At 43.9% G+C, this 71,760-nt stretch overlaps 1 protein-coding gene across 1 annotated transcript; it reads left to right on the forward strand.

Annotated features, from left to right (window-relative positions):
• The first annotated feature begins 14,251 nt into the window (after positions 1–14,251).
• On the forward strand, positions 14,252–48,706 carry PDGFRA (platelet derived growth factor receptor alpha). Its single transcript, XM_084204917.1, has 23 exons — positions 14,252–14,838; positions 22,021–22,081; positions 23,364–23,678; positions 26,411–26,674; positions 27,286–27,416; positions 28,714–28,885; positions 28,988–29,177; positions 29,678–29,793; positions 30,269–30,395; positions 30,909–31,102; positions 31,554–31,648; positions 31,758–31,890; positions 35,925–36,029; positions 36,695–36,805; positions 37,544–37,697; positions 38,697–38,863; positions 40,005–40,120; positions 40,674–40,796; positions 41,375–41,486; positions 43,089–43,188; positions 43,310–43,415; positions 44,125–44,360; positions 45,402–48,706. The coding sequence occupies exons 2-23, from the start codon at positions 22,033–22,035 to the stop codon at positions 45,547–45,549; spliced, it is 3,264 nt and encodes a 1,087-aa protein (XP_084061043.1). The 5' UTR covers positions 14,252–14,838; positions 22,021–22,032; the 3' UTR covers positions 45,550–48,706.
• The last annotated feature ends 23,054 nt before the right edge of the window (positions 48,707–71,760 follow it).

Consider the following 71,760-nt stretch of genomic DNA (forward strand, 5'->3'; position numbering starts at 1 on the left):
TAATTTATGTTTTCTTCACTAGGCTCTCAAGAAACTGATTTCATATTTTGACTTTGAGTCTTTCCAACCCTGCCAGTTTCTGTATTGTTGTGTGGTACTCATCTCTCCTGAGCCTCTAATGATGCTTCTTTCCAAGGAGCTCCTTGACGCTGGATGTGCAGGGGCTAAGACTCTGCTGGGGTAAAAAGTGCAACTGAAAAAATTAAGGACATTGGGAATTATTAAACATAAAATATTAAATGTCTCCTTCTGCATTTGCCTCTGTGTTACTATTGACCATGGGCCTGTGGTCTGGGTCAGTACAGCTGTTCTTGCGGACAGTCTTGTCCACAAATCCTGGATTTTTCCTTTTCTGATTTTCTTTAAACTTTAGCAATGTGAGAAGCTTTGTGTTTAACTGAAATGTCCCCCTGTGAACCCCAGGGTGTCTGGAGGGTGCAGCACCAGCACCACCTCCTGCACAGAGCCCTGATGCCCACAGTGCAGCAGCACCCACTGCTCCACAGCATCTCCCTCTCCCCTGGAGCCAGGCCAGAGCAGCTGCAGGGCTGCAGACTGCCACTGGGACCACTGGGACACAGGAGCTAGGGACAGTCACACTTGGCCTCTCAGCCATGTGACTGCAGACTCTGGGATTATCTATATTTATATGTATCCCTTTATAGATATTCATGGCTATAAAAAGCATCTTTTATGGCAGGATACTAATCTTGACTGATCACATTCTGCAAAAACTCCCAAACAAACCACTGCTGGAAACAAACCCAAGTATAAAGGGAAAGTGTAGATAAATTAGGAAAGTCGATGGATAAAATATACTTCCATGTATAAATCCATGGAAGGCTGCAATAATAAATTGCTTCATACATTTCAATAATAAATTGCATTCATATGGTTCCCTATGTTTTATTTTTTCAGTTCTTCCCTCTAGACAGTAGTGAAGCTGGTTTTGGCAGTCTCTGTATTAGTTAGAATACCAAATAATAGATTTTTTTCTAATCTCTCTCTGGAAGAGGTGACTTATGAAGTTATCTACATTGATCCAGAAATGGTGCAATATCCTTCTCTCCTGAAACTTACAGACCTGTGCTAAGAGATGAAAACACAGGAGAAAAATTGCACAACTTTGCTAGTTTATGGGAATACGTCAGGTCATGGAAATAAAACAGCATTCTGGAAATCAAAATATCAGGCAACACTACCAACTTGAAAATATGCCCATGTCTGCATATTAGGTATGGCAAGTAATATACAATATACTTAGCAAACTTGGCATACCTTTTTCTTTTATGAGGGAGTGATTCAACTTTTTTTTTTTTTAGATAAAAGGTTCCTTATAAAAATATAAAACTCAAAGATTATAAAAACAAACTAGTATGAACAAATAACGTGACAAAAATATTTCAAAGGAATTTCAAAAGAGATGCTTGAGATAGCATTTCAAAACTGTGCTAGTGGGACTTGATTTTTTCAAAGGGTTTCTCCAGCAAGAATCATAACAACCCAATAGTGATCAAAGTTTGTAAGGAAGCAAATTTAATGCCATGATTTAACTTTTTGATCTATGTCACCACACCCTTCAGAAAAAATGAGTGACCTTTGCACCTCAAAATCCTTTTAATATAAATATAGGAAATGAAAAATCTTTCTAAAATGCTATTTTCTGTTCAAAACAGTTGTCAAATAAAGTAAATAATAGCCTAAATGTTATATGCAGTCATATTTCCTGATTTTTTCTTGTATTAATATTACCTGCATTGCTGAAAGCGCTGCATATCTCATACCAAAAACTTATCAATATTTTCATAAAATCATGCATGTTTTCAAAATTTCCTGTCTTTCTGTGTACTATAGGAACATTTAGGATTGCAACCACCCTGCCTGCCCAAGGTATGGCGAGCCACATCAACTTCAACCAGATGATACTGGAGGCAGAAGAGCCTGGAAAGGAACTGTATGCATTTGTTTTTTGATCCTGTTCCTGTTTTTTTTGCTATTTTCTGTTCTCAAAATTGTTTGGAGCAGCCTTGCATCCCCAGGTTGACCAAATCCATGAATCTCCTTCCCTCTCAGGTTGCTGACTCAGCCCAGAACTGCAGCAGTGATCTCCTCTGTCTGTGCTGCAGGCGCAGCTCAAAGCCTTGGCTTTGCCACAGAGGAGCAAGCACTGACCTGTCTTTCTCCTGACCCAGTTTTTCTCTGTCCCTGGTGCAATAAGTGGGAATGTGCTACAGTCTGAAGACAGACAGATGGAGGAAGAGTCTCAGGATGTGACTGTTGCAAGAGCTTGAAAGTGAGCCAGCAAAACTTCATCATTGCACAAAGGAGTAAACAAGCTCAGCTGGAGTATGGAGCTGAGATAACCCCAATGTTCAGTGTCAGCTCTCAGGCTGGGGAGAGTCACCATGCCACAGGGATGTTTCCCATTCTTGTCTCTCTTTCTCTCTTCTTTTTTTTTTCCTATATTATTTGAGAGGAAAAAAAAAAAAGGAAAAATTAAACTCAAAGAAATGTGGAAGATGGGAACCTGGTAGTGTTTTAAATAGTTTTTTTTCCCCCCTGGGCTATGATTTGGATCTTCCTAATTTTGTCTAAAATGAAGAGATTTCTCAGAGAAAAAGAAAAAACTTCCACAAGAGTCTATTAAAAATTTCCAGCAAAAAGCAGTGATCTGTTTTGGCTTGTTGAAGCTTTTTAATTTATGTTAACAACTGCCAGAAGCCCATTTGGAGCAGTGATTTTGCACTGTTTGCCAGAGAGGGATTTGAGATTGGAGATACCCTACCTGATGGTAGAATGTCTATCCTGTCCTGACAAACTACATTCAACATTCTGAGTTTCTTCCATTGTGATGGTGAAAAAGAACCCCTGACATGAGGAGATGTACATATTGGTACAGCTTATTGAAGTTTTCTTAACCACCTTATAGTGAATTTCAGGAACCCTGATCTTAACTCAGGCTTCAGGTAGTATGGCCACGCAGAAAGACTTTTTATATATGATATGCAGACGTATGGGTTATGGAGTTCCTGATTAGTTCTTAGGTAGTTATTATAACAATTTTTTTTTTTTGTGTTAGGGAAAGAGCAGTGCTTGCAAAAATATTCTGTTGTAGCTAATAAATTACATTTCAAGATGAAAAGCTACTATACTACCTCTCAGTACTTAAATCCTTCAACAACTTCAGAAAGTATTTAGTAAAATATTTAGCATGCTACAGCACATTTTTTACATTTTTTAAAAACTACTTTATACCAGGGTGGGCACTACTTCATGAGAGGAGAGGGAAGCAGGAGGGTGGTGGTTTACCTGTCTATAGCAGGCGTGGGCATCCCAACAAATTTAAGACTTTTATTGACTGTGTTGTCCTCAGGATCAGGACCACTAAATTTTAGTAGCTGTCTGGTGGCTACAGAAGCCTCTTTGTCTGCATCCTTCCTCTACATGATAGCAACAAATCCAGTGACTCCACCAGATGCAGTGCATAGCCTCTTTGAAGAGTGTCAGACGTTGCCAGCACAGTGAGCTTCAAACCCAGAGAGCACCAGCCCAGCTGATCTGCAGGGAGTGAAGGGCTGGCTTGGTAACATCTGCCAGGTCAGAAGCCAGAGCCAGAGAATTTCTGCACATTTTGGGAGTATGTGTGCAAAGCAGGTAGGATGCCTGCTGCCTATGAGCAGAAAGTAGAATAATGAAAGACACTATGAAGAGGAAGGAAAGAAGCAAAATCTGAAAGCAGCCCTTACAGGGCTATGGAATGATTTTTAAAAAACCCTCTGAATGTGCTTTGTGAAATCTGCTCCCCTGCAAGATCGTGAGCTGTCGTGATAGTCTGGCTGCAGATAGGAAAGGATCTCCTGTACCATCACTCTGTGCACTGCCACCACGGGGCCTTGGGGCCCTTCTGTCCCACCAGCTCTGCGCACACTGGAATCCTGTGGTGTTTCTTCCAGAGGCGCCTCTAAATCTCCAGGGGCAGGAGTCAGTTTTGGATGGCATGCAAGAGCGCTCGCAATGCCTGTGCAGAGCCTGCTCCTCTGCTGTGAGAGGCTGAGGAATCCAAGTGAACGGTCAGCTTCTGGAGATTTAGGAAACAGTCTGGTATTCAGGCTAGAGTAAAAACAAATGTTGCCTGCAAGAGCAGATGAGGATGCTGTGTCTCACTTCCTGGAATTTAGGGCTGGCAAATGCAGAATCCTTTTAATTCATATCATAGCAAGGTCTTCTGCACATTCCTTCTGAATGGGAGATGCTGGAAGTGGAAAGTTGGCTCTGGTTTTTATTGTTTCCAAAACAAAGTCCTTTTGGTGATATTCCTGACAGAAACATTCAAAATTTTTCCTAGAACCCCACCTCCAATATACTGATTTTTCTGAGAGACGTCTAACAGATCCCTGTAGGTACAGCCTGTTACATAAAATGTTGCCCTTGCAGATTTTCTGATTTACCATTTGAGTTTTCAAAAAGTGAAAAACATCATAGATTATCGCTATGAGTTCAAAGAAAAAAGGCATCCTCTTGGTCCCGTTCTTTTCTCACTGTAACTTTGTGGATTCCAACCATTATCCCTCTTTTACATGAGTGAAGTTACTGTAATCAGTATGAAGTGATTGGTCTTTCTCCCTGTACAACTAGCACTAACATGAGCTGATCCCTTTAATTTGCTTGGTCGAACCAAGTCTTCTGGACCATAACTCCAAAGGGTATTTCATGTGTTGGTACACATGGGCCCAAAGTTTTCTAAACTAATATGAACAGAAATAGTGGGTGGTCTGACCTTTCACCTTTGTAGACTTGTAGCTGCTTTAGTGAATGCTAAGTGGATAATTAACATAAATGCCAGCATGAGGGCACAGGACTCTGCCTATGCTTTCTCCACAGGCTTAGCTGCTCTGTCTACCCTGGATTTTCCCTGCTGGAGACACACTCATGCCACTAATGTGGACCTAATCACCTGATCATCAGCTAAACCACTCTCCATCTGAATATAGGATTTGAGGAGTGGCACCAATGCATTTCAGTATGCCTGGACACCACCACCTTAAAGACCAGGAGGTACCCTGCCTGTACCCTCTGCACGTGGCTGTACCCTCTTGCACTGTGGTCCTGTTCTGATTCCAGGTCTCAGCATAATCCCTGACCTCAGGAGACCACAGGCTGCATCCAGGTCTTTTCCAACAGAAAGCCTGCCTTCCAGTGTGTTACTCTCCTGTCCCTCTGGCCACATCTATGGGCTCAGGTGTGGTGGGACTTGGGTCTCCTCAGCAAATGGTAGAGATGCAGGTCCACAGGAGTTAGTCGTTACGTTGCCATACCAATGAGACACACTCAAAGTGACATCAGGGTGACTTACTATTTCTCAGCCCTGACTCCTTACCAAAGCCACAGTGCTGCCATATTTTGGATTCATTACCTGCTCTCATAATGAAAGGGTTACTTTTTAATCCAAACAGGTTCAAAACCATCACCCCTGGCACTTTTTAACTTCTGTAGAGATCTGAAAGGTTTTCTCCCTGAAAGGACACCTCACCACAGACTACTTTGGGTTTGACTTTTGTGGTGTCTCCTTTCTGTTGTGGTTTCTGGAGATGCAGCAGGAGTTGCAGAGCTGGCGAAGCCATGGAGCTGGGTGGAGGGGGCCCATGGTGCCTGTGCTTACAGACTATGCTAATTTTATTTTTGCTTCTGGGTGGGAAGCCAGCAGTTGGTTTCAATCCCGATTTGAATGTGTCTTTCTCAGGGTCTGGCTCTCTTCTTGTGTAACACTGTGACGCTGAGATATTCTGGGACACTTTTACTAATCATGGCAGAGATGCATTCCTGGAGACTGGAGCGAGGGTGTTTTTCAGTGCAGGGCCACATGTTTGAGTGATTCCAGCTGGGAAACCCACTCTCTCTGGTGGTCTGATGGAGCAGAGGTTTACTGACCTTCATCAAACCGTGCCACACGCTGCAGTATGACTGCCTCCCCCCTGTAACACACATTCCCCTTCACACTGCACACCCCTGTGACCTGGGGCTTCACCCTTGCTTCTCCTGGGTTTGGGCAGGCAGAGCAGTTTAGAAACAATGATGGCAGAGAGAAGGGAGGAAACAAAGCTACCCAAGAATGACAGCAGGTTTTACTCAGGCTCCAGTGGATGCTTTGAGGGATCCAACATGGTTTTTTGAAAGATGATTTGTTGCATCCTTAATTCCGAATAATCCTCACCGCTGAAATGGGAAGCAAACATCCTCCACTGTGATCCTGCTTCTCTCCTGCTCTTCAAAGTAATTGAGGAGTGATACTTACACAAGGTGACTGCCTACCCTAGCTCCTCTTGTCCCTTTGTCTTCATTCAGATGCTAATGATGGTTTAAACCAATGTTTGTGATTCACAGGCCCAAAGCAAAGCTGGGCAGAAGGTCTGCAGGCAGTAGGGGAGCCAGCTATTTTTAACTCTCCTCCTTCCCTAAGTCAATATTAGGATAAGCAGCAATGAAAAAGGCCAACACACGGAGAAAGAATTTGAAGCCAGGAGAGCTGCAGAAGCCATCAGAACAAGCAGCCTCACAGGGCAAAGGGCAGCAGAGAGACACTGGCAGGTGCTAAGTGGGCTGGGGGACCATTTGTCTCCCACAAAAAAAAGCACTAGACTCCTCAGATATTCACAATGGCTTCTGTCCACTCCAGCTGTGTAACTACCTATATATTTTAACCTCCCCTAAACAGAGCTGTGTGCCTCCAGCATCCCTGTTAATGCAGAGGCTTTGGTTATACTTCTGAGTGCTGTTTTGATCAGCCCCCAGCTGTACAGCTGCTAATGTTTCTGGAGTAAAGCATTTCCTCAACCCTTCGTCTTGTCAAGTTGACTAAATCCTACAATGTTTTGGAAAGGGATAATCTGAACAGGCTTCAAAGATTCTTTCAGACTACCAGAGACTCTGCTTGAAGCTTGCTTAGCAAGGGATTCCCAAACTAGTTTCATGGAGGTGTGGATTTCAATAATACCTTTTTCCTACACTAGTATATAATGCATTGGGAGGAAAAGAACTAAGAAAAGAAAAGTATAAGTTTAGTGATGGAAATGATGGAAAGGAATTGCAAGAATTTATTCAAATTTATGTTGGCTTTACAAACGTTTTCTCCTATTGCAAAGAGAGGGAGAGAATATTCTGTACTCTCTTGACAATAAGAAGAACATGATTGTATTTCCTTTGACTATGAAATAAAAACCAGAGATTAAGTGACCTGTGCCTATTCCTTCTTCTTGGTGTCCATGACTGATGGACAAAGAGAGCTGATCTGAACTGGGCATTTCTTTGTACCCTTACTGCTATTCCTTCAGCACTTAGCCTGTTAACAAGGGACAAAGGAAGCAAAACATGGATGGAAATAGGGGCCAGGTTGGTGAGGGGTTACCCCACAATTCCCTTTCTCTGAAAGAAATCTCAAATATGCAAAATCAGAATGGGCTCCAGTACTGGCTCTTCCAGTACATATTCTTTCAAAGCTGCAGTCTGGGTTTTCCTCCCGTCTTTGCTTCCTGCAGCCTCCCAAGGCACTCATGCAGGGCAGAGAAAGGATGGTGGATAAGCTCACTGCTACAGGAGGTTGTGTGATGTGATGTGTTAGGGTGCTTCCTAATTCTATAAACCTGCTCAACAGAGAGATTAAAAGATTGCTCTGTGAAAGAGTCAGCTTCACCGTGGTGTCTTTGTTCCCTGATTCAGCAAGGAGTCAAAAAAAGAAGGCTGACAAGGCTTGACACTCATGTACTTTTGAAATAACAAAATAGATTTGACTCCTACATGCCAACCCCACTTAAAAAGGGCAAAATACATTTTCCAAATACATGTTCTTCATACCCCACAAGGAATCAAAGATAAATTACTCTTTCCCCTTCACCCCTTCTTTTCCTACACACCATGAAGAGAGATCTGATTAATCCATGATGAAAATCTGGGGCCGGCAAGAGAATGACAAATGCCCTTGTGATTTCATTGGGGCTGAAAGGCAGACCTAACAAAAATTGGTCAGCACCTTCTCACCAATTGCAATCAAATTATGGTGACATGTTTTCTACAATGGGCATGGGCCTAACAAATACAGTGACAGTGGACATAGAAACTGTTAAATGTCATCTCATTTTCCTACAGAAAATTGTGTAGCAATTTATAGCATTTCAGCATTCCTCTAGGAACTCCTGGCAGAGGTTGCTTTCCGGAGATACTAAGGAACTAGACAATTCCTCCTTCTCAATGGGTTGAGTTTAGCAGTCAGATAACAAGGTTTGCACCATAAAAAAACCGTGTTGATTAAGGTCTAAATTCAGAATTATTTCAGTGCTTGTGTTGTGGCTAGAGCAGTGAAATTCATTACTTCAATGGCACGCAGAAGTTTGCAACTGCCACAGCAGCATTTGTATCCTTTTAAAGGAATTTGTTTTTTGTTTGGACAATGTCCTGAAAAATTAAAAGTTTCTGTACATAACATTTTAAGCACAGTTGCTTGTCAAGGGTTAACTTGGTCAGTGGAACCTAAGTGAAAGTTTTAAAATACTGCTGTCATAGAGAACAAATGCCTTCAAAGTGTCTATAGCATATGTTATTTAAAAGAGTACTGAAATAAAGTCCTGGTTTTAATTATTTTTCTTTGCAGAACTTCTCTAACTTTATTGCCAAAGAAAAGACTTCCAGAGCCAATTTTTAATCTTAATTATACCAGATTCAATCTGGAATATTTCCCTTGAAGTTAGAGTTACACCAGGTTTACACAAAGCAGAATCTGGCCCAGTTTCCACATTAGACTCTTTCTCAAAAGATAATGCAGATTAAAAAGCAAAATATCTGACTAAAAAAAAAGCCAGCAGTCTAAGGATCATAATGTAACTAAATGCTGCTGTATCTTCTGTTCTTGAGCCACATCAGAGCTTTCCTGTCAAAGCCTGAACTGTAGCTTCACATGCATAGCTCCGGGAACCTTTACCTGCCTTTTCATCTCATCTCACTCTCTCATTTCTCTCTCCACAACCGTTTTGCTCAAGAGAAGTGCATATAACTGAGTTCTCTGAAGGATTGTCAACAACAAACAGGCAAGTGATCATGTAACTGAGGCAGAAAGTGCTCTCTGCAGAATTACATGAGGTACACACTAAAACAAGGTGATCTTGGAGGAAAAGGCCAAATAGTCTTTTGGAGAAGTAACAAAAAAAGAGAGGAGCTGTTTCCCTTGATATTTCAATGTTTCAGTCTCTCCTGTGTCTGAACTAAGGAAAGGAAAATGAGGCCATGGGCATTGGGCACAAATGGGCAGTGGCCACTTGGAATGGCTTGAGGTGTGATTGGTGCCTGCTTGATTTCTTCCATCACTGATTAGGGCCATAGAACCTTGAGTACAGGAGACAGGCAGTGCTGCAAGAAGAATGAACGCGTGATTCGTGCCTCCTGCTGATATACCTCCAGCATAATCTTGGTAAATATGAGTAAAATGAGTGAGCTAACTCAATGACTAAGAGGAATGGCTGCATTCATTTCCAGGTCTGGAAGGTTTTGCTGACTGTGACAACTCCTTGCAGCTCTTGCAACTCTTAGTGGTGACTCCACACAAACTCCAATTCTGCAAGCTCTTAGGAAGCATTAATGCCTTTCCATCTTCTGAATCCTTGGGATAGGGCAGATCCAAGAAACACCCCATGCCACAGAAATTGAGGGACAATGTTTTGTTTGCAGGGGTATTTTGGAGCATGAACAATCAGGCGAGGAGAGGGATCCTTTTAGAAATCTAATTACAATTAATAAACCTTGGCTGTAGCTCCAGTATTTCCACAGCAAATCACCCCAAAAGAGTGTGTTAATCACTAAGAGTCAGAAGAAAACCTGTTGGGGGATGAAGTGGAAAAATGAACTTCCCATGAAGTGGAACTACCCATGCTCCATCCCTTGCCCGGAGCATGGGTAGTTCCAGGTACTCAGTGAACAGAGACGTTTCTCTCCTGAGTCTGACACTTTATGATGCTCAGTCTGTCTTGGCTCTTCTGTGCCCATGGTAGGAATGTATGGTGGACATGATCAGCCCAGGAGTACGTGGGGACTGACACAGATGTTGGCACATGCCCACCGTGTCACAGTGAGCATGGCCGCGACATCCAGGGTGGCCTCCACACCATCCAGCTCCCCCGTGCAGAACTCAGGGCTGGGCTCCCAAGCACAGCAGCCCGAGGGGAGCAAAGCTGGTACTAATAGTAAATAGCTGCAGAACGAAAGCAGCTTGGTCTGGCTGTGGTTTTGTCCTGCTGTAATCCATTAATTGCTGCAGCTCCAAAGAACAAAGGCAGGGATAATGGTCTCTGGAGTTACGAACCGAAGTCAAACCTGGGCTGTATCACCAGACGATCCTTTGATTTCAGAGGGAAAACTTATCATTTGTGGCACGGGAGGAATTTATCTCTCTGCTTTACTCGCAACACGCCACATCCCCCGAGCTGCTGAGCCGGCTGCGGGCTGGACCTACGGGGCTGGACCTACAGGGCTGGAGCCATTGGGTTCCCGGACGGCTCCTCTTCGCCAGATTCTCCAGCGCCGGTCGATGGCTGCGGAGCCCAGAGGCAGCAGCGGTGCCCCGCCGGGCTCGGCCGGCTGCTCCCGCGGGCTCCGGTGCCCTCTAGTGTCGCGGGGGCGGTGGCACTGCCCGGGCGCCCTCGGCCGGCGGTGAAGGCACCCCGGAGGTGCCCGCGCCCCGGCGGCGCTGCCCCCCCGCCCGTCGGCGCGGCGGAGGGGCCGGGGCTCCCCGCCCGGGGCCCGGGGACCGGAGCGGAGCGCGGAGCCAGGCGGCGGCGAAGGGCCAGGCGGGGAACAAACCCTTTCCCCCTTGCTTTGCCTCGCCCCTAAATTTCGTTCAGCCTGCTTCTGGATCAGAGAGGGCTGTTTATTCTGTCGCAGTCAAAAAAGTCAGGGCGGGAGCAAAAGGAAAAACAGAGTCTGTTTTTCAAAGAATAAGGCTTCCACGGCTGTTTTGGCATCTTTTAATGTCGGGAGCCAAACGAAACAATGAAAGCAGAACAGCTCGACGTCGTGGTAGCAGCGGCCTCGGTGGGAAAACGACGGGCATGGGGAAGGAAAACGACGGGTGCGGGGAGCTACCTCAAACAGCCATGTGGCGAATAAAAATAAAGGCTAGGGAGGGCAGGCTGGGCAAAGTTAATTTCTTTCGTCTGGCTGCCTGTCCTCCCAGTGACACGGGATCCCTGCTATTCAGAGCCAAATTCTGTTGAACAAACAATATGAGGGAATCTGTACTCGTGGAACGATGGAAAGAAATAAAAATCTAAAAATCTGGTAGGACTGTAAACGTACACAAGACCCTCCCTCTGCAAGAGCACCTTTCCCGGAGGGGCTCGGGCCCTTGGAGTTCGCGTGCTTAGCTCCCCTTCCAGGTGAGGCAGCCCTCACCGCTGTATTCACCTCCCTAGGCGATGGATGTGAACGCAGACGTGAGGCCGCTCTGCTTTCTCCCTCTCTCAGGGCTTTGAGGGGTCTCTACTCCGGGCTGTAGCTGCTCTTCACGCAGGGGTTCCTGCTCTAGAAGGTAAAAAGGGTGCTCCGTGCATCGCAGAACGTGGGTAACGATAATTAAACCCAGACCAGCCTTCCCATCCAGGCAAAAGGCTGCGGCCCCTCAGCGGGGGCTCCGCGGAGCCCGGGCCGGGGCGCCCCCTCTCCCCTGCCCAGTCCCGCCGGTGGCCACCCAAGCCACCTATTAGGTTGTTCAGTAGGCTTATCCAGTTAACCGCTCCCCGGCTCACCCTTGGGAGAGAGCCGCAGGAAAGGATTTATTACTTGAAACAAATTGTGATTTCCCCAGGGACGGGGATGCTGAGCGGGGGAGGGGGTGAAGGGGTCTCGAAAGCTCCCAGCCCCCCTGGAAGCGTCTGAGAGTGGAGAGACCCGCCCCGCAATAACACGGGCCGTCGGCGCTCCCGCTGCCCGGACTCTGACGGCGCCGCGGGCCCGGGGAGGGGGACACACGCCCCCGCCCACCCCGGGGGGCAGGTTGGGAGCATAAACAGGCGAGAGCGGCTCCAGCCCGGGCGCCGCACTTTGTTTGAGACGTGCAGCTTCCATCTGTTACCACATAAACACACGCTAACGGGATGCTTTATGCTCCAGCCCTTCAGAGGAGGGGAAGGCGGGAGGACAGGGGAGAGGTAAAAAATCCCCCCACCCCCAGCCTGTCCTCTCGCTAACCCCATGTCCCCCTCGCCTCCCTGGACGGGAGCCCCCTGCACCACACGGGGCGGGAGGCAGAGCTCAGCAGCCGTCTTGGAGGGTTTATTTTAACTACCACCTCCTCTGCTCGGGACCAATCCATAGGCACAGCGGAGAGGGATCGGCCCAACGGCCAGAGCGGGCAGAGCCCGGCTCCCGCCGGCTCGCTGCTCCGCGGCTCGGCCGGGCCCTTAGTGTGGGGAAGGGAAGGCTACGTCGAGGAAAGCGCCACCGTTCCCACAAGGGTACCCGAGCGACGGAACACCTCCGTCCCTGTCTCCATAGAGCCGTCGGGCCCCCGCCAGAAGGGCCAGACTGGCCTAGCAGGCAGCCTTGCCAACCGCCCAGTTCACAATTTTTATTTTTGACTGTGTCTTGTGAGATCCCACGTGGAAGCCGTTAACGACCTCTCGATAATGATCGTGACAAAGGCATTATTCAAATGAGGCAGGTAATTGCAACCAGAAGGCACCTCCTCCCCTTTCCTTTTGCTCCTTTCTTTTCGAAAGAGTAACTCTGGCATTGCATCCCATCCTGATGGTATTTCGGCAGGAATCATCCCGCACGTCGAACTAGATACGCTCACGCCGGTACATCGCGGGCCGAGCCCTGCAGGATCGCCCCGGCGCTCAGGCAGTTGATGCTCATCTTCGAGGGGTTTAAATTTGCGAGAGCCCGCAGCTCTGATCCAAGTAATGATAAAGCATTTCCCTCCGCAAATTAAGGGGTTTAGGATGCTGGGTGCGCTCGCCCTCTCAGATGGAGAGTTTCAGGGTGCGGTGTGGGGTTTTTTCTCCTGTGTTGTTTGTTTGGTTGGTTTAGCTTTTTTTTTTTTTTCTCCATGTTTTTTGACTCACTGGGAGCCTGTTGTTTATTCACAAGCATTACGGTATCCTGTTAGCATTCCGACTAGGGGCTGCTCATAGATGTGACTCCGATGATTTCCTGGAGGAACATGTGGAAGCAATAGCGGGGTTGTGCACTCACCCGGGCCGAGGACGCACTAGGGGAGGGCGTGCAAAGGGCCGGGAGCGCCGCCGGGAACCTTGAGAGCTCAGACAGGGGTACCTCAGCCCTGAACGCGCATCCTCGGGAGTTGGTTCTCGTTTCTGCCTCTGTTCTCTTCGGGGCATCTTCGTTTCAGAGGCTGAACTCTCCCTCGCTTAGGAAAGCGAAAAACCACTGGGTCCTGGCTCTTGACTTGGAGAACAAACTTTTGTTTAATACTAAATGGGAGAAAGAGGTGCGGGTGGTGGTGGTGCTGGACTGGGGAAGGAAGGAAACTGTCGAAGCCCCAGCAGGCAGCTGTGGGGCCGGTGCCCTCCCCAGAAGGCAGGCGGCGGGCAGACACCCGCTCGGCTCGGCTCGGCTCCGTTCCTGGGGTTGCAGTGCCCCCTCTCCCGCGGCCGCCGCATCGCCGCGCCCCGCCGGCCCCGCTCGCCGCGCTCCGCACGAAGCCAGCAGCAAAAGGCGGCGAGGGGCAGCTCCCCGGCAGCTCCCTCGGCCACCCCTTATCGCCAGTGATAGCGACGGCCAACAAAGCAGAGATACCCAGTGCTGGTTCCCCGTCGGGGATCAAAGCTCCGTCTGGAGCGTGTTCAAACAGGACTGGCTCGGACGTGCGCTGCCCGCGCCTCTGCCGGCACCTCCGGCCCTTGCCGTGTCCCTGGTTTGGTTATTACTGGGGTCTGTTTGAGCAGGGCAAAGCGAAGGCAGAGACGAAGAGAAGAGTGTTCTCGGTCCCGTCGGAGCTGCGGGTTTTGGGGAGGCTGGCTCCTGGCGAAGGTTACCTTTCGTTGTGTCTTTCATTCATAAATGTTAGTGATTCGTCTCTCCCCCTGTCTCTCTGTGCCTCCTGGTCCTGGCTGGCTCACGGCCGTCCGTCCAGCTTTCTAGCCCGAACCCGGGCGCAGCGGTGTACAAAGGACACGAGGAAGCCGCGAATTCGTTTCCAAATCAAACTCCCCATCCATAAACTTACGCTGTAAGCGTGGACATCGAGCCCTGCGCCCGAGCCACCGTCCTGGAGGGTCTGAGGAGGGAAGACTCATTCATGAAATTTGGGAGCACTCTGAGTTTTCATGAAAGTTTTTTGGGTCTTTTTTTTTTTTCCTTGCCTTTTTTTTTTTTTTTTTATTTTCTCCCCCTGCAGTGCAAAACTCCCCTCTTCCCCCTTTCCTCCCCCTCGCCCCTGCCATATGGCCAACCTCCCCCTCCCCTGCGAGGCTGCTGAAATCTGGAGGCAGAGACTGGCCCCCCTGCCTGCGTAAGAGCCTCCCGCCGGCGCGCCCGCCTCCGGCCGCGGGGCTGGGGGCGCCGGGCGAGCCAGCAGCTCTTATTCTGAAGGGAACTGAGGGGGGCTTCATTTCCTGACAGCTATTTACTTAAAGCAAATGATTAGTTTTGGAAGGATGGTCTATAACATTGAATCAATTACGGGACGCGGTTTGTGAGACCATTACAGTCGGATCGGGAGGGAGGGCGAGCGAGAGGGAAAGAGCGCGGCTGAGCAGGGAAAGTCACAAAAGACGTGGGCATATTTTGGATGTTTTACAATCTGCAGGATTGGGGCTGCGGATTGTAAAGGAGAAGGTAAGAGGTGCAGGGCATTTCTCCCACCTTTTGCTTTTTTTGCACCTTTTCTCCCGCCGTTTTTTCCTCGTTTATTTTATCAGGTTTTCTTTATTTATTTGTTGAGGGGTTTCTTCTGGTTTTTTTTTTCCTTTTTTTTTTCTTTTCTTTTATTTTTTTTTTCTTTTCCCCCGATGCTCTGAGCCGAGCGGAGGGCTTCCTCTCTCGGGGCGCAGGCTGCGGCCCCGCGGAGGGGAGTGGGGGTGCAGAGCTGCGCCGCGCCGGCCGTCGGGGTGCGGCGGCGAGCAGCGCGGGCAGCGCTAATGACAAACACATTGGGACGGCGGCGGCCACCGCGCCGCATTCCTGCCGCGGGGGCGGGAGCGACCCGCCGGGGCTCCGCGGGCAGCGGCAGTGCCCGCCCCAGGGGGGAAAGCGGGACGCGCACCGACCAAGTAAGCGGCTCCTTCTCTTCTCGCATCCCTCGCTTCCTTCACCCCGCTGCTCTCCCGTCCCTTCCCCCACCCTTTGTTTTTCACCACCTTCCCTCCTTTAGATCCCCTTTCTCACCTCGCTCCCCCTGACCCGGTAGCCTAAAATGCCCCGAGATCCCGAGCGGAGGCACGCACACAACCCCCGAAAGGCGACCCGACTTCCATCCCTGCGCGCCCCGTCATTTTTTTTTAAGAGTTTCGGTGAAAGGGAAGATGCTGAATTTAGACAGGGCTGGTACCTGGAGCCTTTCCAGCCTGCAGCCCCTCTCTCGACGGGAATGCCATCCCTGCTGCATGCCCTGCCGGACTGCTGGACCTCACTGCTTCCTACCCCGGCAAGGGCAAAGTCTTCGCGGCCACCTTTTGGATTTTGTCAAGCGCAGAATTGCAAACTTGCCAGCCTCTGCCAGGCTGGAGTCCCCTGGAAAAGTCCTAGGAGCAAGTAGGAAATGGCTTTTTGGCTGTCCGCGGCATTGCTCAACATTTTTGGACGCGGATCCCATAGCTCAGGAACCGTTCCAGAGAACAGGACTTGGACAGCTTTTTCTGGAAGCCAGCAGCGACAGATCTAGCAAGGCAGCAGCAGTCCCAGGGCACAGCCGCCAGCCCCCGGGGCTCGTCCGCACCCCGCCGGGGAGGCGGCTGCGCACCCGAGGCGGGAGCGCTGCCCTGGCCCCCGCCAGTGCCAGGGGCACCTTCCCAGCGCCCCTCGACGGTATTTTCGGCGCGTCTCTTGCCAGTGTTCGAGCTCCCTAGCGCTCCTGCGGGGCCCAAGTCTGCACGCCCGGAGAAGGCAGCGCATCGCCTCGGCCCTGATGGGAACCTACGAATGCTTTCCCGGGGCTGCGGGCGCATCGGTCCCTCTTGGTCCCACAGCTCCCGGGGGGCACAGCCTCAGTCCCCCGCCGGGACTCCCGCCCCTCTCCAGACCCCGCGCCCTGGGGCTTCGTGCTTTGCCTGACGGGGAGGGCTGGAGAAGAAACGTCGGGTCGTAGCACCAGCTCCGTAGGGAAACACGTCTGAGCTCTGCTCCTGTCCGTCTCCCCTGTCCCGCTTTTTCTTTTCCCCGGCTACCCCGCATTAAGAAAAAAAAGTAGTCTCTCCAGCTTGGCAAAGGTTTTCCTATTGTTTCCCAGACAAACAGTGAAGTGGCTGGGAGCTGCCATCTCTGCTAGGTTTGCTCGGTGTCCCGGGCAGCCTTTGATCTGCAGCGGCTCCAGCCGTCGGGCTGCACCGAGGGTGGGCTGTCCCTGGGCTCCCCACGGGCCGGCAGGGTCTGTCGGGCGCCTGCAGCCTGATGGGGGCTCGAGGGTGTGAACGGAACTGCCCACCACCATCCACACCCCAGTCCCGACTGGCTGCAGGCGGCCGCTCTGTCCCCGACGGGACGCACTGGGGGAAGCGGGATGGCTTGTTACGCTCTCGGCGTCTCCCAGGGCCGATGTAGAGCCCAGCTGGAGTCCCAGCTCGGCTGACTAAGCTCTGTGTCCTTAGATGGGACAAGACACAGGATCAAAGCAAGGAGACAGGCATCAAAGATTTCTCTGTCATCGTCTCATCAAAATCTGAACTGTGGAGATCCGACTTTTAACTCTGCGTGTAGAAACGCTAGGAAAAGATCTCCCAGCAAGGGACTTCGGTTTTAGCTTCTAGTTAACAATGAGTGTTTTAGAACGGCCCTCAGCTAAACAGCAGTTTAGCCAGCCTCAAAGCTCGGGGGAAAAAAGTTTGCAGAAAAATGAGACCTCACAAAACACTAGGATTTAGGAGTCCACGAGCAAACCAGCTCTCTCAGCCTGCAGGCACTCTTATGTCGCTTTTAAATGAGATCCCTTGTTCTGGTACTCCTCTTCAGGCACTGAGGGGCAGGAGGTGTGCCAGTCCAGCTGCCGTCGGGTACTGGGGCCATCTTTGCTGTTACTAGTTTGTTGATGTATGGGAAATCTTCATGTGGCTCTGAGGGTAATACATAGGTATTAGGTTTCAAGAAAGCAGGAAGTAATAAATATTTTAATAAAATACCTCTATTCTCTACTACAGCATTGGGCTAGCATTGAAGTAAAGTATACATAGACAGAAAGTCTTGCATAGCCCAGACCTCACAGATTATTTCCAGCTATACCCGTTGTTGTAAAAAGGGGGCTGAAATGTGTAACTTTATATAATCCTCGCCTTGCTTGCGTATTTATTTCATCATGACTACAATTGTACTTACTTTTCTACATGAACTCTAAAATTTTTAATAGAAGATGTTTCCTTTTTTACCTTTGAAGACTTAAAGACAAAGGAATGACTTCTGAGAGGCGATTTTTCCTGGTGGTGGTGACAATTGCCGATAATTAAAAAAAAAACAAACAAGAAAGCAAATGATCCTTTCTCTCCCTTATGCCTTGCTCTCCTGCTTGACTCATCCCTTTCAAGCCTATGAAACTTTGTGTGGGTGCCCAAGAGAAAAGTTTGCAATAGCTAGGCTTCCTAGCTCTTGTGGTCAACAGAGATAGATATTTTTTTCCACACAATGCTTCTCAGCACTTGAATTGGGATCTGAGGTGTTCTTTGATTTGATTCTGAGAACTTGAGGAAGATGTATTACTTGGAAGTGCCAGCTGGTTTGTTTGTTTGTTTCTTTCTTTCTTTTCCCCCCCATTTTCTGGAACCATCTGGAAAACCGTCCTTGGATCAAGTGGGAAAATTTAGGTTTTGCAATTCCCCCATCGCCCTTAGCTCCTAGACTGAGGGACTCTGTCCTGGAGGGTTAGGCTGAAGAATTGGGACTGACTAGAAGGCTCGTTGGGAGGCAGCCTCACTGTGTCCTGCAGAGCACAAAGTACTCAGCAGGAGACCAGCACTGGGCTACCCTCAATGCATGGCAGTTCCTTGGGTTTTTCCTGGTGCATAGTTTTTCTATGTACAGGCTATGCTGGGTTCAAATATTTGTAAAGGGCCATGGAGCAAACCTCTTTTTGGGAGAATATTTAGGCCAGTCTTTTTCATTGAAGAGCTTTGAGCCTTTCCTCAGCAAAACCATCAGACCCACATGTTAGCGCTGCAGGGCAGCGCTGCTCTTGTGGAGAGTTGAGTTTGCAGTTTGGGAACTGAGGACCAAGAAATGTTTCAGAAGGTCCTGTCTGAACATTTACATTCAGCTGGTGACATATACCACAAGAAAGAAATGTCTGTTCTTGGGCTGGCCTTAGCTCTTCCTGGAAAAGATCAGCTTTCCCAGAAGGACAGACTGCCACTCTGACAAAATCACGACTGAAATTACCCAGCCCTCTCATAACAAGGATAACCATATCATTACGTGCCAAGATTTACAATCCAAATACTCTCCTATCACTTATGTAAATACAGAGAAAATGGGACCAGGGTTGGTGCGTTGTTGGGGCTGGGATTTTTTGTTGCTTTTTTGTTTGTTTGTTTGGGGTTTTGGTTGGTTTTTTTGTTTTGTTAGTTTTGTTTCGTTTCGTTTTGTTTTTTTAATCACGTGAAATTAAAAATGTAGGAATTTTGAACGTTCAGTTGATCCGGGAGAGCCAGTTCAGGCTGCTCGGTTGGAGACCAGCGCAGCCCCTTGCGGGACGGGCGGTGTGGCTGGTTAGCGCGGACCAACATTGCCATCCTGCGGCCGCCAGCGCGAACTTCAGCGACCGGGCAGGAAACCCGCCCGGCAGACCCCGGTGCTCGGGAGATGGGCTGGTTTGTTGTCTTGGGAGAGGTCTTCGGTTGATTCACAACAGTATGAAAACAGCATTTACGCTTGGCTCTTCTCGGTCCCCCTCCGTTCTTTCTTTTTAGGTCACTTAGAGCACTCATCTAGCAATATTGTCATTTTCTAAGCATGTATTTCTGTTGAGTTTCTGAACTTTGATTTTACCTTGTCGTTTGTGGCACAGCCAATGAAACCTTTCTTTATAGGAAGCCAGTGCTTGGTAGTTAGTGTTTGGAAAATTGACTCCTGACTGATAACAGCTCTTCAGAATTAGCTTTCTGACTTTTTCTTTAGCCACGAAAATGTGCAAGAGAGATACCAGAATTTCAGTCAGAGCCTTTCAAAATCCATGTAAATTCAATGACTGTCCAACGCGGGGCAAACCCCTGCAAGGAGTTTGGCAAATCTGCCAGTGCATTATCTTGCTTTTACTATACACACCCATGCTTCTATTTTAGCTAGCAATGTCCTAAGTTTGCAAGAAAACAAGGTTTGCTCAAACTCACATTGTATGTGTCGTGCTAATACTGGGTTTCAGCTTGCATAAACCTACTGGCTTCAGCAAGGCTACACCAAGTTATGGATTGATAGACCGGTGTTAGGAATTGAACCTGAGGTGTTTATCCTGGGCTGAGATTTGGATAGTTGGGACAAAGACAGCTGGTCTGCTGTAAGGAGGGTAAAGGAGCTAAAAAGGTGTATGTGATTGTAAATGTAGAAAACCAGGATAGGTGTACCTGCTTGGTCTCGTGGGAATGAGTAAACTCTCTTGCCCATACGTGTGAAATGGTGCCTGTGTTAAACCTTGAGCCCAGCATGGGTGTGTGACAGTATGCTGGTGATGGCACCAACATTCTTCCAGATGCTTGATGTAACTGAATTCAAATAAGTTTTGCACACAGTGATGTGAATCCTTAGTACATTATTCTGTCTTTCACAGCGAAGAAGTGTTGCTCTGGGTCTTGATGAGATTAACGGGTCATTGAGGAAAGATCAAAGCTCTGGGTTGCGAAAGAAGAGCCAGATGGAGAAAGCAAATTTAGTTAAGTCCTTGTGTTTTTAAAGTGCAAGGCTACATTGAGACACTCATTGATTTCAGTGTCAACCCAGCCAAGACAGCAAGTTCAAAGTAGAACTTTGGAAACGCCATCACCTGTGTTTCCATCATTGGGCTTCAGTCCCCACTTACACACACAGCTCTGCAACAAGTCTACTTCAGCACAGCTTCTGGTGTGCAAGAGATGAACTAGCTTTGCTTTTTCTCCTCCTTTGCTGCATCACTTGCACTGAATAGTCTGGCAAAGCAACACAGGAGGGGGAGACAGTTGCCTTTTCAGTCAGAAAAGGGAGGGAACTTGGCAGAAGTGGGGTAACATTGTCTTGTGGATCTTGGGAGATTAGGAGTCAGATCAATAAAGCAGACCATAGTAAGTCTTTAAAGAGTCACACAGGGTTACTTTATTAGGAAAAAATGCAGGGTATAAATGTGATCAAAATGGGTAAAGAGGCTGAAAGTGAGGGAACTATTTGATATCCAAGAGTCTGTTATTGATGGGAGACATACATAAGCACATGGCAATTATTGCTAATTGAAGCAGCAGGCAAGATGCCTTATCTCTGTTGGAACATTGTTAGCTGGATTTCTGAAGGTGTTTGTACACGTTTTTGAGGCAGGTAGTCTTCTAATCCTGCTTCTGAGACCTTTGTGTTTGAATATAAAATTTTTTGCTCTGCAAAGGGGTGCTGTCTGCTCCACCCATTGCAGGAGAAAAGCACGACTAGATCAGAAACACTCCTTGGCATGTTGGAAGCATTTAGTTCCCATATGGCACTGCCACAGTTGTAATAACTAGATGCACCTACGTGCTTTCATATCTCAGCATCAGGAACTGAATACCAGAGGATGAATAGAAACTCTCCAGAACCTTTGAAAAATAGTCCCTGTCTTGGCACATCATTCTTTGTTTTACTCCTTGGTCAGTGTTTCAAATTAGGGGCTCTTCTGTGCAGTGTTTTTTTATCTATATTGGATTTGGGCCAAATCCAGTTGCTATTAGAAGTCACCAACAAAGCATCTGTTGGTTTCAATGGGAGTAGGGATTGCAGGATCTTTTCCTTTAGAAATTACCTAGCATGCTGCTAGAGGGTTTTATGTAGAAATGTCATTACATGGCACAAAAATTACATAGATGCTGATTGCTGTTGTTGGCTCTATAAGACAGACGCTTTAGGATTATATGTTTGAAAGCTGAAATAATTGCATGTGATCTATGACTCTCTGCACTGTTGGGGAGAATAGATGCTCTATGAATGGCACTGCTGGCCTACAGTCTGTGATGGATTTATTTCATTAGAAAATTTCAGCATGTGTTTTAAATAGCATGTCTCTCGATCAAGGGAATTCTTGCTAAATAAGCAATAAGCACTATTGTATTACATTGTATTCTGTAAGCTATATATACACATATGTACAATGGCAAAACAAAAATATCACTCAGGGTTGTACTACTTGTAATAAGAGTGGCTTTAAAAATGTACTTGTTCTCCCGTAAAAGCTGCTTGCAGCTGAAAGGTCAGAACTTACTGCGTGAAGATGTAACATCTTCATTGATGTTGTGAGGGTGCTGCCTCTGTGCAGGGGTGTTTCTGAGGCTACAGTGGGAGCAGAGCTGCCTGCAGGCTGTTGGAGAGGGGATGCACCAGGACTTGGCTCCTCACACCAGGACTTGGCTCCTTACACTGCCAGTGGACAGAAGGGGTGGCGGTGTCTCATCTGCCTGTGATCAGTCTGTGGCCACACGCACCTTGTGGCAGTCGGTGGCATAGTCTCACTGGGCTATGGCTGTGAGTTGAGGTCCCTGGGCCACTCCTCTTCGTGGCACTGTGTGGAGTGACGGGAAGCTGCACTTGGGCGCTGCAGAAGAGGGGTCTTGCTAAGTCTTACACAGTTGTCAGTCCATTAACTGTCTCTCTCTTGCCTTCTCCTTTCTGTTTCAGTTGTTGGCAGCTATGGGTACTTACCCACAGACGTTCCTGATGCTGGGATGCTTTCTCACAGGTAATGTTCCTCAATCCTCTAAGCTTCCCCATCCCTAATTCTTCATAAATCCGTGTTTAAACTCTCTTTCATTCTGCCCACAATAACAAATGCCACATGGTTGCCAGCTGGTCACAGACCCGGTTTTTCTGCTTTTCCCCCCTCCTGGTAGGCTATGACAAGACCTGCTGAGAAGGCAGTACTTTCACCGGCCCCTCTCGGCTGCTTTGTCCCTCCCGCCCGAGCGGTGTGAGCGTGCGGGGACAGCGCGCTGCCCGCCCGCGGGGTCCCCGCCCGCCCCGGATCCGGCCGGGCTGCCTGGGTGGGCTCCCTGCATCCTCCCAGCCTCACTGGTGATGGCAGGGCAGGGCTGGCTGGGCCACAGCTGCCAAAAATAGAAAGGGCCTCTGGAGCAAGGTAGCTCTGGGCAGGAGTGGAAAATGATTTCAAAGACAGTCTGGATTCCTGGTGCCGGTTTATTGCAGAGAGTGCCAGCTTCACTCAGCGGGCCTAGGTGCTCGTTTATTGTACAGGTCATTTGGTAGTCTGAAACCACAAACATATTTCCTTGGTGAGTTCCTCATTTTGTACGGTTTGCATCCTCTAATTTTCCTTCTGAGAGTTGGACCTGCACCAACCCACCTGCAAATTACCTAGGCTTGCAAATCTGAGCCTGTAACTGGAGATTGCATCTGAAAACCACTTCCACCTACAACATAATTCAGTGAATTGCAGTTTTATTTGGCTACAAGCCTTCTGTACATTTTGCCTAGAGGTAGACCTGGTGTACAAGCTCTTGCTCTGGCCCTTTGCAGAAACCGAAGTCAAATGTAAAATGCAGGTTTTAGTCTTGGGAAGTGGTTTCCAAATTTCTGCTATGAGCCTGCTTGAAAGCTACCAGGACTGCTGGTTTCGTGACCACGGCTGTAAGAAGGTATGAAATGCCTGTGACCCAGCAGCCAGGGTGTGGAATTCACTGCTCTGCAGTAGAGCTGTGCACAGCTTAGGGCTGGAAAGCTGTGGTGTGGATTGGGAGCTATCTCTAACTTCACCTCTGACTGTCTTTCACCTCTTGATTTGACAAACAGAAGCCAGCAAGAAAACACTTAACATTTCAAAGGAAAGCCATTTGCAATTCCTCGGGCTAAGCTTTGGCTTTTAACAAGGGCAAATTTCCTGGACATCATCATGTCTGAAGCAGTCAGAAAAGAAAGCTGCTCTGGACTCCCTCTGCTTCCCTTCACATCCTTGTGCTGAGGCTGTTTTGTGTATTGACGTGCTATTTATTTGTGTCTCTTTGCAGGACCCTTCCTAACATTTTGCCAGCTTCCTCTGCCAACTATTGTTCCCAATAAGAATGAAATGGTGGTACAGCTGTATTCCAACTTCACACTCAAATGCTCTGGAGACAGCGAAGTGAGCTGGCAGTACCCAGTGACCGAGGGAAACCACAGGATAGACATTAGACACGAAGAGAACAACAGCGGCCTCTTCGTGACAGTGCTGGAAGTAGGGAACGCCTCGGCCGTCCACACGGGGCTGTACGTGTGCTATTATAACCACACACAGGTGGAGGATGGCGAGGTGGAAGGGAAGGACATCTACATCTATGTGCCTGGTAAGTGGGGGAGGCCACAGCCGTACTGCAGCTTTGGGTGGGAGAGATGAACTATGGATGTTCAGAGGAGGTGTGCTGCTGGTGGCAATTTACAGTCTGAGGAAGAGAAATGCCCCCAGGGTTAAATCATGGGTAAATCAAGGCCAGCCCCCGTAAATCTACAGATGTTCTTCTTTCTTTCTATTGGTTTTCACTTTTTGATAAGAGTTTGAGCTCTCAAGAAGAGTGAGGAAGTCAAAACTTTAGAGCTGTGGTCTTCTGACCACCAGGGGGATGGAAAGCAGACCCTGGTGGCCAGGTCAGCTCATCTGTGGGAGTGTGCCCAGCCTTCAGGTTTGCCTGGCTCCCCGGTGCGGATTAACAGAAATTCCAGGCTTTTCAGGGGGCACTTGGGTGGGTATCCCGGGGCGTGTACTGACCAAACCAATGCTGTGTGTGATACTAAAGCTGCTGCCAGATGAGGAAGGCCATATCCTGATCTTAACCTGAATTAGGCTTTAACTGAGAACTGGAAAAAACTCATGTGTGGACAGGGCCTGGGAAGTGTGAAGCAAAGGAGATGTCCTAGAGGTGACTGTCAGAGGGAGGGGAAAGAAGTGTTCCTGCTGGCCAGCCTGACACAAGATTAAATGCATGGTGCTACTGTGCAGTGCCCTGTAATTTTCAAGGCAAACACAGCCTTCCCAGGCCCTGCGTTTCATTTCTCTTTAGTGGTAGAAAAGTGTTGGACTCAGAAGAAATGACATCCCTTCTTTTTGGAAGTGCCTATTTCCAGCTTTGCCCTCCCACCCCCTTGTTCTGACTGGAAATCTGCTTAAAGGCTTTCCACAATCTCTATGGGATGAGAATCTTTGTTGTCATAGCTGAGATAGGCACCAAAGGCTGAGCCACGACTGACTGCTCCTGTAAAGCCCTGTCTGGATGTTTCCTCAGCATTGGCTGGGGTGAGGGTCACAACTGCAGGGCCAGAAGAGATCAAGCCACTGGATTTGCAGCAAACATATTGAACAGGGAACAAAAGAGAGGAGAAGAGATTGCAAACCATCCTGCGAAACTGCAGCGTGTTCTGAAGGAGTGGTGTCTGCAATGGCAAGGAAGATTCTGGAAGGGCAAAAAGCCAGGAGGCAATAACAGGATTTGTTCTAAAGGCTATTTTGCAGTGGCATTAAGTTTTTGCTGTTGACAGTGTGTGATTCAAGGACAGTGATTGTTCCAAGACTTTCCATTTGCCAGAACAAATGTAAAGTGTTTGCATTTGTTCTTGAAGCAAGATGTTTCAGCAGAGCTGGATACTGCCAGCTTTGGCACATACATCTCAATATCCAAGCAGCTCTAACCAAATTGCCAGAAGGTGTTGTTTATGTTAAGCAGTCATGCAACTCACCCAGTGGAGGAATATAAAGGCAAGAGCTGGAAGATTTCTTCAAGAAGACTTTTTGGTTTGGTTTTTGAAAGCCTCCAGACATCAGCCTACCAGATTTGCAGGGCAGAGACACCCTGTAATTTTTTCCACTTGCTAACCATCAAGATGTCATAAATGCAGAAACATATCCTTTTCTCCAAATTATAGAGAATGTCTCTGTTTCCACTATAAACTTTGTCTTTACAATTCCTTTTCCTGCAATGAATTAGGAGGGCAATGGGTGGCAGCAACCCACTTTAGCCAGGGAGGATTACGTTGGGACTTCGCACAATATCCTATTTTCACTAACAGCACATAGAAAACCAAACTAGGTGAATCTTGTTTCTGTTTTAAATTACAGTGGGAAAATGAATACATGGAGTTGGCAGCATTTTTGGGATGGAGCGCTGTGTTTGGAATATTGCTACAAAGAGCCTGCCAGTGCAGCAGAAAGTCTATTGTTGGAGGGATTTGGATTGCATTTATTAAATTTTGTTATAAAGCTTTGCACAGAAGCTTCAGGCTAGCAGGGATTATTTGTTTATTCTGAATGGCCAAATTGAGACGATTTGAGGGCAATGCTTTTTATGCATAATGTTATGCAATTATGTTTTAAACTCAGACTTTGGATTGGCTGGACAGGAAAGTTGGCATGCATTTTGTTGACTTTAAAAGAAATAAAACTACCAGGTCCTTGTTTGCTTTTTTTCCTAGTTGAATACTGTATTTTGAAAACCACATGCTGTGACCATAATTAACTATGTCTCATAACTGCAATGTTGGACATGTTAGAAATACATGAAGATAAGTACCTTGAACTATTTTTGATGAAATGTGGCTTAGTGGTGTTCAACATAAACAACATGAGACTGACTTCTACTTTTTTTTAAACTTGGAAAGTGTTTGGAATTTTTATTTTATTTTATTTTATTTTTATTTTACCCCCTGCTTATATATTGCTTAGGAGACAGCTACTAATAAAAAAAGTGAAAAACATCTAACTTAAAATCATGTGAGTTGTGGATAATGACGCTTAACATTTTGGGGGGAGGATCTTTTGTATTTTTCATTTTGCATCCCGAATTGTCCAAAGGAACCTAAGCCCTTTCCTGTTTTGTCCTTAGGAGAAATGTTTCATTACATGTCCCTTCAAGCAGCTAAAATGAGATACCACAGGAAATTAGCAAACCTTACCTGCAGTATCTGAAACACTGGGAGAATGAACGGTGCAAGTTTCACTTATGACATTTAAGTGGTCATTGACAGTCAATTCTTGTACATGGACTTGCTGCAAACAAGACAGTGTAAGATTATCTCTTGTTTTTTACAGACCCAGACATGCCTTTTGTTCCTTCCATACCAGAGGACCAGTTCATCCTGGTAGAAGAAGGTGATCCTGCAGTTATCCCTTGTCGGACAAGTGACCCAGAGGCTCAAGTGACTTTAGTTAACAGTTTAGACAAGCCTGTGCATGCTTTATATGACACCAAACAAGGCTTCATAGGGAATTTTCCTGCGGGCTCATACACATGCAAAACAATGGTTAAAGGTGTGGAGTTCAAGTCTGATGAGTTCCTCATCTATATTATAAGAGGTATTTATTTCTATTCATTTTTTTTTTTTTTAAAAAGTGCTTGTGTTCTTTCTTCACACTGTAAGAGCACCAGCATCATGGGGTTATATCAGATATTTATCCTTGCTTCTTAGGTGTCCCTAATTTTATCTTATCTCCAAAATTATTGCAAGAAAGATGCTTTGTAGTCCACATATTCTCAATCTATTTGCTGAAACACAACTTAAAAGGCTTGTGTTTCCCAGTGACTTTGAACTGTAGAACTCTGGGTAGCCTGAAAAACATAATGATTTAATTATTTTGAAAATATTTTTCTTGGCCATCAAGGAATTCTCAAAGACAGTCACTGATTAGCAAAATGGGAAATTGCTTTTATACCCAATGCCTTTTTACAGGGGGATTTGAGATAGGAACCTGTAATTGAAATTTTATTTGTGGGATTGAACTGCCTGTGCAGTTCATGTTTTAAATACAAATTGTTTATATTAGTATTGATCAGCAGTACTTTTAATGAATTTTCAAGGTGATTCCTCAGTACAGGAATTGAAATGGAAATCTTCCTCTGAAACTCCACCACGTGAAAATTGTAATCTTTTAAAAATTAAATGAGATCTCTCTTTCTCTTCTCTTAGCTACTTCACAGCTGCCTGTTGAAATTGAAGCTCTTAAAACTGTCTACAAAACAGGCGAGACCATCGTAGTAACTTGTGTGGTCTTTGACAATGAGGTGGTTAATTTACAATGGAATTATCCTGGGAAAGTGGTAAATATCTCTCTTTTTTTTTTTCCACAACATTTGTAGTTATTTATTAGGCAAGCAAGTGAGGTTGTAAAATATTCTTCTCTTAACTGAATGAGGGCTGCTGAGGAGAGAAAACCAAGTAAGTTCTTTTAATTTTAGGTTATCATAAAAGAAAATCAGTCCCAAAAGGTAAATTTGCTGTTAGTAACTAAGCAAAGCATGAGAAGAAGGTGAGGTATGGCTGAGGAAGTAATGCTGTATCTCAGGTCTTGTGCTGCTGGAAAAAGAGAAATGTTGTGAAAATTGAAAGATCTAGGTATGTTGAGCATCTGAGTAGAGCTCTGCTGATGAAGGTGTGGGCCTCTAAAACAGCTCTCTTAAACCCTGGTTCTCGGGTATAATAAAGGACAATGAAGAATCAAGTCTATAATCTTAAGTGTTCTTCATTATGCAGATGAAAACTGAAATGATTCTTACAGTCACTGAATTTACTAATGAGAAACATAAGAAAATCATGTAGAACCCTGAAATTTTTTAAACTGGTTTAACATCCTTTTGCAGTGAAAACTTTTATTCAATGGAACTTGGCTAGGGACAAGCAATTTTAGAATATCCCCTGTAAAAAGTCTGGTTGCTGAAGGAATGATGTAATTGAAGTCTACCTAGTTGTTACTCCAAATCCTTCTTTTTATTTAAGTCAAGACCCCAAGAGAAAAAATTATTTGAGCAAGTTTTGTCTTGTTTTCCATCTTACACATCAGTATACTCTCTGCTATATGCCACCTTTCAAAACTAGCCCCAGCATATTTTTGTACATGATTACATGGTGCGTCATTTTCACCATCCCTGTACTCCCAGGAGTTTTCTCCTTGTCAATAAATTATTCTTGTTTTGAGAGTAGGCAGTACATAGCATCTATTAACTGGTTACTTTTTGTCTGGTGAAGGGGATAAAAATTCATCTTACTTCATTGACATTGAACAAAGGGGACTCCAGTGGCTTTTACATCTGAGGAAAAGGGAGTGCATAAAGAGTAAATTTCTCTGTCAAGTTGCTTACCCAAATTTTCAAAGATACTTTATTTTTTGTGAACAAAATATAAGCTCTCAACCTCCTGTGCCCACCCACAAAAGGGTGTATTTTTATAGGCAGAGCTTTTCTGTTGTGGCTGAAAAAGGCATCCTTATCTGAGTAAACAAGTCTTCTGCCATACAGAATTTAGATGTTTGCTCTCACTTCAGGGGTATCAAAGAACCTCTGTGATGTGCTTTCAACTCAGTTACTTAAGCAAGGTTTTTTTTCCTCCTCCAAACTACAGAAAGAAAAAGGTCTGATAAAACTTGATGATATCAAAGTGCCATCACAGAAGCTGGTTTACACCCTGACCATTCCTGAGGCGTCAGTGAAAGACACAGGGGATTATGAATGCACTGCCCGGCATGCAACCAAGGAGGTTAAGGAAAATAAGAAAGTAGCCATTACAGTTCATGGTATGGTCTGATTTCAGTGTCTAAAATTATCAACACATTGGAAAACACCATTCTGGAAAAATGTTGCTTAGTGTTGTTTACACAAGGCTTTTTCATTTACAGACAAAGGCTTTGTTCACCTGGAGCCTCAGTTCAGCCCTATGGAAGCTGTCAACCTGCATGAAGTCAAAAACTTTGTTGTGGATGTGCAGGCCTACCCAGCACCAAAGATGTACTGGTTGAAGGATAATGTGACTCTGATTGAAAATCTTACAGAGATTGTTACAACTTCAGGAAGAGTCCAGGAAACAAGGTAAAAAACCTGACTCTCTACTTTTCCATGCTGACTTGGGCTCCTCCCCCAGGAAACTGGGCACTACTCTGGCTCACTCTTTACACCTCAGTTTGTTGCTTCTTCCTCAGTGGCATTTAAAAATAGTTTCTTTGTTTTCTGTTCTAAAGGAAAATGCCTAATTTACTTCTTCTTACGAACCTTCATAACACCAACCTCTTCAAGGTTCCTGAGCAAGAAACCTCTTCGCTCCCTTTAACATATCCCACACCAATAATTCCTGGCTATTTCCAGTAAAATCAGGACTTTGTCAGGCCCCTGCAGAGAGTAACTAAGGCCACCTCTTTCTCAGTTGTATGTTGATAGTTATTTACCACTTGAGAAATAACTTAGTTGAAGGCATGCTAGAAATGCTAAATGTCACTATGCTGTAATTGCAACATACCCAGATTACATGTTGCCCCAAAATGATTTTTTTATGCCTGCTATAAAAATACAAACAAAAACTTGCATTTCTGCAGGTTTCAGAGTATTTTAAAATTGATACGGGCCAAGGAGGAAGACAGTGGATACTATACTTTGGTTGCTGAAAATGAAGATGAGATTAAAAGATACACCTTCTCATTGCTAATACAAGGTAAGCAGCTCCAAAGCCTTGCCCACCAGAACTCATGGCACACAGCAAAGGCTTGATCCACTTACACACGGCATTCCCTGGAGTGTGGATACATGAAAGGCACGAACCAGGCAGAGGAGTGCGTGTTAGTCTCTGGAGCTTTCCTAGCCTGATCCTGGCTTTCACTTCAGCAACTGGCCTTGAGCCAAAAAGAAACTTTATCCACGCAGCTAAGTAATTCCAGCTGACAGTAGGATGATAGCTCATTTAACATGACATGAAGACGTGGCACAACTGCAGCGCTTCCTTCTCATTGCTCTAGCCTAGAATCCACTCTGTGCTACAGGAGATAAGCACCTCCTTGTTGAGTCTGTGTCTGTAGCTCTTGCTAAGGTGTTGCCAAACAACACCTGTCCTGCTTTGAAATTTGAAGCTGTTTTTTTTTTTTTTTGCAAGCACTGACAAATATTTTAACAAACTCCTGACTCCTTCCCAGTTCCAGCTCTGATCTCAGCCCTCGTGGATGATCACCATGGCTCTGCAGGTGGGCAGACTGTGAGATGCTTGGCAGAGGGGACACCACTTCCAGATGTGGAATGGCTGGTTTGCAAGGACATTAAAAAGTAAGAGGAGTGGGTGTTTTCTTACCTGAAATATGACCAATATCCTCAATTATCTTAACATAATTAGTTACTGTACCATTAGTACTGTACTGTACTGTCTGTTCATCAAGAGACAGTAAGTTTCAGATAATTCTTATTTCTTTTTAGAGATGTGTTGTTTATATTTCAAGAGATGCTGTCAGTGCCCTTATTTTACATCCTAGGACACAAAACAATGTGTCAATTCACCTTTCTCTCATAAAAGCTTTCTGTTCAGTGAGTCGACTCCAAGGATTTCACAGCCCAGGTTTGAGTAAGGATTTTGAGAAGTAGCTGTCCTTCCATCAGGGAGTATTTTTATTTTGAAGGAAGAAAGATGCAGGTTTTTCAGAGACACAGTCCAAAGACCCTTCTGGCCCTTAAATGTGTTCTTGTCAGACGAAATTTGCAGGGAAAGGTAATTCTTGTTCTCTTCACTCTTATTTATCCATATGTACATCCAACACCTATTTCCCCCATTATTCTTCTCTGCAGGTGCAACAATGACACCTCATGGACCCTTTTGACTAACAATATCTCTGATATACATATGGAAACCCACCTGGATGAGAAAAATATGGTGGAAAGCCGGGTGACCTTCCAGAAGGTAGAGGAAACCCTGGCTGTGCGATGTGTGGCAAGGAATGACCTCGGCGCCGTTACTCGAGAGCTGAAGCTTGTGGCTCCCAGTGAGTTCGCTTTGTCCTTCTATGCAATTACAACAGCCAGGTTGGCCCTGCTCTAACTCCCCCCAGTTCAATCCTAGTGGATAAAAATATGAATTGTTGTAGATAATAAATTAGGGTGGATTTTTTTTTCAGTCTGGTATTTCTGAGGATGAGGCCTTTTACAGTCCTTATGGTGCATCTGCTTTTTGCTTATTATGTGGCTCCATAATTTATAATAGTTTTATTAGTAGTGGCTATGGGACGTTCTTCTAGACAATCTGCATTTGGTTTTGAAACACAATGGCAGAGCAGCTCTGGGCTTGGAAAGACTTTATAGTCACCAGCCTCAGGAACTGCTCCTGACACTTCTGCAGGACACAGGAATTGCACTGATAGGGGAGGGGGGTGTCTTATGTGTGTGATGTTCCTCATAGCTCATGAAGAAAATATGGTCTATCTTTTTACTCCACAGCCTTGAGATCAGAGCTAACCGTGGCTGCTGCTGTCTTAGTGCTGTTAGTGATTGTGATAATATCCCTGATTGTCCTGGTCATCATATGGAAACAGGTATGTAGAGAAGTATTTCAGTTTGGGTGCTGAGCCCTGCTGGGTTTTGATCTGCTCTAAAGTCAGGTGCAGGACTAATGCTTGGTTTTGCCTTCAATGTGCTCTGCAGAAGCCCAGGTATGAGATCAGATGGAGAGTCATTGAGTCTATCAGCCCTGACGGCCACGAGTACATTTATGTGGACCCAATGCAACTGCCTTATGACTCCAGATGGGAGTTTCCTCGAGATGGGTTAGTGCTTGGTAAGTTTTCTGTGAGGGACTGGCCCCACCTTTCTTTGGGGATAAAGACATTCAGGGACCTTTCTGAGGTGTCTGCAGGATTTGCAATGGAAGTTATGGCCACAAAGTCCAGAGTCTCTGTCTGTTCTCATCAGCTCTCCTTCCTGACCGTCTTCTACAGAGGCATCAGCCCTGAGCTCCCTGTGCTAGTGTTTTCTGTGCCTGCATTCCTGTTCTCCTCCTGTGTGCAGCGTCCACCCCTACATGGCTTAGGGATTCTCTCAGTGTTAAACACCCTTTACAGTCCTCATTTCTGCTAAGGCATCCACAAGAAGGACATAATTTTTTTTTTGTTTGCAAGACGTTTATATACTTATGTGCAGAGACCAAGAAAATCTGCAACTAGTTATGTAGTTTTATTAAAAATATTTTTAAAATTATTAATCTATGCCATGCGCATATCAGTGCTGAGTAACTGCGTATTTTTGTGGCTACTGTCCTTCTTTCTTCTTCCTTCCTCTTCTGCTTTCTTGCTTTTCTCTTCCTCATTGGAATTCATACAGAATTGAGTCGTAATTATTTCCTCAAGGCTGGCCCAACCTCTCATTTATATCAATTGAAAGTGTAATGACTATAGAAAATTTTAATGCTCTATCAAGATTGTGCTTTAAACATACAAGGCTTCCCTTTCTTGGAGATATCTGTGAACCAAATTGTACTGCAAAACACAGGAGAAGAAGATGAAATGTGTCTTTTGTTTGATGTATTTCAAGAAACATATTCCCCTGGTGTATTTCTTCATCATCACAGAGAAAGGGTTAATTCTTGAAAGAGGCAAGAGAAAAATTTCCAGTTCAGGAACAATATCCTTTAATTAAATTCATGTTGCTAATTGAAGACTAGAGGAGAGCGAATGTTTTATGGAATTATTTTATTACAACCCAGACTTTAATTATATGCCTAAATAGGATTTGTCAGATCTGAGTTGTTAAAGACCACCACTGTGACTTTGTCTCCCTCTGACTCATGAGCACAGCCTGCTTCAAGGCCTTCTTGTTTACAAGTGTATTCAGAATAGTCAGTAACTTTCAAACTCAGTGCACCATGTCCTTCTGTCAGTCTGGGTTGCCCAACTGCTCTACTTGACACACTTATCTGCTGGCACTTTTCCATATTAAATTCTTGCTGGTGAGGGGGAGACCCTCTTTTGTTTCTGGGGCTGACAATTCTGATTTGTGGTGATTTTCTCTTATCTAAGTGGGAGATGACAGCAAAGCAATTACACCTTTAGTTCAGAGAGGCTCTGAAGCAGGTCATAAACCCATTTTGGCTCTGCCAGATTAGTATTTTCCATCCTAGCTGTGTAAGCCAGCTGGCATTTATTTGTTTTTTCTAGCCAGTAGTGCCTGGAGTGCAGTGCTGTGTTAAACGCCAACTCTGAGCATTGGCTGGAAGGAGCTTCAATTGATAAATTTGGGTTATACTGCAAATTTCCCTTTGCAATCACTGATCCACAGTATATGCAGTGCACTGCTCCTTAGAGGGCTCCTGAGCCAGTGCAAGTCCAGGAGATGTGTGCCAGAAGGAAAATGCAGAAATGCCATGAGCCTTTTGAACACTGGCTCTGCTGGGAATTAGTGTGGTCCCAGCAGGACCTGGACCTCCTAATCTGGCTGACAGAGCTGAGAGCAGTGCCTCTTGAGGCATGGGGTCTGAGTGCTGCTGCTCAGCATACCAGGGTGGCTGTACAGAGACAGCAGAATTGCTCTCATCACTTCCCAGCAAGCCACTCTTTTGTCCTGGTGACCTTAATTAAATGAAGTGCTGGTCTGACACAGAATCTGACCCATGCCTGTTTGAAAAAGGCAAGTTAAGATTCAGGTCACACAACAGCCAGAGATGTGGTACCTAATTTCATTAGTCTAGAAACTGGGTGTAGATTATAAAGCTTGACACTTGTTTGGCTTTTAATATAGTCCAAGAGACTTATGGTTTCATTTGGGGTGGGTTGATTATCCCAGGCCAATTTTACAAAAAGAAGCATCCAGCTGAGATGGCTGCATCTGGAACAAATTCACACACCCCACCCTTGTATCCTCTGTGCAGAAAGCAGCACCTCTATGGCAGGCACAGCAGATAAGCTCTGTGGATGGGTACAGAGGCTGAATTAGCTGCTGTTCCTCCACTAGTTTGAGGAATCTTGAGCTGCTGCTGTGTCTGCACAGTCCCTCTGTGGTGGTGAAGCAGCACTGCTCCTTCAGCGAGCAGGTCCCAGCAGTGCCTTTATACTGAAAAGTAAACTCACACCCTAATTTCGAGCTTCAACGAAGCACTCATCGAGAATATGATGGCATTACAGATGCTTCCAGTTCTTGGGCAGTCAGCTCCCACCTGGCTCCAAATTTCAAATGCAAAAGATGTGGGGCTTGGGCTACATCTGCAGAGAGGGTTGAAGAGGGGAAATAGCAGTGGTGGCTCCCTGCCATTCCGGAAGTGCTCTCACTGCCTCCACATGCACCCCAGCCCAGCAGAGGTGATGGAGAGGGAGATGTGTGCCTCGTGCTCAGCTGACAATATGGTTTTGGGGAGGAATTGGCTCGTGAAGACAAGAAGATCAAGGAGCATCAGCAAATGCCATCACATTCTGAAGGGCTGCATCCTGCCATATGGCTCCCAGACCTTCAGCCTGAAAAGTTTCAGGGGCCAAATTTCAAACTCAGGTTGTTTGAATTAGTCTAAAATTTAGTGTGAAGCTTTCTCACATCCTGATTGGGAAGGATAACCTTTGGAGCACAGGAATCTTGAAAAGAAATCACATAGCTTCTGTGTGCATGACAAACTATGCTGTCATAATCTTGGAGAGGTTTGCCAGTTTAACTCAGCTAAGCATTCTTTAACCATTTCTTGTGCTTGTTAATGATGTAGATATTGTTTGGTTGGAAATTTTCTTTCAAAAGCATGTGTAAAATAAAAGTAAGTAGCTAGAGGATAACAGAAACATATGGCATTGCTTGCCAGCTAACACCTTCAGAAGTGTAAAAGGTGACAAGTTCAAAATGCAAACGAACGTCAAAGACAAAATGCTGTGTATCTCCATAGTAAAAGTCACTACTCATTTTTCCTGTGCTTCAAGTTAAAAAAGTAACATAAAACCAAATGACAGCTTGTCAGGCATGTGATTATATTTGGGCATCTGGACCTCATATACAGGTTCGTTCACGAAGTGTTCCCTGGATGAACTTGGTTTTCAATGCAGGAGCTATGAAATACAGCATTTTGGAGTATGTTTGTGCAGTTCATATTTCTCTAAAATCTCAATCTGTACAAAATTCTTCTGGAGACTGTATCCATATTAGAAGACAGGATATATTAATCCCAAATTTTTGTCTAAATTGATTTGTAGCAAAAGGGTCTATAAACATTAGCTGTTTTATTACAGCACTTGGAAATTTGCAATACAATTTAATCCAGCAGATGAAACACACTTGTACATTAAACTTCAGAGAAATTCCCCCTCATATGTGATCAACATGTATTTCAGCTTCTTGCAGATCTGAAATGGTGCTGCCTGTCTGTTTCTGAATTGGCTGTTGATGTGCTTTAGTCCATTTTATGCTGGATGTATCCAGCATTATATGAGACCAAAACCACAGCTGAGGGACCCAATTAAGATTTGTAAGTCAGGAGCACACCTGTATTTTAATCAGGTGTTGACAGAGGCAAAGAGGTCAGCTTAAGCCTAGGACAACCCATGATGTGAGAGGATAAAGTGGAGATGGCAGAGCACAGGATGGGATGAATTTGAATGAGCTGAGCTTCCAGGTGCAGGTGTGCTCTTGATGTTTGCTGGCATCTTTGTAAGAATTGTACTCAATGGTAGCACTTCATATCTGCTTTTTCTGCTTAAGAACAACAATAATAGCAGTAATACCAGTGGTCTGGCTAAGGCAATGTGCCCTTTCCACACAAGAATCCACTTGTAGAAGAATGGAGATAAGAAAGGAGCTGAATTGCTGTTACTTTCTGAAATGAATAATGCTCTCCCTTGTGTTCAGGTCGGATCCTTGGTTCGGGTGCATTTGGAAAAGTAGTTGAAGGGACTGCATATGGATTGAGTCGCTCTCAGCCGGTGATGAAAGTAGCTGTGAAAATGCTGAAACGTAAGTTGTCATGGCTCCATTTCCCAAGCCAGGTAGGGCAGGTTCCCACAGGGTTTTTCAAACATTGCTTGTTATGAGTTACTTCTTTGTATCTGAAAATGAATGGTGAAATGATGGGATTTTCAAATTATATGTTAGATTGTTTGATGGCATTTCAAGCCTGAAGGTACCCAGGCTTTTGAAAGCATTCAAAGTTTGGGTTTAGCTGAACAGCTACAATAGCTCAACAAATACAGAGAAAGATAAAGTAACCATGAATGCCTGTGAACAAATGAGGGTTATACAACAAGGGGAAAGAGGCAGGTCTTGTATAAGTTCATTGAAAATTTCCTGCTTCATGAGAACTGAGAATCTGATGCAGTGATTCTGTAGGAACCATGGGGAGCTTGCTTGTGTTGAATGAGCAGCCTGTAGAGTGCTTCTGTGCCATGTGGCAATCCACTACACCTCTGGAGAGGGACAAACAGACTCAGTCAGCTACTGAGCTGCATCAAGGGAATCCCTTATTAATCATTTGCAGCTCCTCTCCAAGTCTTAAGAAAGACATGTATCAAGTAAAGGACATGGTGGCGGCAATGTTCCAATGAGGCAAGCAAGGAGAAATTTTTTGTTATTATGAAAAAGGTGACTGTTCCCACAGGGTGGCTAATGTGTTTTTTCTACAGCTACAGCTAGATCCAGTGAAAAACAGGCACTCATGTCTGAACTGAAGATAATGACACATCTTGGCCCCCACTTGAATATTGTGAATCTGCTTGGAGCTTGTACAAAATCAGGTGAGTTCGGCTGACGAAATAAAGGTTTGCTGTCGGATCATTATTCAGTATTTAACAAGAACATTGGTGCCTAAAGATTTTTACCTTTTTATGTAATCTTCATGTATTTGTAGCTTTGTAGACTGTTAAATGCCTAGGTATAACTTCTAGTACTTTTCCAGATTTATTTCCCACAATGAACAAATGTTTATTGATGCATTCCTTAAATTTTATCTAATCTTGCCTGTTAGTTTGCTGAGGACCTTTTATTTTGCACCATGTAATCATAGACACAATAAATATAGGGTAGGAGATTGGGGGGAGAGCTCCAATGGGGCAGAACCCAGGGTGGAGATTACCTAACCAACTGCTCCTCAAATTGGACAATATTGACTAGATATTCTAATTGCCCTATTATATAAAACTGTACACATTTAATTCGGAGCGCATTTTTTTTTTTTGCCATACTGTGTATCTGAAGGCTTTTATATTATCATTCTTATGTTATTTGGAAAAGTTTGTGTTCTATTTCCTGGCATTGACACAGCTTTCAAGTAGAGGACTCAACAGTAAATATAAACAAATATAGGTTTTTCAGAAAACTTCTTGTTATCTGATAATAATTGCAGTCAAAACTTAGTAGTTAGAAATGCATTAACTCACAATTCTATTTACTACTATGTTTGGAGTCTTTTTGTATTTGTTTCTATTTTTCAAAAACCCTACTCATCAATGCATAATTTTGCTTTATTTGAACAGGTCCTATTTACATCATTACTGAATACTGTTTTTATGGCGATTTGGTGAACTACCTGCATAAGAATAGGGACAATTTCCTGAACCGACACCCTGAAAAGCCTAAAAAAGATTTGGATATCTTTGGGATGAACCCTGCTGATGAAAGCACAAGAAGGTGGGAAAAAAATGAAAAAAAGAAATCAGTGGCCTGCAACTTAAGGACTTAAGCCATTATAAACCCTTATTGCATTACTCTCATTCATTGGTTTAAACTCCTCCCTAATTTTTCTCATTAGAGTTTTATTTATCACATTTCACAGGTCTGGGAAGGTTTCAACCATTTTTATTCAATCTCCCTGACATGTGTCCTAGATTTGTATTTCCTGCATGTAGACATGCCTGCAGTGTGAGGAGCCCTGTGGTTTCTCCATAGATACCAAAGTACATCTACCTGTCTCCTTGTTCCAATGCTTGGGGAATTTCCAGTGTCTAAAACTCCTTCCCTTCAAACAACCTGGCAGAGCTTGTTCTCCAAACTCAAGTTCTCTCCTTTATTTACCAATGGCTTAGCCAGTCTCAATAGTGTCCTAATTGTTAATGTTCATCCCAGAACTTTTTCCAGATGATAGCTGAGGAAGCTTGTCATCATATATTCAGCAATAATGCAATGCTATAAAATGAGCCAGGATTTAAAAAGTGAACAAAGAGTCATTCAAAAAATCACTCAGAGAACTAGATCAACTGCCTTGGTAGCTGCGTAAAGCCAGTACCATTCATCTGGGCATGGGTTTGTTCAGCAGGACTGGATTTGATGCAAACTGTCTGTGTGAATAAATTACACCTATCATTTGCAATACCTTGAGCTAAAAGCCCTAGGTACTGATACTTGAGTTCAGTGGGATTTTGGGAATAAGGCTGTTGGCAAAAGCCTAAGTTTGGAGCGCTTGTGTTTGACTACAGTAATACACAGTTAAAATGTAATATTAATAAGTGATGGTTATGTTATACATATGATATCTGGTAATGATATTTATGTATATATATATTTCCTACGAAGAAGCCAGCTGTGGAATCTCACCTCAGTACAATGGTAGCCTTAAATGAATGGTTAGATATGCACATGCTCTGACAGGGAAGTCACTGCCTGATACACTTGTGTTTTTTCCAATTTCAGTTATGTGATACTATCGTTTGAAAACAGTGGAGAATACATGGACATGAAACAAGCTGATACCACTCAGTACGTGCCAATGCTGGAAAGGAAGGAGGGCTCTAAATACTCTGATATTCAGAGATCTGTGTATGATCGCCCTGCTTCATATAAGAAGAAATCCATGTCAGGTAATGTAGAACTGTCCCTTCTGCATATGTCATTAATTCTTGTGTAAAGAAGTGTCTGATTTTTGTCCTCTAAATGCACACAAACTGCTTAGCTCTGATCAGCAAGAGTGTGAGCATAAGCTGTAAGCTAAAAGCTTGTGGCTGTGTTCTTCTATTCTGCTCTGGGGGTAGGAGAGCATGTTGCTGGGGCAGAGGGGGTCCCATGGTGTGTTTGTTTCTGTGCTGAAGCACTGGGCAGTTGTGCTCTGCAAAAGAGCTGTAGGCACTATTTGGAGGCAGTGATTTTATCAGTCTTGTAGTTTGAAGGATTTTGAGCAATAGCAATGACCAATATTAATTGTAGTCTATATTGTTCTGTATCCACTTACATTTCACATTAACTGACACTTACCAAATGCAGAACACTCCCAAATATTTTCCTGGATTATGTAATGAAGATAATGAATGCATCCTATTCCAGCTCTCAGAAACCAAATATGCTTTTGTTTAAAAAGAGACACCGCCACTTCTGCCTCCAGGCCTCAGAAACTGAACCATATCCCGTTCCAGATTTACATGGCAGACTTATGTACTCATGCTCTAGGACAGTCAGGGAAAATGAATCACTGAATTTTGACTGGGTTTTTTCCGGCATTTTTCATAAAATAAATAAGAACTGTTGCCATGAATTCCTGACCCTTTTTGCTGGTATTGGATTAGTCCCAGTGAATACTTCCTGGGAAACAACAGTGTTCAGCAAAAATAAATGGATAAGAATGTACAAGCATGCAAAAAACCCTAATGAAGGTATCCCTCTAAATAAATATTTTTGTACCACACAATGAATAAACAACCTGTGTGACAGTCCAGTAATGTCCAGCAACACTTCTTTCTCACTTTACTTTTTACTGCTGTTCCTAGGGGGAAAAATTACAGAGAGGAGAAAACCCTAACCTGCTTTTTAATACTGGCTGTTTTTAAAAATGCAGTATGTGTCAATGAGTGATGCAGACATTAAAAGTGGTAATAGTTACTATGAAAAGACTGTTTTGGTCATGGTACTCTGCTAAAATTATCAGCTCGGAACCATGATAGGTAGGGGAAGATGGATGTTCTTTTCACACTCCACAGCAAAACCACATCTTCCTTCTTTTTTTGATAGAATCAGAAGTCAAAAACCTTCTTTCAGATGACAGCTCAGAGGGCCTCAGCCTATTGGATTTGCTGAGCTTCACCTACCAGGTTGCACGAGGAATGGAATTCTTGGCTTCTAAAAATGTAAGTACATAAAAAAGCAAGCAAAATGGAATAAGGTGTAAAAATGTCTTTTGCAGCTATGGGTTTAAATTTAGATTTTGAGCATATGACACAATATAGCATTAATTTTGGAGATCTAGACAGCTTTCTCACTTACCTGGAAACGGAGATCACCATGGTACAAAAAAATCAAAGCAGCAGTCACTTGTCTTCCCCTGCTTCATCCTGTGCCACTGATGGAGTCAGGGTGCCAGAGATGGTGGAGGATCAAAGCAGGGTCTGGGTGAAGGGTCCATGCAGTCACAAACCAGCATGGTCAGAAGGTCAGGCATATCATTAGTACATGAGGGGTAGGATGGGAAGGGGTGACCTCACTTTTGCCTCTTCCTCCTAAAATGCATCCGTGTGAGTCCTTGCCAGTCCTGAGGCCTGGTGCCTCCCTGCCTCTGCTAGCAGGTGCTTGTCCAGTGGAAGGTCTTGTTGGGACTGCACCTAGAAATCAAACCCTTTTGTGAGGGCAGTGGCCCTCATGGAAAAAGCATGTCCTTGAACAACTTCATTTTTCTCCATACAGTGTGTGCACCGTGACTTGGCCGCTCGTAATGTCCTCCTGGCTCAAGGAAAAATTGTGAAGATCTGTGACTTTGGGCTGGCTAGAGACATCATGCATGATTCCAACTATGTCTCCAAGGGCAGTGTATGTATTTAATCTTTGGAGCTCTGCTTTAACTGAAATGAAAATTGTCAGTTTTAAATGCTATTTCATGTTCTTGCCATTCAGTGTTGGTTACGGTAATTGACCACTGGGATGAATGCTCCTCAGAACAATTTATCTTCAGATCATTAATTCCTGTAACTTTTCTAACTTTTTAAAGTGAAAAAGTACACATTCAATACTTCACAGTTTGACATAGCTAACTGGCAGGTTTTGTGACTGGATAAATTATTAAGGAAATGTCAAACAATTACATATCAGACCTAGTTCAGGGGTGCCAGGTTTTGCATCATACCTTCAGTAATTTACTACCTGGTCATTTGCCAGTAATGAAATGAATACAGCTATGGTTTAACTAGTTTTTGAGGGGAGCAACAAGTAGCATTGCTTATAATCCTGGTACCTCTGTATTAAATTGAAGTAAAAATAAACACTAACAAGATTAACATAACTTTTCTTATAGAGAGATGTTATTCCTGGCTATCAAACAACAATTGCAATAGTAATGATTTATTTAATGACTAATCTGTGTGTTTGGGCTTTCTTTCTTTTTATTCCAGACTTTCCTCCCAGTAAAATGGATGGCACCTGAAAGTATTTTTGACAACCTGTACACAACATTAAGTGATGTCTGGTCTTATGGCATTCTGCTGTGGGAAATATTTTCTCTTGGTATGTACTGTGAATATTTTCCTATGTGTAGTGATTAATTTTTTCAATTCAAACTGTTCTACATGAAGTATTTCAAATTCTGCATATAAAAATACATGCATGAAATCCACTGTTAGTTATTCTTCTGTATGGGATTTCAGATTCCAGTGTTAGGTGTGCAGTGAGATGTCCATCTCACTCCTGTGGGAGTGAGAACTCCCAAAGTTCTCTTTAGTTTTGCTACGGATTTTTTGTTTGTTTGTTTGGGGGTTTTGGTCTTTTTTGTTTGTTTGTTTGTTTGTTTGTTTTTGCAATATACTTTTTTTCTGTAAAACTAAAAGAACTGTGTGAAAAGCTCTTGTGGAAAAGTATTGGTGTGCCACAACAGGATTGATTTTCTGTCTAGTATGAGAAGGAACATGTTCCTCCGTTGCAAAGGGGTGCCTGGGGCTGCAGCCCAGCTCAGCAGCTGCTTTGGAACAGTCTCTTCATACACGTTTCAAAAGAGCCTGTCTTAGTCCCATTACAGAATGAAAATAAATGCCAATCTTCTGGGACAATGATTTCTCATTTCCAGGTCAGCACTGTTCGCACAGTTGGTTTATGGCAGCGTAAAGTGGTTATGACAATATATAGCAGTTACAGACAATGCACAGCTCCCAGCTGGGAGCAGCCTGGCTCTGTCCTCAGCCTCATTAATTAATTAGCCTCCTGGACGGGTGGATGGCCAGCTTCAGTGAGCCTGCATTGCCCAGATTTACTGCCAGCAGAATTACTCATGAGTGTGTGGTATCTACTGCTGCCCCACAGCACCCCCAAGCCTAATGCTATTTGCTAGAATAAGTTGTCCCCTAACTGCTTCTCAGAAAACAACAGTTGCACCACTATTTATGGTATTGATTCCTGTAATCTCTGGGAGTCATAGCTCCTGTAAATAGCCATTCCCCAATATCCCTGGGAGGCATTGGACAGCTCAGGAACTGAAGCATTGCACTTCACTGCTCTACCTGTAAAGAAGGTTCTGAAGCTCAATTTTAGGTGAAAATCCTGCTTTTGAAAGGGCAGAGATTTCTTAAGTAATATTGTAGTGTGCCTTCTCCATCTGAGAAAATTGTTCCTTTTTGGAAAGCAAAACATATCCTCAGCAGTGTTTGTTGAAAAGGTCAATTATAACATCTTGCTACCATGTTGACTTCAGCTTCAATTACTCTTTTACACATCAGCAACAACTGAGCATGAGCACAATGATATCTCTGTGCTGCAGCCCCAAGTTATCCCCAAGTTATCAGTTAACTGTGTTAGCTTGGGCCAAGCCCAAACTTTTTGACAGCCCATGCCCAATGCAGGCTGATGACCTGATCCAGGTATCATCCCATCTCTGTCCCCAGTACATTCTACAAACACTGTATTTTTTTCCAACTAGTACCTACTTCAAACTTTCCTAGCCAGAATGTCATCAAGACAATAGCTCTGATATGAAACGCTGGCTAGGAAAGAATCATTCTGATATCATGTTAAATTATAGTGTTAACACTTCATGACATCAACAAGAAGACAGCATTTGGGAACTCTGCATGGATATTCAAGTACAGAGTGGTACTTTTGCTTCTCTTTTATCTGCAGGTGGCACACCGTATCCTGGCATGATGGTCGATTCTACTTTCTACAATAAGATCAAGAGTGGATACCGAATGGCCAAACCTGATCATGCCACCAATGAAGTGTATGTGTGCATTTGGCTTTTCCACACCTGCCCAGTCTCCAGAGAATTTTGGCTTTAGTTTCTGTTTGCTCAGTTGTGTTCCTCTACCAGCTGGTTAAACTGGTTTCCTTCTTATCTACAGGTATGAGATTATGGTGAAGTGCTGGAACAGTGAACCAGAGAAAAGACCTTCTTTCTACCATTTGAGTGAAATTGTGGAGAGCTTGTTGCCTGGAGAGTACAAAAAGGTTTGCTCTTTGTCATTTTCTCTGTGTTTTCTCTATACTGCTTCAGAGGGAATTATAAGCATTGTTCCAGCCATGAGAGCCATGAGCACTGAACTGGCACATTCTAAGCTATGTGAATTATGTGATTAGCATGGGGACATTGCGTATTCAGTTTCTTCAGTCAAACTCGCTGAGAGAAGCAGTTCTGCAGTATTAACTGGGAAGCAGAACCTTTTATGTCTAATTGAATCCTAACAACTCAATTTTTCTACTGGAGAACTAGTTCTATATATTTTCATGGGATTTTGTAGGCTGTGAAATAATTACATAAAAGGGACTTCTTGGCCCATGTGTATAATCTCCCTGTCTCCTTCTTTGGATCCTGACACCAGCAAGTTTTCCCCTCACACTTCTGATAGCTCTTGACTATTTGTGCCTTCCCCATCATTCAGTGTTTCATTTTTCCCACCTACCTAAACTCCCTTTTCCCTACCCTTCTTTCACATCTACATGTCTACTTTGTGCTGCCACAAAGCTTTGCTCCTGCATCATCTAAAACTTATGTGTCACTTCTCCCTTCAAAGCAATGAAGACTCTGGACTTCTCTGTCCAGTGTTCCTGGCTCACAGGACAGAATATTTGCTAGGCTAACAAATCACAGCTGCCCATCTGAAGAAAGGCAGCCTTAGTGAATAGCATCTAACGAGGGGGTTGAAATGAATTTTTTCAGAGCTATGAGAAGATTCATCTGGACTTCCTGAAAAGTGATCACCCAGCTGTCACACGCATGAGAGGGGACTGTGACAATGCTTACATTGGTGTAACCTACAAGAATGAAGACAAGCTGAAGGACAGGGAGAGTGGATTTGATGAGCAGAGGCTGAGTGCTGACAGTGGATACATCATTCCCCTGCCTGACATTGACCCTGTTTCTGAAGATGAGCTTGGCAAAAGAAACAGACACAGGTAGGTGCAGTTTACAGATCCCTTAGCCCGTAGTCACCACTTGGATCACGTTTGGCAATGTCCATTTACACTTTCCAGCATCATACTCTGCAAATGGTTTCCTTAGCTCTGTTCAAACTATTTATTCAGGGAGTCACACATAAATGTGGTAGAATGACTGCCCACAGTGTTTTCAATGGGAAACAGTTAATTTTGCCTGTTTTGTGGATGCCAGGGTGAGACGACTGCTGGTAGGGGGCTTCCATATGTTTTTGGGACTCCTTTAATAGCTTGGTCAAGTCACAGTGGTTGTCTTGTGGATCTGTGGGCACAATTTGCAGCACATCTTGCCTCCTTGGAGCTTCGTATGAGATCTCAAAGGATTGATTTCTTTTTTTTTGATTGATATCTTCTGTGTTCTATGTCTATTTATCTTCTAGTTTTCTATGAAAGCAGGGTGTCCAGAACTTTTTACTTCTTTCTTGTCTATTTGCATGACCAATTCCACTACAACACAGCACTGCCTGACCCTAGTTGTGAATGGTGCAAGTTTAATTCTGCCCTTAATTCATAGTGTATAGATTCAGCAACCTAGAAATGCCTTTTTTCCTTTTTTTTTTTTTTTTTGGTATATTTTGTGCTTTATTCAAGTGAGGGAAGAAAAAAGTCCCTAAAAGTACTATCAAAATTAAGACATATTATCTCTCTCTCTTATTCTTATCTTACTGTCTGTTATTACTATCTTATTTTCACCTGACCTTCCCAGATTTACCTAAGTTACCTATTGTCACAGTAGTGTCATAAAACTACTTCTCCAACAAGTATCTGGCTGAAAGTGCTTGGAGGAACATAAGAACAGCATGCTCCTTTGAATTCCAAGGTGTTTCACTATTTTTGATATACAAGATATGTCATGTCCTAAGAAACTGGTGGTCATAGTCACCTAAGATTGCACTGTGGATCAGAAAGCATCAGGGAGGTAGTAAATACTGCTAGAGACTGGAGTATTTACCCAGCCACAGTCACCATGTACCTTATCTCTGAGATATCTGTCTCTTCCAGTTCACAGACCTCTGAAGAAAGTGCCATTGAAACTGGTTCCAGTAGCTCTACCTTCATCAAGAGAGAGGACGAGACCATTGAGGACATTGACATGATGGATGACATTGGCATCGACTCCTCAGACCTGGTGGAGGACAGCTTCCTGTGACCCCACGGGCACCTGCCAGCTCTGCACACAGGGAAGCTTCCCCAGCTGCCTACAGACTTCTGCTCCACAGAGAAAACCACTTTATTGCAACGTCAAGGATGTGAAGAGGAGGTGGATTTGTAGAAAGGAACTCCCAGAAATGGGCAGAGGACTCAGCCTGAGTATAAATGAAAGAGACATGTTGAAGATGGATTTTTTTTTAGTGTTGCTTCTTGCAGTACTTCAGTAGCATCTCAGTGTTGTTTGCCATTCCAACTGGTAGGAGGATGAAGGGAAAGGCCACAAACAGACCGGTTTTGTGTTTCAAGGGCATTCATATGACTTTGATGGATCAATTTTCCACTGCAGCAATACTTCACCGTTGTAATTATGTAAATAACTGTCTACTCAAGGATCTTTTGAGGTGCACATTGGACATATGCCATGGATTTTAGAAGAGGTCATTCATGAATTCTGTGTACTTCCTCCCTCAATCTCAATGTCAGCTGCTGTTGAACTATCATGTGAATTGAAGAACATGCAAAAACCACTTTTGGACCAAAAAGGTCTAAAACCACAAGGGACTGACCGGTACTATAAAACATGTTACTTTCCACCATTAATGCAAGTAAAGGGGAATAACAATGATAATAATAATAATGATAATTAAAATTCAGTCTATAATAGGTGTTAGAAACCTAGTAAGTCTTTATTAACTATAGAAGGTAGCTGTTTTCAAAATAATACTACTACTGTTTTCAGTAACACTAAATGTATATTTTACAATCCATTGTCCTTCAGTAAAAGCACAATATCAAAACACTTTTTTAAGTGCAGGGGAGAAATTTCCAGCCCAAAAAAAATTTATGAAATTTTTTTTTCATTTTTTTTTTTTATTTACACAGTATGGTAGTTGTTCTGGTTAGCTAAAACTACTTTAACGTGGAGAAAAAAAATTAAGATTTTTTTTTTCTTTCATGAGCTGAGTAGCTTTTCTAATCAGATGTACTAGAAGTACAATTAAGTGAGGTCCTAAAAATTTCAATTAAAAAAAAAAATGATACCAGATTTCCAAGATGCTGGAGAATGGAAGATTATGATAAACCACCAGCAATACCCAGCAATTAGTGTTTCATGGTACTCAAAAGAAATCTTATCCTGAGGTTAGATGTGAAGAATTGATTAGATATTTAAACTGTTCAAGAAAAAAAGACATTTCTCCTAGCCTGAAATGCAACTTCAAATAAGCAGAAATAAACATGCAGAAAATATTCTTGTCTTAGTTTTCAAGTTTAAACAGGAGCAGAAATCTCTACTGTCTTTGCAGACTGTAACTACAACAGGTAAATGCTTCTAGGAGTGTTTTTTGGAAGAAGGTGCATGAAAATGAATCTGCTCTCGGCCTGCAATTGTTGGTTTTTGACACCACTTATATGAACAAAGAATTATGATTACTGCTATCACTGTATAATGTGTTATTGAGATATAATGCTTTGGAAGACTTACATGGGAAAAAAATTATATCAATGCCAAGGGCTCTATCCTTTCTGGTATCCAGCTTTCAAACTTTGCCTTAATTCAGTGCAATGAGCACCTCGTAGGATATGCCCAGCCTCTGTCGCGATACAACCAATGCAAATGCGGTGCAAACTCATTCCTGTGTGGCAGTGTTTTCCTAGGAAGCGTGAGAGCGACTGACAGAACATGCTGCCGTGTTAAATAACAGTTTACCTTCAAAAGGCCCTGCAAAAAGCTTTGTAAATCCCCTCGACTTCACTTGTGGACAGCTACAGATCAAATAAAAGCAAATGCAATACTGGCAGTGTTACAGCATGGGACACTGCACAGGCAAGTAATTCTGGGTCTGGGTTTCAAGCTGTCACCTGGCTGAGGCCATGCACAAGATCAGAGCAAATGTGAAAACAGGACCTGAAGGGAGCCCCCACATTTCCAACCCCGATGGAAGCTGACAATCAGAAGGAATGGTGATTGACGGCGCTTCCTCTACTTCTTGCATTTGACAGATGAAGAACAAGTGTCTTCCTGGGACCATGCTTTTGCCAAACATGTCACTGAGCTCTGCACGGGGACAGCTGTGAAACATAGACTCTGGATACAGCCAGGACAGATGAGATGGTGTGAAATCTCCCTCCAGATACGAACTATGAATTGAGGAAACGCAAATTGTCTATGGATATCCCAGATATCTGAATGGCCACTTGAGATGACATGTGCCTTAATTTGCATGTGTAGTCTTTACAACTGCACATTCAAATTAGGCAAGCAATTTCACCTGCATTTTTGCACATGGCCTAGTGCTCTTCAGGGTTTGAAAATCAGCCCCAGCATGTTTTATTATATCAGTTACTGGAATCTAAGGACATTTTCATGCAGCTTTGCCTTCCCCTCACCAGCCTCATTCTGTATCTCACAGTGCATCTCAGGCTAGACCCAGCCAGTGAACCAGAGCTGGCTCACTTTCTGGTACAGGGTAACGTTAATTCCCCATCTTGTCATGAGTGATGCACAGATCAATTGCATCCCTGGCAGGGGTCTAGCCAAACCCAGCTCACTGCAGGCTTGGAATCAGACAAGCTGGCCTGGAAACTGGAATGAGAAGGAGAGGAAGAGAGAGGTTTTACTAGAGAAGAAGGGTGAAAGGATGAATTGTTTAGTTTCACAATGTTATCAGTATTACAGACTTTTTTTTTTTTTTATGGCTTACTTTTTGAGAAGCCACTGGAAGAGATATTCCCAAGCCTTTTGCTACAGTAATTGTATAACGACAATCAGTGTTATCCTACGAAATGCAGCTTTTGATTTGGAATGGCCAACCAATTCCTTACAGCGTGGTCTGCAACTTGTACAAAATGGTCCTATTACATGATGAAGGACGTGAGATATGATGATGTTATACATCAATATGTATATAAGTATTTTTATATAGACTTCTAGAATACTGCCAAAACATTTATGACAGCTATATCACTGCCTTTGTTTATATTTTTTTTACTGTGATATATTCCACAGGCACGTTAACTGTTGCACTTTGAATGTCCAAAAGTTATATTTTAGAATAATAAAAAAGGAAGTGTTTCCAAAATGATGGCTGTTGTGAAATGTTTGAAGAAGGGCAAACTGGCCTGAGTGATGGTAGGCACAAAATGTATTTCAAAAATGCCCCTGTTGATATTTTGTCTTTGAAAAAATCTTGTAAATTAAGATCTCTATATTTCAATAAATGATATATAATTTAAGGATATGTGAGGGGTCTATACTCACTTATTGAAAGATGGTTATAAAGAATCAGTCTTGCTCAGGGATTTTTTACCCTCAAGAGTCTTTGAGTTATCTGTGAAGCCACCAATCATTAATGACAACCATGTCTCCGAGCCCTTCCCTGGGCACAGTGAGGGAGTGCTGGCAGCAAATGACCAGGATGCCAAGTGACATCTGTGGGCAGTCATATTATCTCCCAACACACCAGGTATGGAGCTCCAGCGCTGGGTGGGTGGGTGGCTGGGCACTGGGCTCCCTGCACAAGATGAAACCCTTGGCCCTGGCACCGTGTGTGCTGGGGGGCTGATGCCTGCTGGTCTGCACACAATCAGGAAAGGCCCCTGGCTAGAGGGTTTTTGAACTTGTGCTGAACTCACCACCACTGTGAATCACACCAAATTTTTAGTATGGTTCTGTACTCCCATGGTAATCAATTCTACACAGTGTATGTAACTGAATGTGAATTTGAGGAGATTTGCAAGATTTCAACCTGAAATCAGAGTTAAACTTGGCAGCTGCACATCCTGTGCGAAAGCCTGTCTTGGTTTTCCAGTGGGAGCCAGGCAAGGCTGGCTGTGGGAATGCCCTGTGAACGGGTAGGTTAGCAACCTTCTGTCCTTGGGGTGGTCACTGTTCTTGCTGGAACTTGCTGGGAGATGAACTCTCCATCTAACATGTCCCCCTCCTCATTCAAATGGGGCACAGCATCCTGGGCCCTCGCCTTGGATACGAATTACAGTAGGTTGTGTCTCTCCTTTGTGTGTCCTTGCTGAAAGGAGTCTTTATCCTGTAGCCCTGCACAGACACACACCACTTCCTGCCACCACAGGGGGACAGGAAAGAGCCCTGGAAGTGCCTGTGCCTTTGCATCCTGCTGGGCTGGGCACCTGCTCTTCTGGCAGCTCAGCAGCTGTGTGAGACACAAGGACCAGTGGACAGAAGGACATAAGGACTCGTCATTTCTGCTGGGTAGGGGTACCAAAATCTCTGTCTATGCAAGAGCCTGGCTGCAGAGCATCCTCCCAAGCACAGGGCATGGCTGTGTGTGCCTGTGAGCGTATCTGTCCATGCTGGGGAGTATGGATACTGAGTTTCTCACCTTCTTGCTGAAGTAGACCCATTTTGGGCAAAATTCTAGTTCCTTGCTCCATCAGACTGGGGGTCCAACATGAGTTCCACTCATCATCTTGCTCCCTGTCTCAAGGCCTCAGCACGTATTTGGCTGGAAATGTGCTGAGGGCATGGAATGGCACAAGGCAGAGGCAGTCTGCCCAGGAAACAGGAGCTGTGAGAGAGCAGCACCGTGCCAGGAGCAAAGAAGGGCAGGCTTCTGGCCAGGAGGATAGGAAGAGAGTTACTTTAGGTTATGCAGGTAAAAAAATTTTTGGCTAAGCTGTGTTGCTATGAGTGGGAAAAGCAGCAGGTTCACAAGCCAGGAAGAAGTTATCCAGCCCCCTTGAGATGCCCCCCATGGCTCTGGAAACCTGAGGCAAGGTGCCTTTGCAGCTGTCTCAGCAAGATTGCCATGTCCCATCAAGTTATCCCCATTGTTAGAGGCTGGGGTATGGGAGCTGTGTGCTGGCATAACCCCCAGGAAAAATGAAAGGGAAACAAAGAAAAGACTTTGTAGGCTCAAAAACAAAGAAGAGAGAAAGTCACCTCATGGCTCTGGGCTAGCTCATGAAGCCAGCAGCTGAAGCAGAGTCCATGCTCTGCCCGAGTCCCATCACTGCTGCCCACAGCAGGGTGAGGGTGGGGCTCAGCACTCCGGGCTTGTCCTCCTGACCCCATCTCTGTCCTGCAGCCCTGGGCACAGCAGCTCATATGAGACCAAAACAGAGTGTGCGACAGAGGAGGCACCAGTCCCTTCCTCTGCTGGCATTGGGGTTCAATGCTTTTCAAAGGGAAAACCTGACTTCCAATCCCAATTCATTCCCATCCAAACAACTGGAGCTAAGGATCACAACCACCTCTAAAAATTCCAGTGTTTCCTTTTATTTGTTAATAATAACTTTACTGAAATGAAACCTCAATTTTTTCTTTTCCGAGTTGGCCACAAGATGGAAGCAACAGACAAAAATATGTGAAATTGTTCTTTTCCTCATCCTTTCTCTGTTTTTGCTTGCACAGCAACACGGATGTATTGCCACTGCAGAGGTAGAACAGCTGGAGCTCTTAAAGCAATAGGAGGAACACACAGTGTCCATCAGCTCCAGCTGTTTTGTTTGGAAGAACTTCGAACCTATTGTGATAACTGTAGCTTTTCACAGGAGGAGACTGGCAACTGCCTTGCTATCCCCAATAGTGCTGAAGGGCACTCTGCCTTTTGCTTCAATAAACTTACCTCTTGTGGAGAGAGACGGAGGGATTTAAAATAAAATATGATTTAAAATGAGGCAAGAAGTGATACCTTAGATATCCTAATAACACCTGAGATTATGTCTTTTTCTCTGCATTCATTCTTTTGTGCTATGCGGGTGCTAGATTGTGACCATGATTGCTGGGGTCCCAAGATGAGGAAAGAGACTAGAAAGTTGACTTTATGTTCAGAAGGCTTGGTTTATTATTTTATGATATATATTATATTAAAAACATATACTAAAAGAATAGAAGAAGGATTTCATCAGAAGGCTTAGCTAAGAATAGAAAAGGAATGGATAACAAAGGTTTGTCTCTGACTGAGACAGTCTGGACAGCTGGACTGTGATTGGCCATTAATTAGAAACAACCACATGAGACCAATCACAGATCCACCTGCTGCATTCCACAGCAGCAAACAATCAGTGTTTATGTTTTGTTCCTGAGGCCTCTCAGCTTCCCAGGAGGAAAAATTCTAAGGAAAGGATTTTTCATAAAATATCATGGCTACGCTAGATGGGGAGCTAAAAGCACTGCTGAGCTGAGGGCCAGGTTCATGTGCCTTTGTGAGACTCAAACAAGTAGTTGGGACCAGCCTAATGTATGTACCAAGACCCCCAAAATGTAACCCCCAGAAAGCATGGGGGTTGGAGGTTAGCTCGAGTTTGCAAGCTGCAGCAATCTGATGTATCCAACTTTGCTGTATCCACCCTTCTGCCTCTGCCAGCAGGAGCATTGTCTGCTTCAGCATCTCTCCATAAAAGTGATGCAAGCTTTGTAAGAAGGGGGATGTAATTTATTAGAGCACCTGATAAATCTGGAAAAAATGAGAGAAACTTCAGGTACTCCAGCCCTCGAGGTGGGGCTTGGGTAGCTTAAACCTGGGTTGGGTTTTCCAGCTCTGCTCACTGGCCTCATAAAAGCCTTCTTTTGCATATTACCTCTGGATGGCTGAGACAACAGTCCTTGTGTTGCCAGCAGAAGCATGTGCCAGCTGATACCCAAGTCTAGGAAAAGCCATTTAAAGGCAGCTCTAAGCTTTGAAATTGCAGCCACCTTGTGTAAGGTAAGCCAAGCATGTGTGGGTTCCCAGAGACAGCTCTACAAAAAAGCATATCTAGGTGTAACTGTATTTATACCAAGTGCATTTGTGATCTCATTGACTGAGTGCTTTCAAAGGTAGAGTTGTACTTTTTTCACAATCTATTTGACATGCAAAATGATGGGTGCTTTGGTAGGCAAAAATGCTACTATACTGATGTGGGAACAATGTCAATGCTCGAAAGCTAATCTTCAATCTTAAAAAAAATAGAGTCTACTCTAGTCATTTAACCTGGCATGCTGTATAATACAAACCAGAGGGTTTTCCCAAATTAATTCCCATTTGAATCAGAGCCTGCCATCTAGAAAAAAAATAACAGGCTTTTCTCATCTCTGTGAATCCTTGTGTAAATATCAGGTTTTGCAGCTGCTTACATATGAGACAAGTGTTCTTAGTTCAACACTCTGGGCATGCACCAAACCAAGACTTATATTTTCACACTGTTTGCTCAGAGGAGCTCAGAAACCCTATCATTTCTAGTCTGATGGGCTGGATGAGCAGGGAAGTGGGATTTCATCAGCATATTTGAGTTGTTTTTACTGTAGTTCCTGGTGTCTGCCTGCAGCAGTCATGCTTAGTGTGTGCAACACTGATGCTCTGTGTATGAAGAGGGAACTCCTTTAGCCAGGAGTTAGTGGAGGTGGACTGACCTGAAGGAGAAAAGGTGCCTGTAGGAAAAAAATAGCATAACACTTCTATTCAGTAAAAGCATGAAGGTGAATTTAGTCAAATTCACTTTGTCACAAGACCTTTCCATGCTTCTTTGAGCTGTGTCTCCCTGTTGCTGGCTCAGAGAGATTGCTCAGTGAAGAGCAGGCGGGGCACCACTGCCAACCCCTCCTGGGCTGGGTCAGAGCTGCTTGCACTTGGATTTTATGAATGCAAAAGCAGGAATGTATAGAGCACCCTCCACAGCATTTCCAACTACAGTGTAATGTAGCAACACGGAGGCTTTGACACTGCCTTTGGTTGCAAGTACAGGGGACAGCTGTGGGCTGGTCAGGAGATGCTCTCTCTTGACTGCAAGGCTTGGCACAAGTAGTGAGACAGTGCTGGGACATGACACGGTCTGTTTTTGCTGCTGTCTTGCTAAGACTGCACCATTTGATCCAGGGTGCATTTGACTTGGCCCTTTTCTCCTGTGCCTACCCTTTTCAGCTTCCCCCTGGAGAAGGGCTGGGAGCTGTGCTGCATCTCTGCTCCACTTCAAACTTGGACAGCACCCGCTGCTGCCAAGGGCCAGAACTGAAGGGGTCCAGTGCCACTTAGAGCTGCTCTTGAGAGCTGGCATTGCTAATGCATTTCCACGGCTCCTCCCTGGATCCTCGGCTGTTCCCCTGGCAGTGAGAGACCCTGAGAATTAAATACCGTGAAAAAGCGTTGTTGAAAGTGTTCAAGAGAAGCTGCATTTCAAGAGAAAATGCATTTGAAAATGTCAGCATACTGTAAAAGAAGACGAAAAAAATGGTGCGAAGATATGTTGCTTTACTGTCAAAAACTGAGCAGCCCAAACCTGTCCTGAGCTGCCAAAAATTAAAAACTTTATTTTTTGGCTTGAATATTTTGGTATTCAGATTTTTTTCCTGAAAATTCCTTTTTTGATGTGGACTAAAAAGCAAGCTATTGGGTTTTTTTGACCCGGTTGAAGTCCACTTTTACCTCCTTCCTCTTGAGGTTCCAAATAAGTGCTGGGAGAGGATAGAGGATAGAAGATAGAGAACTGTGTCTGCTGGGTTGCTGCTCAAACTGTGGATAAGAGATACCCAGGCATGAAAGATGCAATTTTCCCCCTGCTCTGCCCTGTGGCAGTCGGCTCTGGGAGCCAGTGGGAGCCTTCTTTTCCAAGGGGTCCAACGTGTGAGCACAATGCAGCGGCGCGTGTATGTGGGCACATGTCTGCCTGCTGGCTGCCTCCTGCCCACGGGCACCTCACCTTTATGGCTCAGGAGTCATGGGACAGAGGGCTCTGAGCCCACCACAGCCTTACAACTTCACACTGGTCAGACACGCTGCCGGTGCTGCCTGGGTTTTGCCAGTCGTGCTGATTTGGCTCATAAAAGACATTGCCAACCTGCCAACATATTAATCCTGAGACCATCTCAGCCAGGGAGCTCTGCTGTGCTAGCACTGAATTTTGTCACAATTCTGCTCTGGTTATCTTCTCCCTCACCAGGGAGAGAGCAGGAGGCTCATGAGAGTACTGAGTCAGTAGAAAAGAAGAATTTCTTACACGTATGCTGAGCAGTGGTGATGGAGCTCATGGCAAACCTGCCTCCCTGTCTTATCCTCTCTCCAAAACTATGTATCTGATTCCAGCAGCCTTCTATCATGCTGCTGCTGAGGTCCCTCAGCCACACACATACTGCTGTCCCTACTGCTGACAGCTGTCTCACTCATGGTGTGGGAGGAACAGTAGCTCTGTTCCAGGAAACCTCTTCAATATCAGGATCTGCTGCTGGTGAGGGAGGTAGAAGGACCCCTGTACAGCTGCAGATGGTAGGAGAGGGAGCCATACCATGTAAGCACTAGACAGGATAAACACCATAGTATGGCACATCCTAGAGTGCTAGCAGGGATTAAACCCTCTCACCTTGCCCAGGACAAAGCACCTCTGTTCTCACTCCCACAGGAGCACTGGGCAAGACTCTGGTCAAGTCCAGTAAGTCAAAAGTGTGACACTCCTGGACCACCATGAGGCACAATTAAGGATTTAGCCTTGAAGTTATCACCAGAACACCTTCACAAAACCTAAAAAGAAACTACTGCATTGAAGGAGGCTCCTTTGGGGTTCAGAGAATGTTGTGATTCTGACATGAAGTTTCTTACTTCTAGATGTGCTTACCATCACTTGAGACATCCCTGCTGAGTTTTGTGCATTGACACCTCTCTTCTAGGGAGCAGTCTGAGAGCTTTTTTGGCACTGTCTAGAGAACAGAGGCATGGGCCTACTCTCTAAAACAAAGGGAGGAGGCCACTGTCTCATTTCACTCCAGCCAAACAGCTGCCAGAAGGTAGTGGCAGTGATAGTTCCATTGCTCCCCTCCTGCTGTCGGCAGCCTGGGCTAGATTTGAACAGCTGACAACTGATCCTCCTGTCAACACCCCAAATCTTCATTTTACCTTGAGTTTTTCATAGTAGCCATGCAGCTAAAATACTGTCAGATTATTATTTTTATGTCATTATATTGTTGAACCTGACGTGATGTCATGAAATTAGACTGCCTTTATTTATATATACTTAACTGTACCTTCTCTCTTTTTGAATAGACAAGCACTCCAAATAACTGGGAATGTTTGCAAGTTCCTAATTTTTTAATGAATCTGGAAAAAAGAAGATAGTTAAAATAGTTTAAAAATATAAACAATTTAAAAAATAGCAATAAATAAAAGAAATAAAAAAATTGATTATTATCTATCTCACATGACCCACAGCATAGGCTGAGATCAAATCTTTTTAGTACAGCAGGCACATCTTGAAGACATACCATTTTTGCTAACCATCTGAATTCTTCTAGCTTTAGTAGCTCTGTGATTGGAAGCACTCAAAGTCTAGACACAAGTACTAATACTTCAGAACAAAAGTGAATATTCATTTATTACAGAAATTGTACATCTTTCAAACTTTTCATTACATTGTCATGACTACATCAAAAACAGCTTGTTGAAATGCAGTTTTAGCTTATCAACCTTTGCATATGATCTTACTTGTCAGTAATGCTATATAATAAATTCTGCTAATTATGTGAATGTGCAGCTACAAAAGGGCCACAGTTTCTCAGCAGAGAACATTTTGCTTGAAAATGCAATTATTGTTTTGGATGGAGTAATGAAAGCAAAGGATGTTAGGTAATGAGAAGGCTCTGGGAGAGCTGGAGGAGCAGGGGCTACCTGGGCAGTGGCTGTGCTTGCTTATGTCCTATCCCAATATAATCCCCTCACTTGAGGTTTCAGCAAGCTCAGCTCTTTTAGCAAAGAAATTGCCAGAAATATTCCTTTGCATGCCACAAGCAGAAAGTGGCAACTGATAAATACTTGTCTTTCCTGCTTCCCTCCCTCCCTCCTAATTCTGCAAACAAATAATTATGGAAGTCACAAACTAACAACGCTGTTGTCCTTTCCTGTCTTTGCTCTCCCTTAAGGCCACATCACCCCCATGATATGTCTGTGGTCAGTACTTTGGAAAATCAGTCTGACTCCTTCTTCCCTCCCTGCAGGTGCTGTGAGTCATTTGCCTGAGCCTTGCTCTGGAGGACACAAATACTTTGCTCAGCGCTCACTGAGGTGCTTTCCTCCACGCTCACTGCAATACTTTGAATCACAAATTGGCCTTGGGTTTAAAACCTACAGGTTTTGAAGGGCCATACATGTGAGTAACTGCGCAGGAGCTCACTGGGATTGCATCTTCAAAAATATGTATTTTGATGCAATGTGCCAAATGGAGAAGCAGAGAAGCAGAGAAACCATATTATCAAAATGATACGTGGACAGTATGCACCAGTGTCCCAATATCCTCTCCAGTTCCTCAATTAATGACTCTTCAATCCTTTGTAAATTCAGGCACATTTTCATCTCTGCTTCCAAAATATTATCGAAGGGTTATTAAAAAGTCCTCATATGCTGTTTCATCCCTATTCATCTTCTAGTACAAGTCTGGAAATATTCCTACTGGCATAGAAAGATTTTGACTCAAAGTCTGTCTTGATTCCATAGTGGGCAATCTGCTCCTTTCTGGCTGACCTTATTAACCCTGATGGATGCCTAGGAGGCAAAATGATTATGGTGCTCAAGAAAAAACCTGAAGCACTGCTGTACCAAATAACAGGAGTCATAAGCTGATCCTCCAAGGCAGGATTTAAAATCAAGACAAAACACGCTGGGTTCTTTCAGTTCCTCTTGATGGACTTTTGGATTTGTGCTTTTTCCACATGATGTTGTTTATCTTTAATGATGAGTGTTAGCAATGCACAAATATAAATGAAAAATCTGTGATTCCAGTAGGTGGGACTTCACCATCCATCACAAAGACATGGCAAAGGAATCTGGTACAGCCCATCACCAGTCCCACTCTCCTGCCACAGGAGTCCACAGGAGCTCACAGATTACAGGGCTTCTCCAGAAATTCTCTCTGTGGGAAAACCACCAGCATTCAGCTGATTAAGTAGAGTTGTATACTCGGTTAAGAGGTTTGTCAGGGAAAAAAAAAATCCTTTCTCCTGTCTTTTTCAATTTGCAAGTAACTTTTAAAAAATGAGAATCCCAGAATCTGTTGCTCAATAATTCTAGAATTTACCTGTTGAGCTTTAATAACAAGCAGCAATCTAAATAAAACTGAAAGAAAGTTCAGGACCTATACTGAATAGGATATTCAGGCACTGCCTTCAGTCTCAGATATTCACACCCATAAAGCAGAACTGTAAGAAAGCCGTGATTAATTTCTATTTATCTCTCCCATTTCCAAAAAGTCAGGTTTATACTCTGTCCTATGTGCAGTCATTAGCCTGTAATAACACAGATAGCTATATTCCCTTATCAAACAGAGTTGTTCATCTGCTTTTCATCTTCTGCAGGTTGAGATGGCTGTGTGTACACAGTCACAGGTGTACGTGCACGCTCTGGTTTGGATCTGACACTTCCTCTTTCATCCCATCCATTCCAAGCCAGGCAGTGATGAGTGTTTTGTATCTCTGAAGTCCATTTCCCTTAGCTGCTCCTTGTCATTTCCTAGCAGGATTTGTCTGTGTATGTGAAGGCACAGCTGGAGAGGGGTGATGTTTGTCCTTTTTTTTCCTACAGCTGCTCTGTGTGTGTCAGAGCTGTCAAGGAGGCTTCTTGGTCACAATGAGGAACAGTAGAGGACTGTGACCTTGGATTCTTCTCAGGACACAAATCAGCTCCCTGGTTTTAATTTGGTACTTTCCGGGGTTTTCGATGTATAATTATTTTCCCTTTTTGGTTCTTGGAAAATAAATTAATGAGAAATGGAGAACTGAGAAAAAAAGCAGAGTGTCTTGGGTTAATGAGAAGAGGCAGGCAAAGAGCAGCGACAAGTCCACAGCTAGGGAAGGTGTTAGAGATTAAATGAACCAAAGTTAAACTCAGCTCAAAGTTTGCAGCAAAGGAGCAGCTGTAGATGAGGAAAGGCCAATATCAGTGGCAAAGGTGGTGTTTATACAGAGGCTGTGAAACCAAGGGCAGGTACTAATACACTTCCTTCAATCTGTATTACACCAAAGCTTTCATCCAACAACAGCATTAAAAGGCACTGAAAGCTGAATTTAAAATGTCATTTTCTAGACTGATTTCACAAAAACTCACATTCCAGCTGTGACTGGCAGTCAATTTACCAACAGAATGAGGGCTAGGTCCTCTAAGAAGAGCACACCTTACCGTGTAAATCTCTACCTTTTTTTGTTAAAAGTGTGCTGTCAAAATGATACCTGCGTATTTCCTAAAATGAGCTAAATGTAGCTTGAGGATTACACCTGTCTTTGCCAATTTCTATCATTAAACAGTTTCCTGTCTCCAGTTTTGTGCTTTATTTCCTGCTGATGTCTAGAGGATGCACGCTGACAGCTGAAGAAAGTGACTGTTGTGAAACACTGGCTCTGCCTGTGGGGCCGTGATCAGCAGCAAGACTGACTGGTGAGCCCGGGTGAGATGTTTGCTTTTGTTTTGATCAATCGTTTAGCGTGAGAAAACTGTGGCTTTGGCAGATCTGGCACTATTCACTAATTGGGCTGAATGTACAGATTGACTAAAGCACATGCTCGTGGTTTGGGTGATCCAAGTTCAACTCCGCCATCTGCTTCAAGCCTCGTCTTCCTGCAGCCCGTGCTGAGCAGGCTCCGGGCTGAGCAGAGCTGGCAGGTGCAGAGTCTCTCTCAATGAAGCTGTTACACTTTGCATACAAAAATTAAATATTTATTAGTGCTGATGGTCCTCTGGGTCCCAGCTCCCACCTGGGTGCCCCAGTCACTGCACTGTAAAGCTCCCTCTGGAGCAATTTGTGCTCAATGTGATGTGCAAAATGAGACCACACCAAGGGGAGAGGTGGCTAAAGCCTTTCAGGGCTGTGTAACAGTTTGCAAGGATAAGACAGTCTCCTGGGGAAGGGATGCAGTTATGAATCTCCTTGTACAGAGGAAAGCAGGGCAGAACTGGGTTCTCCTTCACTCTGAATATGTGCCAAGCTTGAGGCTCTGTGGAGTTCCCCTTTGGGTGTGGAAACTTCTCCAGTCTCAGAGCTGTGCAAAGGACCATGAAAAGTGCTCAAGAAGCCTGAGCCTGCAGGCAACATTTCAAATCCTTTGTACTAGCATCCTCACCTGGCAACTTTGGGGAAATTCAGCTAATCAGAAGAGCTGGAAACAAGTGGAGAGATGCTGGAGTAAAGGGCTGCAACACTCTGTAGAAGAATTAAAACTAAGATTAGCTGCATTCTCTTTTGGCTTTTATCAGTTCAGGTGAGATGCATCCAAGTATTTCTGAGGTCTAAAAATTGCCCCAATCAACAACACAACTGCAGAACTGATTCTTTCCTTCAAAATTTCACAGGCTATAGTACGTAAATATAGTTCAGACACAAATACGTTTTTAGATGAAGAGTGTTGTTTCAAATCATTTTTTCTCTCTTCTGAGAGTGCCAAGTAGCACCAGTTTGGAAGTAATTTCTGAAATGTGGACATCTGTCTTCTAGGATCTGTACTGAAAACACCATCTTTTTTCATATGGCTTAACAAACAAGTTATTCATTAGTAACTAGTTTTCATTTTAATGACTTTGGGTCTGATTATTGGTTGTAACTCCTGAACTTTGTGCTACTGTCAGTGGGCTTTGCATGAGCATACAACTGGGTGTAGAATTGAATCTGTCCCTCTTTCTGGTCAGACTAATTATTTTCATGTGATGTTTCACAGGTCTTCATTGATCTCCAGAGCATTTCTAATGCCTGGGAATGAAAAAAGTTGCAGAAGAACAAATGTGCCATAAAATCACTCTAAAAGTAACAGTTAATCTCCTGTTTGAGATGTTGATTTATAGAAGGAAATATTTTGGAATACACCTTGAATCTTGTAATTAAGTGACTTGCTGTTTTCTTGAGGTGCTTAAGCAATCTTCTTAGCTGAGAAAGCATGTGTTCTACACCCAGGTCTTTTAGCAGTAGTTGAAAGGTATTTCACATCAGTCCACACGTAAGAAAAAGTATTTCATCAGTCTGAAGTAAGGTATAAACAACCTCAGGAAGTTTGGAATATGTTATTAAAACTCTTCTCTAGTATCCTTCTTACAGGGTGTTTTGGCATCTCATCCTTTAATGTAAACTTATTATGTAAGTCACTTGTTGGCTTGCCTCTGGTCCGTCCCATGATCTCTCATTAGAAAATCACATTGATTCGTAAGTGGGGTATGGAAAGAGAGACTGCTGTGTGCTGCTATTCATGTAATGACTCATCTGACTTTCTTTCTTCCTCTTCTAGACCCCCTCTGTAACTGCATTTCAATCTATCTGTGTCTCTGACTTTGCCATGTTTTGGGCACATCTGCACTCGAAGAAGTCCGGCTTGCCTTTGGTCACTGCCCTGAGCACGGTGTCAGGGGTGTGCTGGCCCTCAGGCCCTGCTGCAGCCAGGGGAGAGGCTGTGGCACCCAGTGCACACAAAATGCATGTGCATTAGAATGTAAAGGACACTGCAGAGGAGCCCCTTTGCTCCCCTGTTGTGGGGCTGGAGCTGAGCCTCTCCAGAGGATGGCTCCCTCTAAGTCCCGTACACCATCTCATAGCAGGCATGCTGCCACATTCAGGCTTTACAAAGAGAGGTTTAAACACCTCTGCAGAAACCAAGAGGTGATTAAACCTCTTTAAAAGGGAAATGGGGCGCCCAGATATTTGTGATTCCAGTTTCCATTCACTGCCTTTGCCTCTTACCTCACATTTGATGTATTAAACTAAAGGATGCCACAGACAGATCCTGTACCTAGAGGATTTTGAAGATCAACCAAAATATCACTCTTTGAAAGAACTTTGAGGCCCTGTAGCTGTGGATGATGCAACAAGAGCTGTTCATTAGTGTTGAGGAGGCATAACCATATGTGGTCACAGGAAAATATGAAACATGAATTTGAAATACTTACAGCACTGAACAAGGAAAAGCATCAGGTAGTTAATTTTCTTTGACAGCATCTCTTGAAATTAATAGGTCAATGTGTTCCTAGGATGACATCTGATACCTCAGAGTCTTCAAAGGTCTTCAGGGCTGTAGTCATCTGTCTCTTTAAAAGGCCCTTGACCCCATCCTCTTATTGGTCAAACTCTCATGCTGAATAAAGTTCGTAAATCACCCTGCAAATCAAGTGACAGACCTGAAAACAGCTGAGCAATGGGGGCTGCTGAGCCCACCACCACCAAAGAAAAGCCAGCTCGAGCTGGTGGTGAGGTTATCTGACCTGCCCAGAGTCAGTGTGAGCTCAGCTCCCTGCACTGCCCGTTGGACCATCAGGCACGGCTGGCACCGGGGCCACGGCTCACAGGGCACTGCGGGTGGCTGCAGGACGAGGATGGAGACAGGGGCAAAGCAAACCTTCAGAAATATTCCTGAAGTTTCTAAGGCATTACCAAAATTTGACTCCTTGCTCGTGCAGGAGTAACTGGAAGAAATACTCTGGTGGCAATGAGTCCAAAAAGAAACCCATTAAGTGGGCATTGCCAGTGTTTGCAGATAGTTCATCCAAAATTGCTTTGGAGGTGGAACCAACTCTGAATATATTTCTTTGCTCTTCTTTATACAAAGGAATGTTTAAGACATCATTTTGAAAAGGTTATCAAGTGAGCAAGGTGATGTATTTGGGATGTTTTTAACAGAGCTGGGAGGTGAGGGGTGAGCAGCAGGATCAGAGAAACCTGAACCTTGCAGTGGCAAGGGGGCTGGGGAGGAGAGTGGGAGGCTGCAGTGGCCAGGAGGGAGGGCAGCCTTCCTGTGGGAAGTGGAGAAAGCCTAGGAGAATGTGGTTGCAGAGGGATAGAATACACAGCAGCTGGTTAACTAATCTGTCCTTGTAGCAAGTTGAAGCCCATCAATAGAAGCTGCTATGGTTGTTATACACTACAGTTATGATATATAACAATAGTTACACACTATTGTCCCTCAGGAATTAATAATGTGTTAATGATACCTTATCTATTAATAACTACCATCATTTAGGTAACACAGAATTCTCTTCATTCTCTGTCTCTACATTTTACTCCCTCTAAAAAAGGCAGGTCTGTATCTACTTATTTGCTTATCTGAATTGCTTTTGCTGCTTTTGCTACCATTGCTATAAATTTCCTAGGAAACCACCCTGCAAAGCCATGGTAGGAATTCAAAATGTCTTCAAGGTCACTCACATCAGAGGTTTTGTTCAAAGCTTTTAAAATAGCTAGCCTGGTGCTGAGTCAAACATATTTTTCTTGACTTGGTTTGTATTAAAGTCCTGAGCTACAAACCTTACTCAGGCAAAACTTTATTTTCGCCAGGGCTTTGGATCCTGTTGTGTCCTGGCTTTGCTTGCTTTAGTAGAAATCAGCTTGTGTGCTACCCTGACCTACACATGTAGTTGGACACTAACCCTCTGTGACCGAGGCATCCTTGCTCGTCCTGTGCAGGCAGATATGGTTATCACAACAGATGTGAGGGAGTGTTTGCACAAACCACTGGGACACAGCCATTTCCTGAACCTCAGGCACAGCTGGGTAAGGCCACCATGAAGATCCATCTATTCTTCTGGGACAGCAGTCAGATCTTTGCAGAATATTCCCCCCCAAATCCAGCACCATTGTCCAGCTGCCCTGTTTGATCCTAATAAAACTTCCAAAGCCCCAGTTTTTCTCACTAGAGCAGCAGTGGACTTATTAGCTTGTAATGTCCTTTCAGGGAGCAGGGGAGTGAGGTGAGGCAGTAGTGACTGAGCAGGAAAGGAAGGTGGCCTGTTCCTGCAGCACAGATGTTCCCTGGAGGTCCACCAGCTCCTGGAACTGCTCTGAGTGTGGGGCTGGGCTCTGCGACTGCAGGGAAAGAGCAGAGTGTCTGGCTTGACTCTCAGATTGGTGTTTACAAGGCAGGCAGAGGAAAAATGGATGTTTTACTTGAAATGTTATGGAAATCGTTCAGAAATAATGCCTGCAGAAAGCAGTTCTCAGAGTCTATTTCTGTTCATGAAAGGCGTGCACCAGAATCAGAAATTCTGCAAATCCATTTCCTTTTGTTTTATCACTGCTAAGTTCATGAACTAAAAGACAAGTCTGAGCAATTTGACTCAGTTTCCAAGGGGAATTATTAGTTTTAATTTTTAAAAAATATATATATACTCAAAACTATTGTTTTTTTAAGATAAGCCGTGATTTTTTCCCTCCATACAACAATAGTTAAATCTGATACTCAGTTGCTTGACTAAGAGACTGATAGGATTAAAACCTAAAAATACAAAAGATAGAAACCAGATTGTGTTATCTAAAATATACATCCTCTCCTGTCGTGCTGGTAACTTAAGTTCACACAGTGTAAACAGAGAACTAACAAGCTCTGGTATTGTCATTTGGGCTAGGGATTTTTTTCTTTTTTTAACATAAACTAGCTCCAAGCAGCTCACAGAGCTCTCTCAGAGAGCAGGTACATAGGTTTCAATGTGTCTTCAGTCCACAAATGTTTGATTGATATAGTACAGTACTCCTGTTCGTATAAATATTTGAAGTTTGAAAAACCTTCTGGTTTTAATTCTGTTAGAAAAACCCAAGTGTTTAAGCTAATTTCCCATGGCAGAACAGTACTTTCACACACACACACACACACACACACACATCCATGTGCTGCTCTGTTCCTTGTGTGTAGATCCCCACCAAGAACAATGGGCTTCATGTAACCACATTTCTTACAAACCAGCAGGAAGGTACCAGGGGCCTGACCCAAAGCCAGCTGATTTTTCATATTCCTCACTGACTTTGGAGGACACTGGATTAAACAGAGTTGTAGTGCTGTTTGCTTTCTGGGTTTCACGTGTTTCTTGGGATTCCAGTTGTTCTCCTCACCCCTGATACAAGCTGCAGTCCCAGCACAGCAGTCACAGAGGTAACTGTCCTCACAATAAAAGGCTTGGAGACCTCACACAATCTGCTAGTCTGGATGTCCAATTCACATGGAAGCCTTTTTGTTGCACTCACAGCTTTCTGAAAACATAATACTACATTTTTATCTTGCTATTATGAGACAAAAAAATGTTACCAACTAGATAGATACCTTATAAATGAGTATCTGAGAGAAGGGAAATGAGAACACTGCAGATTCTTGTCATCCTGGAGCATGGGCAGAAGCTGTGAGTAAGGAAACCCAGAAGAGAATGGTCAACAAAAAAGAAATTGCAACTGACATTAAAAAAGATTTCTGACTTGCTTTGCTTGACAGGTTCAGAACTAGAAACCATGTGTAAGAATGCTAAAACAAGGAAAATAATAACTATATGTCAGAAAAATCAAGAGGCTGATTCCATAATCAATGAAGGCAAAAGGCACAGCAAAGTCAAAGGCATAAGACAAAACCAGACTCCCATGCTCTGGGATTTGCCTGTTCTCAAGTTGTTTTTTTTCCTTCTAGCTTCTCAGTTTCTCTACTAGGACTTCTCCTTGCCTACAGTCTAACACTGACAATACCATTCCCCTGGTTACCAGTGTGGATCAAGGCATTGACGAGCCCCGTTATCACAGACGGGGAGGAGATGTCTGACACACTCCAGTTCCAGCCTTGGAAGGACTTTCAATTCAACACTAATAAAGCCAAGCACCAGCAGAAGTCAGAAGCAATCTTTCAGATGCTGCTCATGTGTAACTGGATGTCTGCAGCAGCTGGTGATGAGTGTGACTCACCAGGCACAACGCTGCTCCCAGCACTGCCGGGAGAGGCTCGGTGATGCCTCCATCACGAGATGCACATCCTCCAAATTCTGCCACAGTTTGGCTCCCAGTGAGGAGGGAGCTTCAAGGGTTTGCCACTTCACTTGCCTAGTTCCTCCATGTGTTGGTGAGGCTTTGCCCATAGTTCTTTTAGGGAATTAGAGATTGCATTGCAGTGACAGTATTTTTAATTTCAGGCAGGAATGTTAACATTTTTGCACTATCTACCCAACTGAGAAGTAGGAGCCTCCAAGCACAGCCAAAATATTGAGAGCCTTCTGCCCTGGTTTCATTGTCAGGGTGGCCTTTGTCCTTCATCATACGTAGAATCATGGAATAGTTTGGTTTGGAAGGGACCTTAAATCATCTAGTCCTACTCCCTGTTGTGGACAGGAGCGCTTTCACAAGACCAGGTTGCTAAAAGCCCCATTCAGCCTGGCCTTGAACACTAACTGGGATAGGACATCCACAATTTCTCTGGGCAATTTACTCCAGGGTCTCATCACTCTAATTGTCAAATTTTCTTCCTTATATCCAATCAAAACCTACCCTCTTTTAGTTTAAAACTGTTGTCCTTTGTCCTGTGACTGCAGACTCTGGCAAAAAGTTTTCCTCTGCCTTCTTATCTGCTTGTGCCCACACAAAGTCTGTGATGCATGGAGGAGCTAACAAATGTGTGTCAGCAGGGGAAGAGGTAAAACCTTCTTGTGAAAACTGGGGTGAAGCAAGGTCACTGGCAGTGTTTATTCAAAGCTGTCCAGACCAGGTCAGTTCTATATCCCTGCAGGTTGCTTTCCTAGAGCAGCTGCCTGGTAACCTGCAATTAGCAGCTTCCTCAGTCTTGCACCCTTGTGAGAGACACCACTTTTCTGGGACAAGCTATTTCAGAGACAGGAAGCCTGTGGAAGGAATAAGAGGTTGCCTCAAGTATGGTGTTAGCTCAAAGGCCTATACAGTGTATTGTCCTGTGCTTCTCAACACTTGGAATTGAACACAATTGCAATGTTTAAGAAGGTAGGCTGCCTGATTTAATTTCACCTTTGTAACTTTAAATTTGTTTGCTGTGGTGGTGGGTTTTTTTTCTTTCTTTTTTTTTTCTTTTTCTTTTTTTCTTAATTCTGGCTTATACAGGTGGAGCCAATCTATGCATTAGCTTGTTCCTGTCTTCCTGTGGCTTAGCCATGTATTTTAAGACTGTTTTCCTTTACAGGAAATGGGAAGCTGTGGAATGCAAAGTATCATTTTAGTAAGAATAATACTGCCTAACAAACCCCAAATGATTTAGTGTATGCAAAAAAGCCAGATATACCAGAGAGACTCTCTTGGAAAGTGTATTTGGTATTTAACTTTTTTTTTCCCACACTGCACTTTTTAAAGTTAGTTGGATACATCTAGAGAGGCTGACTTGAGTAGGTGGTTTGTTATTCATTACTTATTTTTCAGCTATTTCTCCAAGCATACACAAAACACAAACATATTCATTCTGCACCAGTGTCCCCAGCAACATTTCTGCCTCTAACACAGTCAATCTGAAGCCATAATCCTATACAATACAGAATTATCACTGACATAATGAAGTTCAAAGAAACTGGGTAGCTAGTTAACCTTTGGGATGAGTTACTGGTTAAGAAGCAAATATGAATGTATCAGAGATTCCTTATTCATTGATGAAAAATCTTCTAAAAATAATAGAATGCTGCTACTTGTAGTGTTATACTGAGGACTGAGACCTTAAAAAGGCAATAGTGAGTGTTTCTAATTACCTAAAAGACAGATGAGTGCTGGGGTGGCCAGTGGCCTGCACTACACGGCTATGGTCTGCAAGGGCAGAGCCTTGCAGGGAAAAATTTGCTTTCAATAACTTCACCTCCTCAGTGATCTGGCTGCTGTTCCTTTCCTCTGTTTCCCCACACGTGCATATGAAGCAGATCAGCTAATCAAGTAGAAGATGTGCCAATTTGTGAATATTTTCTGTGGGCAGAGGGGAAAATTAGGACAGCCCCTTCAGTTTGACCTTGGGTGTGGGGCACGGGTACAGCCCCGAGTCCTTTGCCCTTGCAGGTGCTGAAGGTTCATGGTTATAACTGCAGTTTGCCATGGGCAGCTTTCACACTGCAGGAGCTGAGGGCTGGCAGCTTGGCAGGGTTGGTGGGTGCTGGAAGGGGTCTGGGGCTTAGCTGCCCACCAGCTAAGACACTGTGACCAGCAAACCCTTATGTGCCAGAATGTCTTCAAGAATAGCAGGGAAGCAGTTTGCAAGCTATTAATTTATTTAAGCTGGAATTTGTTGCACACACTAAATTCATTTGCGCTGAATAATTCCATCCTCAGCAGCGAATGGTTAGTTTTGTTTGTGGATGGACTGCAGGAATAAACACAGATTTTTCAGCATCTGTAACTCAGTTTTGACCATGAAGAGGAATTAAAGAAAATATAATAAATAAAGTATGCTTTAGCTGCATGTTGCAGAGGCTTCCCTTGGCAGCTCCAATTACTTTCGCATGCAGTGATAGGTTGCCATTGTTCTGGCAGAAACTCTCCACAGCAATGCTATCAGAACAACTTTGAGGTGCCACACGTGGACAGGAAAGTCAGCCCAGGTTCCATGGAACTGGGACCATCCCTGAGAGCCCTAAGAGCTCTGTTTTGCTTGCCAGGGAAATGAGAGAGGATGTGCATGGTGCCACAGCAGAAAACAAATTAAAAAGAAGCTGTGAATCCACTGACAATCAAGGTAACCATACCAAGCATATCTCTGCCATGCAGCTGTGTCAATTTGGTTAAAATATTTACATTTTATCCATGTCAAAAATACAAAGCACGCTACTGTGTCTTTCTTAGAAAAAAGATAGTATGTTTAATAGTGTAAGTAAGAGAGAGAAACCCTTATTTTATAAAAAATTTTGCTACAGGTATTTTTCTTCTTTTATATGAGTGCTTATAATAAAACACCAGTGGGAAAACGTAGGCCATTGCTATAACAGGTCATCCTTGGTGCTGACCACAGCATCAGGCAAGTGTAGCTTCCTGAGACACCATTTGGCATCATGATTTTGTGTCTTCTGGACATCATCCTTTTGTTTTGAAAGAGGGAAGAAGAAAACAACATTCACCTGCTGTTGTCTCATGGATGCCTCATGCCTATTCATTTCATTTAGTTGTTTTTCATATTCCAAAGTAAACACATTCTTCCTCTCAGTGTTTGGTGTTTGCCATGTGCTGGAAAATGGATTGCTGCTGTCTGGTACCTTCTCTTCTGTTGAAAGGAGTCCAAACCAGCAAGGTGTCCAGCCTGTGAGCAATACTTACTCAAATAATGGGACACTGCATAGAAATCATAGAAATTACTAACTTGAGCAAAGACTGAAAAGTCAGTTTTGCTCTTAAGAAAACACTACTGAACACGAACAGAAAAAGGCAGAAATACAAGCTGAGAGAAGAAAAAGAAACAACAACAACAAAAAGACAAAACCTGAAGGCCAGACCTTCAGGTCCTAGAATATACCTCCTGCACAGTATTTGCAGGGAAACAAATTGCAGGCAAAAATGTTATGTCCACAATCTGGTGTTAGGGAGTTAATTCCATTTAGGCCCTTCAGTGATTGTACCATATGTGGGTACAGAAGATGATTGATGGTTACTTATGTCAATCACATCGGGTCATGTGAAGATACTGGCTGTGAACATTGTATCTCAGTGCTTAAAACCCCAAAAGCAAATCAGATGCTAACATCAGGGCAGCCCAAACAGCATGCCTCATTTCTTTCAAAGAATTGCAAGTGAGAAAAGCCCCATCAGGGCCAATGTTTCTTGTTGCAGTGGACTTGGGTCAAATCATCACCAAGAGGAGTAAATGCTGTAAAAGGAAGCATCCAAATGCGAGCTGGAGTTTTAAAATGTATCTACTCCAAGAATCATCACATAAAGCCTGACATTTCCCCTGTGATATGGTTAAAACTCACACTAAGGTCACTGAGGGAAATAAAATGCATCCACAGGTAGTGATGGCAATTTGAATGTTGTAAAGAGTGAGCTCTTAGATCTAGGGATGTTCTCCAAAGCCTCAAAGTGGCCCCCACTCCCAGCTGGAGCAGTGCCCTTGTTCAGGAGGGCTGGCTCTGATTATCAGGGGAGCTTTTGCTCATCTGCTGGGCTAGCCCTATTTTCATGAGACTGCCTGTGCCATACTAGTTTGAATAACTGGCCTTTTCATTTTACTCACAAACAAAATGAGGCTTTTTAAAAACCAGAACCACAGGACTGTAGACTGTATTAGCACTACCAAACTATTCAGATTTTATTTCCATCCCTTTGCAAAGTCTTTCTAGTTATTAAATGCAAAATTTTTGTTTAAGGCAAAGTGAGAAAAACAAAAATTTGCTTTTGCCCTTTTTTTCCTCAGCTATTAGGCCATGGTGCCATTTCAGTGGTCCAGTGTGCTGGAAATAGGTGAAGATAAGGCCATTTTCAGAGTCAATCTGGGTTCATCTCATCCTGATACCTCATTATGAGATTGATGAAGGTTTTTTTTACTAAGTTGCTGTAGGTCCAGCAGTTGAAATGCTGCATTAAGATGTATTTCTGAGTTGTACTGCTGAGCCCAGCTGTCTCCAGAACAGAGAACTGGGAATACTTTTTGTTAGCTAGAAAAGGCTTTTAATAGACATTTTGTTCAGTGTAGATCAGTCTAGCTTCAACATCCTAACTTTCAGTGTACTTTTTTCATGACAAAATACATTTCCTTTGTAAAAATGTCACACTTGCAATTGGTGCTATTCATATTACTCTTGAAGGGACAAGTTTGCTGCTTTATTTGTGCAGCTCAGTGGTAACAATGTAATGCGAAGATCATGGTGCAAAGGTATAGGAGCTTTCCTTTTCTGTGTTCAGTTTCACTTGAAGTCTCTATACCTAATATATGTATGTATGAAAAGTGCTGCTGTGGAAGATTCAATTTGTTGAGAGGCATAGCCATTGATTTGTGACCCTTTTCTTCTGCTGTGGTTTCGTCTATTGCATTAATGCGAATCAAATGATTTTCTTTGTGAAACAATAACTTTTATACATGTGTGCAGCATTTTTATTACAGCTCCAGTTCAAAAAAGGTAGAGATCTACCTTAAAAATTCAACTTCTAGGCTGCTTTGATTTGTTTTTGGTTTTAATTTTTTTTTTTTTTTTTTTTTTAGTAAGGAAGAGTTTAGCCCAAAACAAATATTTTTTCAGACCATTCTTGTTAGGCCTGAATACTTTTTAAGTTGTTTAAGTGTTTGGTATTAGAAAAATTCAGTTCATGAGAACACTTTTACCAGTGCTGGTAGCTTTGGTCCAGGTCTCTGTTACTGCAATACTCTAAGGAAAGATATCAGTGTATGAGCTTGTGCATGTGCTGGGTGCTGCTCAAAAGAGACTTGTTTCTCTGACTTCATGAAGTCAAAAATTTTGAAGCCTTTGTTTTCAGCAAATATCCTGTGCACTATTTAATGATTGCCAGCCTCTGAATCGCTCTCCTTTTGGCTGACTCCAAAGTTTCCATGACACTGGATTAGGGAACCATAAGAAGCATGCCTTACAGATTCAATTACAGCCTGGGAGAAGAAAGGTGAATAAGATGGAAACTTGCAGCCAGAGCAAAAAGCTTCTCTCTCTAAAGGGAATCCAGAATAATATACTCAGGAAAGGAGGGGGTTTACCTTAAATACTGTGAGAAAATGGAACAGCAGTTTCCTGAAAATAAAATGAGGCTGATGTGTATTCTCTTGTGTGTGTCACTCTTGCAAAGTGTATCTTTTTCACAAGCTGGTTAGAGTTGAGATGATAATTTGCATGTCAAGCAAACTGTCTTAATTTCCTTGTTCTTGCTTCCTTCCTAGGATGACACTGCCTGAAATGTGTTCTAACAAACATGTTTGTCAATGAAGAAATCACAGCAAATGCACAAGTTAATGACAGTGTTAGCTGCTCCCTGACTTCATTGTCAAATCTTTTGGTAAAGGTAGCCAGCAACACACTCAGATACGCATGGCCCAGCTCTGGGAAGCTGTACAATACATTATAGTCCAATATTTCTCCTCACAGTCAAATTAACTTAGAATTTAAAGTGTTTTAGCAGTTCTGATGGGACTCTGTACCTGCATACACTCCTGGTCTGAAATGCATAAAAAGCCCAGTCATACAGCTCTAATTTAAATTAACTTTATCCTTTGTAGCATTAGCATTAATTTTGTGAAACTAAATGCACTGTAATTACAATAAATCCATTGGGTTTTCTAGTCCATTAAAAACACAAATGAGAAAAAAATAAGTTCTTTTTCTCCTCCCCAGAAAGCAGTGGTTTTGAGCTGGGAGACAAACAGACATTTCAGGAAGTCCAGGTGTTAATGTGAATGACTTTATTGTTTCTGCTTCAAAGCATCCTATTGTGACAAGTACAAAAATATGAATGCAGACATTTAAAATCAATAATTCCACATGGATAAGGAAATACCTTTGTCAAGTACAATGTTAATTACTGGCACAATGATATTACTAAAATGAGAAAAACCTTAGGGGGCAAAAAGGAAAAAGAGAAAGAA

The sequence above is a fragment of the Fringilla coelebs genome (genome assembly GCF_963513975.1).
Source record: "Fringilla coelebs genome assembly, chromosome: 4".
NCBI lineage: Eukaryota > Metazoa > Chordata > Aves > Passeriformes > Fringillidae > Fringilla > Fringilla coelebs.

What these genes read in the sequence shown, in the direction of transcription:
- PDGFRA (XM_084204917.1), top strand. Translation starts at nt 22,033, where the DNA reads ATGGGTACTTACCCACAGACGTTCCTGATGCTGGGATGCTTTCTCACA. An exon ending in TGGTCATCATATGGAAACAG is followed by an intron (nt 31,649 to 31,757) that starts GTATGTAGAGAA and finishes TGTGCTCTGCAG; the next exon opens with AAGCCCAGGTATGAGATCAG. An exon ending in TGGAGCTTGTACAAAATCAG is followed by an intron (nt 36,806 to 37,543) that starts GTGAGTTCGGCT and finishes TTATTTGAACAG; the next exon opens with GTCCTATTTACATCATTACT.